Here is a 72,089-nt window from a genome sequence, read left to right on the forward strand (position 1 = left end):
ACTCTGGCTCCAAAAAAGTACTCTTCTTCAAGCAGAGACTGTCACCTGTGACTCATACTTGAACAGGCTGAAGTTATGGGAGAGAGAGAATGAGACTAAGTCAAAACTGCAAATTAAAAAAAAAAAAAAAACAGACACCTGCAAAACTTTATTCTTAATCCTTCAAAATAAATACTAAAAGAAATGAAAAGGTAACAGAGCAACTTTCTCTAGATTTATTAGGGTGTTTGTTACAAATGCTTGACTGGGCTTTACAGGGATGGTGCATGGGCTCAAACAAGAGAACTGGAGTTAACACTGACATTAAGCTTCTCTTCACATATATAGAAATTGCTACAAATTGCAACCCAGAGAATCTTGTTTCCAATGGCTTGTTTGAGGTTTTGCCTAAATGTATCATTAAATAATGAAAGTACCAATTTGAGGGTTTCTCAAATAGTGATTTTGAGTTTCAGGATCAAATAGCATAACTTGGTGATTTTATCTTTCACATAAATAAGGCATTACCGGATATGTATACTAGTGCTGAAAAATACATTTCGTCACAAACACAGGATACAAGTATTTGGGTATACAATAAAGTTAAGATTTAATGATAGGCACATGATTTTTGCTGGATCTAAATCAATACTTTAATTACTTCTGGTACTAACATGGTCTGACTTCCTCCCACTTTACACCAACCAGTGCCACCAACTGAACGAGGCCTTCCTGAACAGCCCTGACTTGAGACTCACAGAGACTCCTTGGTGTCAAGTACCACCAATGCAACAGGGAAGCCACGGAGCCTGCTCTCTTCACACTTCCATGTCTGGCCACCAAGTGCCCTTTCCACTCGGTAAAACTGAAATGGAGCCTTCAATTTCATACAGCATTTGGCAGAAAGCACAATTCAGGGTATTAAACAGTTAAGTGGCAAAGCATCTTGAATTAGATCTTAGGAAAACATCTGACAAAGCCCTTTCCCTATAAAAAATGAAGGACTACAGTTGTGATGTTTTTTCATTTAAGGCGGCTCTAGAAGCATCAATTTCTTCAAGGTAACCAAGACACTTATGTGATATTTCCTTAAATATGTAAGAAGGCAATCAGATTTAAGAAGAGAAAGTAATACAGAATTAGGCACATTTTATTCCAAATCATAACCAAAGATCTGGAAATTAAGCACACCAAAACACTTTAAATCTGAGTTGATTTTTAGAGATTGGGGGAAGTCAGCACAGTAGAAAATTATGAGCACCTTTTCATTCTGATTGAATTCCATTTTCCTCCTCTCCACATAGTGGATTTCAAATTGCAAAGATGTGGCTTTCATGGTGTGGGTGTATGACTCTTCAAATAATTTTCAAATACAACAAAGAAAAACGTGTGTATTAATGCTTTCCAGCTGAGCTCACACTTCTACTGAATGTCTAAACAACCCTGAATGAACTATACATCAGTAATTTACTGCCTCCAAATATATTCTAGACCCTTTAAAAGAATATATTCTAGATCCTTGAAGAGAATGCATTTTAGATCCTCCAAGAGGGCATTTGTTCTGAGGCATCACATACATCAGAAAAACACTGCAAAGGCCCAAAATGATCCCATATCTAGTAGGTGCTCTCCTCATTTCTTGCCGATATCAAAATGGAGAAGTTCTGACTCTTGCTCTGTCAGGCGGTATTTATACAGTTCTCACCACCGAACTGTAGTATAACTTAAACAGACTACGTGTCCACTTTCTATAAGCAATTGACTTCTGCTTTTCTAGACTTAGTCTTGGCCGTCAAGCAAACCTATTTGCTACATGTCTCTGCAGACCCTCCATAGAATGAGCCACACGTTGCCAGGCATGTGCACTATGTTCTTCAGCATGAGTTGTGCAACCTCGTGACTTTAAACAACAAAGTCTTTTTGGCAAGAAGCATTAGAAGGGTACTATTGAAATATGCATGTTATATTAACACCACCTGCATCATGATGTTGGATTACCAAGGCAAGAAGACACTGGAATTTACTAATGTAATGATAGTGAAATTTCAAATCCAAGAAGTCAGGCATGTCAAGAACAAATTCCTGGTTAGCACACTGGAAGGACGGCCAGGAGGAACAAGAGCCACCACTGTGGGAGGCTGGCGGGCCACAAAGCTGACCAAACTTTCCAGGACCAGAGGTGCTCCTGAGAGCACAGTCAGCTATACAGTAAAGTGAGACGTGACAGTCTAATTCACAATTTTCAGGAAAAGCAGAAAACTGTCCCAAGGTTTGCCCTTCTGTCTGTGCACTCCACCTGAGCGCTACAAAGAACCTACTAGACAGGATTCTCAGTACTGCAAACCAGCTACTCGCCAGGTCACTACCAGCCCATCTGTAATCACAAGGCCACTTCATGGGTGTGGTTTGATATCGAAAGCAGTGGGGGGCAGTCAAATGTAACTGGTAATCAACATTAATTATGAACCAAAAAAAAATACTTCTCTCTAGAAGCATTCTTAAGACATTAATATGTACCTCAGTATAGCAGGCATCTCATAACCATGTACATGGCGCTATATCAGCACAGACTAGAGAGGAACAGGAATCTCTCAAACAGTGCCTTCTTGAACAGTTTAAAAAGAAATACTGTCCTTGGCTGGCAAGCTCCAACTAACAAAAGAAGCCCTTGAATGTCACGGTTCAAAGTTGCTGAGACCCGGGACAGTGGCGCACAGGAAAGAGGAGAAAATGCCATTTCCTCCGGCGGGGCGCGAAGCGGACAGGCAGGGCGGAGCAGCCCACGCGGCCTGCTGCAACAGGAGCACTTACTTTTGCTCCCAAGGTTCTCACAGCTTCTAGCTGCTGCTGAGGCAAAGTGTTTTCAATATGGCACGTTAAGTTACCTGATACTTAAATAGGAAAAAGGCAAATCGTAGTTCACTGAGTACTTCTGATCCTAATATTATACATAACATGTGTCTTTTGCTCCCCAGTACCATTTGTGAATTCTTCCATCAGGCCATAAATCCTTACTGTAAACTTTTAAACACTAAGAATATTACCTTCAGAAACCAAAGCTGAAAACAAACTACTGGTGTACATGTAAGCAATTTAAACACATGAAGGCCAAATTCTCCAGACTGCTGTTCTTGAGGTCAAACCTTTCTCTGACAGCCTGTGCTGGGCATGTCCTGCTCGGTAAAGCACATCCGGTCTCTCACTTGTTTTAGAGCTGACTGTTCCTAACCTCGTTCCTACAGGTATTTAAGAATACTACCCTTTTTAAGGAAACTTGGCACTAGGGGAGGGGAGCTTTCAGTTTGAAAAAGTATAGGAATTGAAAGCCTGAAATACACCAGGTCTGAGCTTGGCTAGGAAGTTACAACTGGACTTGATGGAGGCCATGATGAAACCAATCAAAGCCTAAATTCCAGCAGGTACCAGCAGCTTTCAGCCACAAACCCAAGGCCATGGAAGGATTAAGATTCCAAGAAGTTAAATACAGAATTGAGATTTTTCTAATTGCTGTTGTTGTAAACTGCTATTTTAAAAAACAAAACAAACAGAAAACAACCAAAAACATAAACAAGTATTAAAATGCACGTGTTTTGTACATCACTGGAGCATAAGCTGCTTGAGGTTGTCGTGAAGAATGGTGTCCTTCACGTCACGGAACACGAGGCGGATGTTCTCCGTGTTGATGGCGGTGGTGAAGTGGTGGTACAGAGGCTTCTGCTGCTGGTCCCGGCGCTTGTTCCGGAAACACTCCACAAGAAACTTCTGGACGTCTCTTAGGCAGTGTGGATCCCCTTCAAACTCTAGGAAGTAGTCTTTGATGCTCACAATTTGCACTTTCTCCTCAAGCAAGTCTGTCTTGTTTAAGAAGAGAATTATAGAGACATTGCTGAAAACCCGGTTATTGACAATTGTTTCAAAAATGTTCAGAGATTCTGTAAGGCGATTGGTTAGCCGATCCTCCATAAGCACCTGGTCAAATTCACTTGAGGAAACAAGAAAAAGTATTGATGTCACACTGTCGAAGCATTCAAACCAGCGTTTCCGCTCTGACCTCTGACCACCCACGTCAACCATTTTGAAAGGAACATTTTTAATTTCAAAGTCGTACTCATGGATGCCTTTGGTGGGTCTTCTGGCAAGCAGAATGTCTTGTTGCGATGGAATGTAATCCTGGAAAAGAAAAAGGTTTAAACATGGGAATGTGCGAATGACAAGGTGTCGGACTGTAAAGCCCAGGCTGGCCTCAAACTCATGACCTCCTGCCGTAGCCTCCGGAACTGGGATTGTAGATGTGGGCCTCCACAACCCATGCACTGCTCACATTTAAGGCAAATTCTTAGCTACTAGTTGTTCCCCAACCCAGCACTGCCCACCAGTGCCACTCAGCCAGCCACATTCAGTGCACATTCCATGAGGCTTCCGGCTCCTCCCCTAAACTCCCTAGGGCCAGAATCAATGTGACTCATGAGGGTCACTTTCTGTGCCTGGTTCTGCCCAGCTCTCTAATCCACTCCAAATGCTCCTTCACCGTGCAGATCTCAAGCTATCACCACTGCTGTGCTGCACACAGGGAAAACGCTTTCTCTAGTAACTACTTAACCACGTACACTGTGGGCCATTCGCTAGGCCTGCTTCAGTTTACAGGCCAATTAGCCACCTCTCAGCTTTCACTCACTGACTCAAGGACTAAGGCCAACACCTCTGCCTGTGATCACACTGGCCTACCTATCTGCCGTGGGGAAAGGTCACTGTAAAAGAACAGGTCAGCTCTTCCCAAACTCTTTGCAATTCTCCTGTTTCAGGTGTTCATGGGCTAGAAACAGAAACAGGTGCCTCGATGCCCAGACTATCAGAAGTCGTGAGCAGTGAGCTGTTAGATCTAGTTGCCTGAGTTGCCAGCTATACTCATGAACACCGTAACAGTTCTTCATTCTCAGGCTAGCACTTTCCCACAAAATAACATAGTTTTTGGGCAATATGTGAATGGGAGATTTTCATACTCAACATTATGATGGAAATATTTTCAAGATCAAGATCTGTACATACTATTCATAGCGCACCCTGAATTTTATGCTTTTCCAACTGGTATAATGTAATTTCTGAAATTTCACTACAATATAAGTAGTCATTGCCTCAAAATGATGTAATAGAATTAATTTTATTCTTCTTCTTCTTATTATTATTGAGACAGGGTCTTGCTATGAAGCCCAGACCTGCTCTGCTTCCCAAGTGCCAGGCTGTATGTGTGTCGCTAGTCCAGGCCTGGTGCAATGGAATCAAGAATTTTACAAACAAGGCAGTGTTCGTTACGGGAATCCCTAGGCATTCTTTGAATTAGCTCAGTTTTCTAGTAAGTGTTACCCTCCATGTCCTCCTCTAGGTTCTGTTCACACTCCTCTTTTACCAGTAATCAGCATATGCATGCAGCCTACAGACCACCTTCTTATTTTTTTGAGGTAGGGTCTCACTCCAGGCTGATCTGGAACTCACTCTGTAGCCTCAGGCTGACCTTGAACTACAGCTACCCTCCTATCTCAGCCTCCCAAGTGCTGGGATTAAAGGCGTGCGCCACCACACCTGGCTCTGTATGGCATTTTACTGTGACCTGTCCATGTGCTGACACTACCATGTGATGCATCAGCAACCCTCACTGGTCTTGAAACTGTGATTTTCCTGCCTTAGCCTCAGAATGATGGAATTACAAGCTGTAACACACAACAGACAACAGCAACTTAGAAAACTATGGGGAGAATGTGAAAATTAATCTTCTGGATAAAGAAGACACTGGCCCATGTGTCCTAGTTATGTACTATGCAACTTTCCTACTTCAAGTAGGTTCATTTTGTGCCTTTCTTCAGCTGCATTATTAAAATTAAAGATCTCCAAGAATCCGTAAGAGCTTATTAGAATTTGTAACAGGAAGCTATGAGGAAGCAAACAGAGCTACACTAAATTTACTAAGTAACAAGTAGATCTAGAACAATGGTCTAAACAGTGAAAACCTGAATTCCAATGAGCTCTTCAGCATGTGTCCAGAGGACAGACAGTGGTCCAGCAGTGCTCTCTGCCTGCTGTGGCCCGGCACAGCTCAATCCCTGGCTCGGGGGAGAGCACTCTGGGAAGATACCCAACTCCTTCCAAGGGCAACTCCTCCTACTTGAGTCTCTTTAGCACACTCCAGAATCAAGCCCTCCCACCCCCCCTCCCAAACTCAATACAAAAAGAGTACTGAGCTGGAAAATGGTATCTGTGAAATGCCTGGAAATCAACCCAACAGCCTCTATTTCTCCTTTTTAAAAACCCAAGAACATGGAAAAGCAACAGATAACATGCACTCATACTGTCAAACAAATCTTATCTTGAAAACTGTAAAAATTAACATTTTTAGGTACTCATCAACTTTACAGTAAAGAGGATGTATTAGGCTACTGCCACTAGGAAAAAAGAAGCAGTGAGCTCAATACGTAATTCTTCTAAATTTCCTAACAAGCTGTACCCAAGTGAAAACATCATCAGCCTGAGTACTGCTTTCAACTATCAACAAACATAAACATTCAGTTTCAAAACTTACTGGTTCTCCAAGTTTATCCAAGTTATCCAGGAAATATTTTACAGATTCACCCTAAAAATAAGAAGAAATAAATAGTTACGAGGGCTTAGAAATGACAGCTCTTGCTACAACAGCCTGGCTGTGTGTTTAATCCAAACGTGCTTTGTTTAAGCATCAGTTCAGACTGGGTAGAAAACCCTTTGCAGTGTATTAAAATTCTATTCTGCCAAAGTATTAAATCTGCAAATGCTCAATTCCACAAATGCTCTATATAAGGGACACCTCAAGTGACCAAGTGTTCGGATGTGAACAGAGGCATGCTTTCTGACCATACTACACGTCCAAGGAAGGGTATAGTGAAAAGCTGCTTGGAGGTAAATACAAATGTACAACTACAAGTGAGACTCTTTCTGGGTGTTTTTCTACCTTAAGATTATGGCAGCAGAGGTTATCTTCAGTGAAGAGAAACAGCCAAAGATGAGGGCAGAGTCACATATGATAGACATCTCCCAGGAAGACGTATGTGCCTGGAGAGACCCAATACTCTAGAAGGCTCTGGGTGTCGCAGTGGGCTCCACATCTTGGAGGGTCTTTGGTCCACTGTGCGGGCTCAGACTTCTATGAGAGCTCCAGTCACTTTCAAGGAGCTATGCATCTTAAAAGCAACGGGGCACAGCAGGGAAGCCTGTGTGGGAAGAGAGCTCTGAGCCCGAGTGGCAGAGCTCCGCTCTCGAGGACCCTGTGTTCTGGGAGGCAAAGAAGCACCAGCGTGTTTCACGGCTCTGCAGGCTCGAGTTTTTGCAGCCTGGGGGAGGCTTCGGTTTCAGTAACTCAGGGCATGCCCAAGACACTTTGAATCACCAGACTGTAAGGCAGTCATTCTCAAACTTTTTGGTCTTGTTGGTCCCCTTATGTGCGTTCGTATTCATGTGTGTGTGAGCTACAGCAGCCAAGACGCTGTCTGGGCATGGTGGTATCCACCTGTCATCTCCGTCCTCGAGGGCTGAACGAAGCAGGAAGAATGCAAGTTTGAGACCAGCCTATGCCACAAAGGGAGACCTTGTCTCAAAAAAAAAAAAAAAGAAAGAAAAAGAAAAAGAAAATACTGGAAACACATGAAACAAGCTGAAAAACTTTAACATATACTAATTTACTTATTTAAAAGTACCAATGGACTGAGGGCATAGCTCAGTGTCACAGTGCTGGACTGGCATGAACAAGCCCTGGGTTTGGTCCTCAGCACCTGAATCAATCGACAGACCAGGCACTCAGTCAATCACCAATAATAAACCTACTACAGGCTAGCATATTTTTGGTATGGTTTAATAGATGACAGCAAGATTTATTTGCTCCTGTGTTTGGAATGCAATAACAGGTTATTCCAATTGAAATAAATGAAAAATAAACTTCTAGCATTTCAAAAAATGCTACTGCAAAAAGATGAACATTTAAGCTAGAGGGATGGCTCAATGGTGAAGGTACTTCCTTGCAAAGCCTAATGACCTGGTAATTATAGCTAAATTTTAACAGTTATGGGTTGTTGGTAGGGTGTTTGCCTAGAATGCTTATAATTCTGGCACTGGGAAGATGGAGGCAGGAGGATCAGAAGTTCAAAGTCAATCTTGGGTACCTGAGACCTTGTCTCAAAAAGGAAACCCAGGGGCTGGGGAGATGGTTCAGGGGTTAAAGGTACTGGCCTGCTATCCTGTTTACCCGAGTTCTTTCCCCAGCCCCACATAAAGTGAAATGTGAAGTGGCACACCCATCCACAATCCCAACACGACTTTGGTAATGGGAGCCACAGCCAAGAGAAGCAGCTCACAAAAAAAGAAGATAGAGCCAAGCATGGTGGTGGTGCATGCCTTGAATGCCAGCACTCGGGAGCAGAATAGAATCGTTGTGAGTTCGAGGACAGCCTAGAACTAGAGTAAAGCCTTACCTCAAAAAAAAAAGAAGAAGGTAGAAGGACAGCGAAACACCCCAGGGCTGTCCTCTGAACCGTACGTGCATGCCACGGCACACGGCACAGACACATCATACACAACAAATTTTTTAAAAGGATATTTAAAATGTTAATGTTTATAATTATTTAAGTTTATATACAAACAATTAAATAGAATCAACAATATAATGTTGGATTACTTGAGTTATTTTTCCCCCTGCTTTTTAAGAATGGGTGTCTCTACCCCAGGCTACTAGCCTCAAACTACCTTCTGCCTCAGCCTCCCAAGAACTGGGGTTAGACATTAGCCATTATGGCCAGGCTTGACCCATTTCTTTCTTTCTTTTTCTTTTTTGGTTTTTCAAGGTAGAGTCTTGCTCTAGCTTAGGCTGACCTGGAATTCACTATGTAGTCTCAGGGTGGCCTTGAACTCATGGCAATCCTTGTACCTCTTGAGTGCTGGGATTAAAGGCGTGCGCCACCACACCCGGCTTGACTCATTTCTTTTATTTATTCATTTATTTGAGACAGAGAGAGAGGGGGGAGAGAGAGAGTGATAATGGGTATACCAGGGCCTCTAGCCACAGCAAATGAACCTCAGACACATGCGCCACCAGTGCATCTCGCTTACCAGGGTCCCTAGGCTTCACAGGCATGAGCCTTAACCACTAAGACATTTCTCCAGTCTCCAACTCATTTCTTTTAATAAGTAGTTTTAATATTCTCCCCCGTTCCCAGCAGAGTTTCATAACTTAGCCAAGGCTAACCTCAAACTCTCTAGCACTTCATCTTCCAAGGTGCTCAATCACAGGCATGAACCACCATTCCTGGGTCAGTTTTCATATTTTTAAATAATGTGATGAACAGCTTTGAGATTCAGCTGTGTATGGTGTTTGAATTATATCCATAGTGACCGCAGAAGAATGGTTACAGGCACAGGCAAGCATCTTTTTCCTCCAAGCCCTTGCAGGTAAAGCACTGAGTCAATCCTTCAAGAGCACATCGAGGTGACAATGGGAAGAGCAGCTTGAAAGCCAGCTCTGTGGGCGGCAGAAGAAGTAGGAGGTAAGACTGGGCTGCCTCAACACCACCTCCCAAAAAAGCAACTTAGTAGTGACAGCCTGTAATCCCTGCACTAGGGAGGCAGAGGCAAGATAAGAGCACGCGAATATTATTTGAAGCAGCAACCCTCCCTCCCCTATAAAAGTAAAAGCTTACAAGTACCTTATTATAAGAGTGTACAGAAATGGGTACACCCATCCTAGTGATGAATTCTTACAGGCCTCTTAGAAACTTAGGCATAGCATATCCTATAAAAAATTTAATGACCTTTTGGCCTGTCCTAAGGAACTTACTCAGTATAGACAAAAGCATACACTCAAATGGGCTATTTAAACTGGGTGTGGTAGCTGCCCCCACCCCCTATCCCTGCCACTTGGAAACCTAGCAATTGAGGTGGAGGCAGGAGAATCAGGAGTTCAAGGTTATCCTGGGCTTCATAGCCAGTTGATGACAGCCAGGGCTAAATAAATGTTAGTCAGTGCTATTTATGACAATAAAATTTAGGGGCTAAGGGACTAGGCCAGTAAGGTTGCTTGCCTTGCAAGCATGAGGACCAGAGTTCAATACTCAGAATCCACATGTTAAAAAACAAAAGAGCCAAATGTGGTGGTGTAAATTTGTTTTTTGGTGTTTTTTTTTTTTTTGGTTTTTCGAGGTAGGGTCTCACTCTAGTCCAGGCTGACCTGGAATTCGCTATGGAGTCTCAGAGTGGCCTTGAACTCACTGCGATCCTCCTACCTCTGCCTCCCGAGTGCTGGGATTAAAGGCGTGCCCCACCACGCCTGGCTTTTTTTTTTTTTTTTTTTTTTTTTTGGTGGTGTAAATTTGTAATCCCAGCCTTCATGAGGAAGTAGGCAGATCCCTAGAGCTCACTGGCTAACCTAATAGCTGAGCTCCCAGCTGGTAAGAGACTATCTCAGCAAAGGTGGATGGTGCCTAGGGAGCAACACCCAGTCTATTCCCTGGCCTCCACATCTGAGCACAGATGTACACATGCACCTGCATGTACATGTGCATGCACACACAAAGCCTAGAAGTATTTCTCCACTTAACACTGAGGGTGTAATTTGGTCTCCCTGCCACATATGACATATTTGTACCACTACATGTTGAATGAAAGTGGCAGATCACAAAGTGAAGTCTACTACTGTGGCCTACAAGACTTGTTTTGCTGCTTCAGGCTTGGCACAGTGCTCATCAGGCAGCACGTTCACGGCGCACTGACAGGAGAAGCCTTACAAGCTCTTTAACCTACATAGTGAAATTATTCCAAGGTTTGATGCACAAAACTGTATCTATTAGACAGTAAGCTGTACACGCCCAGCATTACCTCTCCATCATACAAAATACCTGCATTTTATAGTACATCTGTCATCAGGATTTGTGAGAATATGGGCTAAACAAGTATTTTATATTAGCTACTCAAAATATAAATGCATTATAGGTAACTGCATTCTCTTTTCAAGAAAAAGGGGCTAGAGAGATGGCTCACTGATTAAAAGCAGCTGCTTGTAAAGCCTTGCAACCTGGGTTCAATTCCCCAGTGCCCACATGAAAAGCTAAACAAACAGGGTAGCACATGCATATCTAGAATTTGTTTGCAGTAGCAGGAGGTACTGGCATGGCCATTCTCTCCCCCCCCCCACACTTGCAACTAAATACTAAATTTAAAAAAAAATAGATTAAGGGCTAGAGAGATGGCTTGGTTTAGGAGCTTGCCTTCAAAGCCTAAGGATCCAAGTTAGACTTCCCAGAACCCAGGTAAGCCAGACACACGAGGTCACATGCGCACAAGGTCACACACGCACATAAGGTGGCCTCGTGTCTGGAGTTAGACTGCAGTAGCTAGAGGTGCAGGTGCACTAATTCTCTCTTTCTCATAAAAAGAAAGAAATAGGCCAAGTGTAGTGGTGCATGCTTTCAATCCCAGCACTTGAGAGGCTGAGGCAGAATGATCACCAGGAGTTTGAGGCCACCTGGGTTACAAAGTGAGTCCCAAGTCACCCTGGGCTAGAGTAGGACCCTGCTTCAATAAGAGAAAAGAGATAGAGAGAGCCAGGTAGTCCCAGGAGATGGCTGAGGCAGAGAACTGCCATGAATTTGAGGCCAGCTTGCTCTATACAATGAGTTCTGGGCCAGCCTGGGTTATAGCATGAGCTATGGTATCAGAAGGAAGAGAGCGAGGAGGAGAAGAAAAAAACAAAAGGAAAAGTAAAAGAAGGAAAAAAAATCCATTTGTTCTTAGTATTACAAATAACTTTAAAAATACATTGTAGGAGGTGAGGTGGTTTAGTGGTTAAAGGGGCTCGCTTGCAAGTCCGCTGATCAAAGTTCCATCCTCTGTACCCAGTAAAAATGGACAGAGAGAGAGAGAGAGAGTGGCACATGATATGAAATCCCTATGGGCCTACAACAGTGGAAAGCAGAGCCTGGACAAGGGAAGTCTGCGAGCAGCAGCAGGCCCTAACAGCAAAAGAGAAAGAGATCCCAGCTCAAAACTGCCTCCCTCCCTCCCTCCTTCCCTCTCTTTCATTGGGGGTGTGCGTACACATGTTTTTTGTTTTTTTTTTTTTTTAATTTGATGAATGGGTCTCATTATGAGTCCAGTTTGGCCTCCAAAACTCCATCTTCCTGCCTCAACCTCCTGAGGGCTGGAATTTCAGGAGTGTGCCACCACAAATGGCTGAAAGGGTGAGTCTTAAGCCTGTTGGGTCCAAACTACTACTTAGATGCTTTATCTATTAGAAATCTATAATCTCAATAAAATCACGTAATGATTATGGAAAAGGCATGTGCTTCTGTTATCAAACCTCAGCTTCTTCAGAAGTTACTATACCAGAGTAATTTTTAGCCTTTGAGTACTCAAGACTGAGATTGAAACTAAAATATTTACAACTCTATCATATTTGAACATATGACTGAACCACTTCCAATACCTTAAGTCCTAATGAGGTGTTCTTTTATTGACTGAATTTCACCTCTGCAATCACTCAACCAGAGGTTATTCACAGGCAGTACATATATTTCAAATATTATTCCTATAGGGGAAAATATATATTTTGGTTTTTCAAGGTAGGGTCTGACTCCAGCTCAGGCTGACCTGGAATTCACTATGTAGTCTTAGGCTGGCCTCCAACATACAGAGATCCTCCTACCTCTGCCTCCTGCGTGCTTGGATTAAAGGCATGTGCCACCATACCGGGCTGAAAAATATATTTTGATTAAAAATAACTTCCTAATAAAACAAAGATGGTTAAATCCCTATCACAGGTGTCAATGTAACTCCTCCACCAGAAAACAATGAATGAATGTTTAAAGTTAGGCATCTAAAACGTATCATTAGGATCTAAGTAAAAGCCAATGACTGTTTCCCCCAAGTTAAGCTTGCCTGAAACAAATGCTTTAAATGCACACACGTACACACACTCACGTGCTGTCAGAGGACGCACACTTCTCTGCACTGGGCAGGTCATGCTGTCCGCCCAGGCTTTCCTTCAACTCAAGATCCTCCAAGTTTGAGGATTTTGATCAGCAGCTTTTAAGTTCTATTGAAATGGGGCAGGGGAGAGCCAAAGAGAAAAACTCCATTTTTTTTAAAACTCTCTCAGAGTTCAAATTAAAAAATGCAAACTGTATTTTCTTCATGGTTAAGTGGTGAAGGACTAGGAAACTAATGATGGTGAGTCTGGACCCAAGAGCTCCTGATCACTTCCTTTTGTCTGTGCTTCAGCTGTCCTCATGCAAATTATGCAGCCCGCTGGCCGGGCATGGGCGGGTGCTTCTCTCCAGGGGTGCTTGGTAAACACACAACCAAGGCCTGGAGAAGGTTAAGAAAGTTAAGAATACTCTCTGGTATTTTCTTAATGATTTCAGAAGTGATCAAGACTTCCAGTTTTCTAATGTTGATGTTAAGGAAAAGAAGGAAATTTCAGTCCTTTTTCTGAGTGAGTGATTTGGCCAAATCTCTAAAATGTCTCCAGGCTTCAATTTCCCCAACAGTAAAATGAAGAAAAAAATTCAGTGGTTCAATGGATAATTGCTCAAGTTCTGTCCAAAGTAACAATTCAGTTTGTAAAATTGGTTTCAAGTTAAGCCCTGCTTTCATTATACACCATGTGTTATTAATCTGAGTTTTGTTTTTGTTGTGTCTCATTATTCACGTTATGCAGCTTGGTCTCTGCTAACACAAAAGTCAAGGATTTCATGTATTGCTTAAGGAATACTATGGTTTATGACTTGCTTTATTTCTGTTAGTTACAACTTGGGATGGTGTTGTAACTTTTCCCAGTCCAGTTTCTATTACTGAAGGGATTTTTTACTCAAATTTCAAATTAAAATTCATTTCCTAGTTAAGAGATCTTATGTCACCTCTTAATTCTTTTTCCTCTGTGGGGAACACTGAGACAACTCTCTAGGTGATTGTGGTCAGCAACATGGCACTCTGAAGTAGTTTCCATGGCCACACCTAGTCTAACACCAGCCCTCAGGAGGCAGAGGTGGGAGATCACCATAAGTTCAAGACCAACCTGGGACTACAGAGTGAGTGCCAGGTCAGCCTGGGCTAAAGTAAGACCTTGCCTCAAAAAAAGGTAAAACAAAGCTTTTCACTAGTTTTTTAGTTTGTGGACATCTGGGTTGCATCTAAACAATAGCACAAGTGGCCAGCAGAGAGCTTCAGTCTTCCTTTGACTTTCAAAAAAAAAAGGCCCAAGAACTGCACTAACCATTAGTCTTATGTATCTAAGCTGCAAATGGCTTCAGTGGTGTCATTGTTTTGTTTCGTTTTGCTTTGTTTTTGAGGTAGGGTCTCACTCCAGCCCAGGCTGACCAGGAATTTACTATGTAGTATCACTCAGGTTAACCACAAACTCATCAGCAATCCTCCTACCTCAGCCTCCCAAGTACTAGGATTAAAAGTGTGTACCACCATGCCCAGTCATTTTTTAAAATTTTATTTATTATTTACGTGCCAGGGGGGAATGAGTGCACCAGGGCTTCTTGCCACTGGCAAACAAATTCCAGATGCATGTACCACTTTGTGCATATGGCTTTATGTCAGTATTGGGTGATCAAACCCAGCTAATTAGGCTTTACAAGAAAGTGCCTTTAACTGCTGAGCCATCTCTCCAGCCTTAAGTATACCTTTTGAAAAAGGCAAAGCATACATACTCAAGAAAATAATCAGACAACCTGTGCTAATACTTTAAAAACAGATCTTTCTTTGTCACAGAACTACTGAAAAAATATACACAACTCAGCTGTGGTCATGAGTTACTGTTGCTGGGAAAGCCACTGGATGATTCCTTTAGTAATCTAGACGGCGCATAAGGGTCTACCTGGAAGCTACAGCGTGCAGACCAAGGCCAGCCCACTATCTGTTTTGTGGCCCATTTCTAAATGGCTAAGAAACACATTAAAAGACTACTTTGTGATATGTGAAAATGGTATGAAATAAATTTCAAGGTCTATAGATAAACTACACCGGTTAGCCCAGCGGCACTCTCAAAGTCCATGGCAGAGGGACACTGAAGAGACAGAGCCCATGTGTGGTGGTTTGGTTCAGGTGTCCCCCATAAACTTAGGTGTTCTGAATGCTAGGTTCCCAGCTGATGGAGATTTGGGAATTAACGCCTCCTGGAGGGAGTGTATTGTTGGGGGTGGGCTTATGGGTATTAAAGCCAGTTTCCCCTTGCCAGTGTTTGGCACACTCTCCTGGTGCTGTGGTCTACCTTATGTTGGCCAGGGGGTGATGTACACCCTCTGCTCATGCCATCATTTTCCCCTGCCATCGTGGAGCTTCCCCTCGAGCCTGTAAGCCAAAATAAATCTCTTTTTCCCAGAAGCTGCTCTTGGTTGGGTGATTTCTACCAGCAATGAGAACCAGACTGCAACAGTAAAGTGGTACCGAGGAGTGGGATTGCTGCTAGACACCTGACTGTGTGGCTTCAGCCTTTTGTAGCTGATTTTCAAGAGGAAAGTGGAAGGATTTGAAACCTTGGCCTAAGAGATGCCTTGCAGTGCTGTAAGTACAGCTTGATGGTCTATCCTGGTCACAGCTGAAAGACCTGAAGGCAGTAACAACTATGGACTGTGAGGTTTGGCTTATGAGGATGAGAAAAAGCTTTGCCTGGATTGGGCTAGCAGTTTGTGTGAGAAGCTTGCTCTTGTGTCCATGTCCTGAGAAGTTGTGCAGGGTTGCTTTGCGTAGAAATGAACTGGTGTGTGCAGAAGGATATGGCACAGAAAGAAAAATCTTTGGGTGAACTGTTGCCTGTTCAGCTGCAACTGAGAGATTACAACCTTTGAGACTGGGCTAGCTGACCTGCGCTGGGGCAATGGAAAGAATGTCAACTCTTTAGAAGGGGCCTAAGTGCTCAAGGAGTCCTGTTCTTCAAAGTCTGCTTTTCCCCCCCCTGGATTAACAAATTGGCACCCTACCTGGTATCGTGGAGTATAAGAAATGCTGGAAAGAGGGTCATTGAGTTTGCAACACGGTCTTGTGTTTTGGAAATGGCCATGGGCAGTGTGAAGCAGGTTTGCTGGTTGCCTGCATAGAGACCCCATGGGGCCATGAGGATGAACCGTGGATTGCAGTGGAGACCCAGTGGAGATGCCAGGACTATGAGATGGCTGCCAAGGAGCTGCCGGCCCTGATGAAGTTTCCCAGGACTGTGAGTAGCCTAGCTGGAGGGGCGGAATTGGAATGCCAGAGACTTGTTGCTGGTTAGAATATCGGACTTGAAGATTTGTCACTGGCTAGAGTTGCTGGACTTGAAGCTACAGAGTTTGATGTTTGCCCTGGTTGTTTTAAATCTTGTATTGGTTGAATGTTTCTTTGCTATGCCTAATGCCATCTTTTGCAGTGTGAATATTTATTCTGTGCCATTATGGGTTTTTTGAGGTTATATTTTGGTATTATGGCTCAGTTAAAAGATCTTGAACTATGGGGATGTATGAACATCATTGGGATTGATTAAAAACTATGGGGACTTTTAAAATGAGATGAATGCATTGTATTTTACATCATGTATGGATATCAGTTTATGGGGGCCAGGGGCGGAATGTGGTGGTTTGGTTCAGGTGTCCCCCATAAACTTAGGTGTTCTGAATGCTAGGTTCCCAGCTGATGGATATTTGGGAATTAATGCCTCCTGGAGGGAGTGTATTGTTGGGGGCGGGCTGATGGGTATTAAAGCCAGTTTCCCCTTGCCAGTGTTTGGCACACTCTCCTGTTGCTGTGGTCTACCTTATGTTGGCCAGGGGGTGATGTCCACCCTCTGCTCATGCCATCATTTTCCCCTGCCATTGTGGAGCTTCCCCTCGAGCCTGTAAGCCAAAATAAATCTCTTTTTCCCAGAAGCTGCTCTTGGTTGGGTGATTTCTACCAGCAATGAGAACCGGACTGCAACACCATGTGCGGCATTCTCAATGCTCTGTACCATGGCTCAGGGCATAGCAACTATAATGACAAAGTTATACCTTGGAAATGCTTCAAGTGTTACGAATATTGCCGTACCATGACATTAACAAACAGTACTGCTAGTATGTTCATATCTACCACAAAAAAACCAGAAAACAAGTTTTGAACATTATGCTTTTAAGATATTATAATAGGATTAAGTAATTATGTCATCCAGTTAGATGTAAAGCATTGTATTTAATAGGCAGTGACATTACAGCCAGCTCAAAGAATGCCAACAGTCACCACTTAACGCGGACTAAGCACTCTTCAGCCATACTTCCCTCACAGGAAAGAACAGCTGAAAAAAGGCACATTTAAAATGTAACAAATCGAGCTGGAGGAGTGGCTTAGCGGTTAAGGCATTTGCCTGCAGAGCCAAAGGACCCAGGCTCGATTCCCCAGGACCCACGTTAGCCAATTGCACATGGGGGTACACGTGTCTGGAGTACGTTTGCAGTGGCTGGAGGCCCTGGCACGCCCATTCTTTGTCTCTCTCTCTCTGTCAAATAAGTAAATAAATAAAATATTTTTTAAAATAAAATAAAATGTAACAAATCATTACAGTAGTTCTTCAAGAAAATAAACGATGAAAACTAGACTGCTATCAAAGTTCCAAGTGGTTCAGTTGTTACCAAACAAGGATCGTCATTTACTGCTCAGTGAGTTAATTAACACATGTTTGATTACAGAAGCCAACGAAATTTGTCAAGAGAAAGGAGACCATCATCAGAGAGAACAGTACAGTTACTCGGGCCTAAGGACATCAGGAACCACCAACTGTCAAATCAAAAAGCAAGGTTTTCTGACTTCTCCTGACTCAGCTGTTTCCTGCAGAAGCCAATGTCAAGTGCGCAGCGCCTGAAGAACCGCCTGTGTGGGTGGTCCAGATGGAAGAACAAGAAAGAATCTTCTCAGAGTTGAGAACACGAAATCAGTGCAACCTCCACCGGACTCTGAGGTGGCTCAAGCACGGGTGGGGCAGAGAAGGGCAGCTCTGGCCACAGAGGAGCTGTGACGGGTCCCCACGACCAGGGGACAGGTGTGCTAGGGAAGTGGGAGTCTATCAGTGCTCACGGTGAATTTAATTTGCTCTTGTAAACTTGACCATCACTGGTTCTGTGAATATTTGTCAGAAATAAAAGTGAAGATTCTAATGCTCTATCACAAGTGCAATGGCTCAGCAGTGGCAAAGTTTTACTCAAGTCCTTCTGAGCAGCGGGATTAAAATAATTTTTTTAATGATCAAGAATACCCTTCACCACTATTGTTGAACACTGGTTTTGGAAATTAAGCTCTGGGGAAGCATTGATTATATTTCTGAAGGAATCCAACCCAAAATTATAAGGTAAAACAGACTCCTAGTGAGTTTTTGCTTTGGTAAACTCATTTCAACACTTGCATTCTATGTGAATCAGAAACCAACTATTTTTATATACTGTCCTCGTCAGAAAGAAGCACTACCTCCATTCTCACACAGATTTGCAATGGACATATAATCTCGAACTCAAATCACAACTCCAGAAGCATCTTTCAGATCCTAATGCATGTGTAAAAAACATCTCCCTATCTCAAAATCCATTTAACTGTACAAATCAGGAGCTTCTCCCAACCTTCAACTGCAAGTGGTTCATATGCTTCTAAGAGCAAATACTGAAAGAATCCAATAATTCTTCCAAGCAGTGCCTATACACAATGACACTACAGGGTGTATTAGCTTCCTCTCCCCTCTTTTTCTCTCCCCCACCCCAATACTAGAGATAGAACCCAGGGTTTCACACATACCACTGAGCTAGTCCCCGGTGTAAGGACATTTTTACAGATCAGATGTGTAAAACCTTATACAGATCAGCATTAATGGATGAACATTTGCGAGTGACTATGAACATAAGAAACACTAAGCACTGAAGTAGAATAGGCAAAATGTTTCTCTCCCCACAAGAACCCCATTCTCAGCACTTGCTGCACAGGCATAGGGACCTGAGTCTGGACCCCTAGCACCTACATAAAAGCCATGCTTAGCACACACACCTGACTACCAACGCTCAGGAGGTGGAAGCAGGCAGATCCCCAGGGCACGGTGACTAGCCAGACTCGACGAACTGGTGTGCTCTGGGTTCCATGAAAGAACCTGTCTCAATAAACAAGATGAACAACTGAGGATGACACCCAGCCTGAACCTCTGGCCTCCACATGCGCCTCCATGCGTCCACACATGCACCAGTTATATACACACATACAAAAAAAGAAAATGAAACCTATTATTATCAGCAAGACCTAACAAAAAGCTATACGTAATTTTACTGCATTTTGAATTGCATCAATAAAAATATGTAGAAATTTGTATTCTCTCTTGCAATACAAATACTTATACTAATCCACTTCATTTTGTCTCTTGGCATAGAAAGCCTAAAACATTACACTATCTGGTCCTTTAGGGAATAACTGCTGTTATCGACCAAGGTTTTTTTTTTTTTTTAAACTTTTGGGGTTTTTTTTTAGATGAATGTCTTTACAGTGCCCAGGGTTGCCTTGAATGCCTGAGCTCAAGCAATTCTCATACCCCAGCCTCCTAATTAACTACAGGTTCACGCCACCATACTGGGCGAAGATTAATGGCGCTCTCTCTCTCCCTCCCTCTCTCTCTCTCTCTCTCTTTTCTTTTTTCCCTGAGGCAGGGTCTCACTCTAGCTCAGGCTAACCTGCAATTCACTGTGTATTCTCAGGATGGTTTCAAACTCACAGCAAGCCTCCTACTTCTGTCTCCCAAGTGCTGGGATTAAAGGCATGTGCCAACATGCCTGGCTTACTTTTTATTTTATTTATTTGAGAGAGCAAGAGAGGGAAAGGGGCAGAGAGAGAGAGAGAGAATGGGTACTACAAATGAACTCCAGGCTCATGTACCATCTTGTATATCTGGCTTACGTGGGGCCTGGGGAATCAAACTGAGGCTCTTTGGCTTTGCAGGCAAATGCCTTAACCGCTAAACCAGCTCTCCAGCCCCAGATTAATGGTTCTTATATGCCTGGTAGCTCATCAGAATTGTCTGATGTGCCTACTTAAAAAAATACAGTTCCCAGATCCACCACAATCTACCAAGTGAAAATCTTAGCAAGTTCCAAGAGAAGAGACTAATGTAGCCACTCTTAGCAACTACATGTGGACATCACTGATTGTATCCAATTAACTTTATAAAAGCCTGGTGAAAATGCCAGGATAATAAGAAACTATATGAGGCTGGGCATGGTGGTGCATGCCTTTAATCCCAGCACTCAGGAGGCAGAGGTGGGAGGATCACCATGAGTTCAAGGCCACCCTGAGACTACATAGTGAATTCCAGGTCAGCCTGAGCTAGAGTGAGACCCTACCTCAAAAAAACAAAACAAAAAAAACTGTAAGAGATTTAATCTACTTTTATCAAGCAACAATGTACATTCTTCATAATTCAACAAGTCTCACATACACACTGGACAAATAAACAAAAAACACTAAAAAATCAAGACTCCATGTGGCTATGTGGGTTGTATCAACAGTAAAATAAACATTTATATAGCATGTCTCCCTTTTGATCTGACATTTCAGACAAGCTTTGTGTTTGCATACCTACAATTCTGGCTGCCTAACCCTCCATATTCCTGCCCACCACAGTCTGCAGCCTTTAAGCTAGCTTTTGTGGTTAAGAATTAATGAATCTGCCGGGTGTGGTGGCGCACGCCTTTAATCCCAGCACTCGGGAGGCAGAGGTAAGAGGATCGCTGTGAGTTCGAGGTCACCTTGAGACTCCTTAGTGAATTCCAGGTAAGCCTGGGCTAGAGTGAGACCCTACCTCTAAAAACGAAAAAAAAAAAAAAAAGAATTAATGAATCTGGTACTTCAGAGATAATACGGTAAAGCTGCTTCAAAAGCACAAATGAAAAGAGTTATCAGAACTGCGAATTATATTTCAGCAACAGGACCCCAAGGAACATGAAACCTCAAACTCACAGAAGTACTTTCCCACTCTAACAGATACCTTCAGGTCAGCAAAGATGAATGTCAAGAGCTAAGGGTACCTTTTCCAACTCCTACCTTCCCCTTTGGTCTTGGGCTCCATCTTGCTCTTCAATCTGTGGCAGACTTGCTTTTCAGAACAACAGTATCTGCACATAGTCTCTAAAATCCATCCTCCTTTACTGAGTAACAATGTCCTTCATTAGAAAAATACAAGTTTTCTTTTTTAATTATACTTATTGGGACCGGGGGAGATAGCTGGCAGTTAAAACGTACATGCTTGCAAAGTCTGCTGGCCTGGGGTTCAATTCCCCAGTATCCACATAAAATCAGATGCACAGAGGTACATGTGTCTAGAGTTCACTTGCAGTGGAAGGAGGCCCTGACATGCCCATACACACACACACACACACACACACACACACAGAGAGAGAGAGAGAGAGAGAGAGAGAGAGAGAGAGAGAGAGAGAGAGAGAGAGAGACTCACATGCACATACTCTTACTCTCATAAATAAATACTTTTGCTATGTGTGTGAACGCATGAGTGGGACAACTGGGTTGGTCCTCATCGACCTCTTTTGTGGGAAGGACTTCCAGTGTTTCTTGCTCACCTTCCATGAGTTTTTTGGGAATTTTCCTGTCTGCACAACTCTTCTTGCGGTAGGCGCACAGGGATTATAGAAGCCTGGGCTGTAGCTTCTGGCTTTTACGTGGCTTGGGAGCTCAACGAGTACTCAAGGGTTGCACTGCAAGCACTTTATCCATCTGTCTAGCCCAAAGTTATGTAGGTACAAAGCCAACTTTAATACTGACTTCATCTGCCTAAAAAATGTTAACGATTTTGAAGAAAATTTTGGGAACACTGAAGGGTCAAGAATATAATCTATCATTGCTACTTGGTCAACAACTACCAAGCCTGCTATGATGGCTCATACCTGAAACCCCAGTCAGGACACAGGAAGTTGAAGCAGCAAGTTTGAAGTCGGCAGGGAGTACGTAGCAAAATCTTGTCTGAGAAAAACAAAAGCGCACTGGGGCGGCTGAGGTAGGATCTCTGTGAATTCAAGGCCAGCCTGGGGCTTCAGAGTTCTCAATCAGCCTGGGCTAGATAGAGTATGACTACCTTGGAGGGGGGAAAAAAACCTAAACCAGAAAACAAACAAAACCCAAACCAAGCAACTAAAACAAAACAAAACAAAAAATCCCATTTCCAAGATTTATTTGAAATGAGAGAAAGATAACATTATCAATGATAAAAACTAAATTAAGCATTTTGTATATAGAGTACACTAACAATATCTCTTTTCTTTTAAAAATTAGCTCTAAAGCCATGAGAGGTGGCACATGCCTGTAAATCACAGCACTCAGGACCTGGAGGCAGTACGAATGTTGAGTCTGAGCTACAAAGTGAGTCCTGGACCAGCTCAGAATTACAGAAAGAGCCCGTCTCAAAACCAAACTGAACACTTCAATCTAAAGGAGACTCCCTGCCACACAGGAACTGACTGATGTCTTTACGACCCCACAGTGAGTACCAGAACCCCACTGAGGAGGGACACCAGGGTAATGGAAGCAGGGGTGAGGAGATAAAAGAGTGTGATATTTGTTATATTTAAAATTAAATTTTACAATATAGGAGAGACACTAGTTGGAAAGAAAAAGGGACTCACTGGAGGGAGGATTCATGAGAGAGCAGCGGGAGGGATTATGACCATGTAATATTGTCTGTATGTGTGGAAACTGTCAATATAAAGTTTAAAAAAACAGAGACCCTGGGCTGGAGAGATGGCCTAGTGGTTAAGCGCTTGCCTGTGAAGCCTAAGGACCCCAGTTGGAGGCTCGATTCCCCAGGACCCACGTTAGCCAGATGCACAAGGTGGCGCATGCGTCTGGAGTTCATTTGAAGTGGCTGGAGGCCCTGGCACACCCATTCTCTCTCTCTCTCTCTCTCTCTCTCTCTCTCTTTCTGTCACTTTCAAATAAATAAAAATAAACCAAAAAATTAAAAAAAAAAAAAACAGAGACCCTTTTTATTTCTAGAAAATGCTGTCCACATTCCCACTTCTTCTGGCTAATAGCACCCCTTCCCTGGACTCCTCCTCTGAGGAGCTTATTACTCTCATGCAGGGAGAGCCCCAGACTGAAAGTCTGCAGCCAGCTACCTTCTCTGCATTTTACAGATGAAAAGCCTCAAGTCCAGAGTTCTCTAGCTCATCTAAAACTATTTTAACGGCAAGAAGTGAAATTCTTGTTTCTTCAGTAAGAATTAGTTCTTGAAGAAACAAGACTTTAAGGCTCATTTAGTTTCCCTGCTCTACCATAATTTCCCCCATCTTCTCTGTAACTTTCCAGTGATCAGTAATCATATTCTTGCCTATTGTACTGATGATTTTTGCCTCTCATAGCACCATGTTTTGATATTCGGTCCTGTATGTAAAAATACAGACTCATAGACCTTTTGTGATACCTCTGTATCCCAGAATAGATTATCTTTACATAGCAACAGCAACAGAAACATTTGTTGAATTCTTTGTATTATAACTTCCCTTCTGTGACAGGCAGAATGTGTCCAAATGTCAAATTCTGACAATGAGAATCTTAGGTAATACATATCATGTGTATCTCAACAGCATTTTACTGTATTACTTTCAGACCATAATACTCTAGGGTCAGAAGACTATGGAACAGAGATAAGACTGTTCAAGTTTGCTTATAGGCTAGAGTTTAGCTCACTGGTCAGTGTTTGCCTAGTATACCTGAAACCCAGCATTTGATCCCCAGTACTGCAAAAACAAATAGTTTATTTGCTAATATGAGCCACCACTGCTTTATCTTATAAAATGTCAGAGTTAACTGCAAGTTAATTAGGCATGCCTATAAATGGGAAAATGTTCATTCTGACAAAAAGTAAAATAAAATGAAGAGCTTAAAAGTATCACATTTTTTATGTACTAAGGCCCTTTTAGTTGTTATTGTTATCATCTAAAATAGTCTTTTGCTTAAAAATAAACAAAAGTAGACTGTAGAGATGGCTCAGCAGTTAAAGGCTCTAGTTTGCAAAGTCTGCAGGCCTGGGGTTTGATTCCCCAGTATGTAATATGTAAAGACAGATGCAGAAGGTGGCACACGTGTCCGGAGTTCATCTGCAGCTACAAGAGGCCCTAGAGTACTCATATCTCTTTCTTCCTCCTTCCTGCTCCCTCGCCCTGTCTCAAATAAATAAAACCACTTTTTAAAGTAAACATAATCATTCAAGGAATACTGAAATTCCAAAACAACTAGGTAGTAAACAATTTTCTTTAGAAACTTAATTATACATGTAAGTAGAAAATAACAGAACAATGTTCATATCCAGTTTTTCTATATAAAGAACCATCAATTAGGCAAGCGTTTTAAAGAACAGAACATTTCCTGAAGAAAAACCAACAGAAAGCTGGGTGTAATGTAGCTCAGCCACAGAATGCTTGCCTAGCACGTATGGGGTCCTAGGTTCAATCCACAGCACCACAATTAACAACCACCACCATACAAATAATAATTTTGCTGGGCCTGGTGGCACAGAGTTATAACTACGGCTATTTGAGAGGCTAAGGCAGCGAGGCAAGAGGGTCCCGAGTTTAAAGCTTATCTGAGATACACAATGAATTTATTACTAGTCTAGGCTACAGAACAAGACCCACCTTATCGCAAGAGACAGACGCATGGATGGAGGGAGGGTGGATTAGCACAAGGTTTGTGTACCTGTAATGTTTAAATGTCCACCAGTATTATCATCCCAAGCAAATCCAGGTCAAGTTGTTTTCTGAATATTAATTAGGCAGAGCCCATTCTACACTTACTTAGGGAATTCTGTTAGTTTGCTTCTAAGAGGCCCTAGCAACAAGCTTTTACCAGTAATTTGCATCCAATAATTCCAGCCCTGAAAATAGCTTGAAGTCCCATCTAAACAAGGTACCTTTCAGGCTTTTAGGATAACCTTCTCTGAACAGTCCTAATATGAGCCTTCCCATCTAGCATACACTTGCATCAAGCTCTCACCAAGAATCAAGTATTAAACTAAGTAAGCTAAAAACAAAAAAGACTGAGCTCAAAACTGATTCATTAATGGAGACTATTTATTTCAACCCAAGGATATGGCTAGTAACAAAGACAGGACACTTTTTACCATGAAGACTCAACTCCTCATCCTATCTAGTTCTTCCTTAATGCATCTCCATGTGTTCACAGAAAGCATGAAACACATGACCATACTGCTATTTACACTATTTACCGAAAGTATAAGAGTCTAACATTACTTCAGCTCCTTAAAGGCAGTAAATATAAAACCAGATGAAATTATATTTTAGGAGTCTGTAGCTTGGAATGTAACTATAAAGTAAAAATCTTAAATCTATTTTAAATAGTTCAAATAGTATCTTTTTACCTCTTCACAAAAACAATAAAGAAGTGCTTGAGGAGGCGGCAGAGGACTCCGTTGGTAAAGCACTCACAATACCAATATGAGTATCTGAGCTCAGATCCCTAGCATCCATGTAAAAATGCCAGGTGTGGTAGCTTGCACCTGTAATCCCAGCACTGGGGAGGCAGAAACAGGGGATCCCTGGGCCTCTCTGACTAACTAGTCAAGCTTGAATCAGTTGAGCTCCAAATTCAATGAGACACCTTGTTTCAAAAAGGAAGGTGGTGGGCAGGAGAGATGGTTCAGTGGTTAAAGGCACTTGCTCGCAAAGACAGATGGCCCAGGTTCAAATTCCCAGTACCCATGTAAAGTCAGATGCACAAAGTAGCACAGGCATCTGGAGCCCTGGCAAGCCTCTAATTCTCCCTCTGCTTACAAATAAATTTTTAAAAACTAATCAAAGGAAGGTGAAGAGTGATTAAGAAAGACACCTGATACTGACCTTTGGTCTATACACACAACCACACACACATGAATACATGTACACACATGCACACACACTACACATATACACAAACACACGAGTAAATAAACAAACAATTAAACAGGAATGCTCAAGGAAGACAAACAGGAAACACACGAAGCTTTTCCTGTGGCTCTCAGAGACTGCCAGGGACCAGTTTCCTTTCTCCTTTCATCTAGTGCCCTTCTAACATTCTCATCTTGCGTGGTTTTCACAAAGGATCTTTCTTTATTGTTCCTTATCTTTGAGACTACTTTAAAAAAAATCTTTAGTATTCTATTTTTCTCTGAAAGAAAAACAACCAAGTATTTGATGTGATATACAGCATATTGATTTTTTTAATTCATTTGTGTGCATGTGGAGGTGAGAGGGCAACTTCAGGTTTCTGTGCCCCACCTTCTTTACGACAGCACTCTTGCCAGGGCAGAGGAGCAGCCAGACTGCAAAGGAACACAGACTAGCTAGTTGTAGAGATTTGCATTCCCCCGGCTCTACCAATTACTGCTCTAGTTCTGGGATCCCAGATGCATGTGCCACTTTGATTCTGTCTTTACACAGGCACTGAAGAACAGAACCCAGGCCATTTGGCTTTGCAAACAAGCACCTTTACCTGCTGAGCCATTTTCCCAGTCCCAGCAAATGTTTCAAATAAGGGCAAAGGGCAATATTGTCATCTTTATCATTACTGCACATGTAAAGTATTATTATATAACTCCTCTTTTGGGGGGGGCTCGGGGTAGGGTCTCACTCTAGCCCAGGTTGACCTGGAATTCACTCTGTAGTCTTAGGGTGGCCTTGAACTCATGGTAATCCTCCTACTTCTGCCTCCCAAGTACTGGAATTAAAGGCATATGCCACCACGCCCGGCATGTAACTCTTTTTTTGTTTGGCTGATGAAAAGCAAATTAATAGTTACCAATAGCCAAAGAATATAGCTGTTTTCCTTTGTTCTGCAAACATATAAAACCAAGTACACTCCAATTTTCAAATTTCTTTTTTGGTTTTTCAAGGTAGGGCTCATTCTAGCTCATGCTGACTTGGAATTCACTATGTAGTCTCAGGGTGGCCTCAAATTCATGATGACCCACCTACCTCTGCCTCCTGAGTACTGGGATTAAAGGCATGTGCCACCATGCCCAGCTCTCAAATTTCTTGCTAGAATTTTTCAAGTCATCAATTAACACTTTCAAGAGTCAAAACTAGTTACATTATAAACCATCTCAATATCTGAAAAATTTTTTCAAATTAAATCTTTCCAGGCCAGTCTAAGATAATCCACAATAGCCCAAGTACAATCTTCCCAGAAAAATACAATCTTTGGCTTGTTTATATGACTTCAACTTTTCTAGCTGTGAGCCATAAAATAAAACCTGGTGTACAATACCAAAACTAAGAGACCTTTGGGGGGAGGAACCAAGTTTACTAACTTTATTCAACAAGTTATCTTTTACATGCTGCTACTCTCAGTCCACAAATTCTTTTTTATGTCAAGGATTTCTGTTAAACTTACCAGCAAAATTATTTGTGGCTAATAATCTTCATGACTGTACTTTTCTAACGGTGTTCCTGTAATTCCAACTTCCAAATAACACAAAACATACAGCATAGTAATTATCCTGCTATAAATCACAAAAAGGACTTCATTCAGAGAAATAAAGTTTTAGCCGTATAGTTAAAAAGTATTTAAAGAGGAACATGCATCCTGTAAATGTATTGTTTTTATGAAAGTAATATACACACATGTAAATGTGAGGGGTTTCATAGTGCAGAGATAGGGGCGAGCTGTGACACAAAGTATAATGCTGACCAGAGGCTAGTGATAGGGTAGTATATATCCCACAGACTACCAGTTTGCAACACCACCTTCTGTTTGTAAGAATTTCCCACCGTCAAAAACTCACATCTTGGGCTGGAGAGATGGCTTAGAGGTTAAGGTGCTGCCTGCAAAGCCTATGGATCCAGGTACAATTTTCCAGTAACCATGTAAGCCAGATACACAAGGTAGTGCATGCATATGGAGTTCATTTGCCGTGGCTGGAGGCCCCAGTATACCCATTCTCTCTCCCTGCCTCTCTCAAAAAAAAAAAAAAAAAAAAATCACATCTATTTCTAATCAAACCCCTTGCTGGGCCTCTGAGAAAATCACCCCCAGAAAATGCTAATGTGTCAACATTAACGAGCAGGACACAAGGCTGGACAGACAGAAGGAAGGGTTACTCTCCACACTCAGTGTTGTATTCACATCCCGGGAAGAAATACACCAAGATGTCAAAAGAGATGTCTTGGACAATGATACAGTGGCTAACTCAATGACTTTCTTCAGTGAACATGTATGTTTTAAAATTCAAACTTTGTTATTCCCTCAAAACAAGCGAACAACTTTCCTACTCTTCCATAATAATATGGTAAAGGTTAGTTTTAAGCCTTGAAATATTCTTTAGGGTTAAAAACTTTTTTGAAATAAATCAATCATATAAAATCCCCCAAATATATTAAGAATTATCAAGGGCTGAGGAGATGGCTCAGTGATTAAAAGCAGCTGCCTGAAAAGCTTTCAGGGTCAGGTTCAAGTCCCATGAAAAGTTGGACAAAAAAAGTGGCACACTCATGTGGTACTTGTTTGCAGTGCCAAGAGGTCCTGGTGTGCCCACAGACAGAGACACACAGTGCAAATGAATAAATAAAATATTTTTAATATTTTATTATTTATTTATTTGAGAGAGAGAGACAGAGAAAGAGGGAGACACACAGAGCGTGAGAGGGAGAGAATGGGCACATCTGGGCCTTCAGCCACTGCGAATGAACTCCAGACACATGTGGCACCTTGTGCATATAGCGTCTATGGGTACTGGGGCATCGAACCTGGGTTCTTAGGCTTCAAAGGCAAGGGCCTTATCTGCTAAGACATCTCTCTAGCCCAATGTTTTTTAATTTTTATTTATTTACTTGAGAGTGACAGAGAGAGAGAGAGAAAGAGGCAGATAGAGAGAGAAAGAATGGGCACACCAGGGCTTCCAGCCACTGCAAACGAACTCCACGTGGGACGCCTTGTGCATCTGGCTAATGTGGGTCCTGGGGAATAGAGCCTTGAACTGGGGTCCTTAGGCTTCACAGGCAAGCACTTAACTGCTAAGCCATCTCTCCAGCCCACTGGCCCAATGTCTTTTTATTTTATTTTATATTTTTGGTTTTTCGAGGTAGGGTTTCACTCTAGCTCAGGTTCTCCTGGAATTCACTATGGGGTCTCAGGGTAGCCTTGAACTTATGGCAATCCTCCCACCTCTGCCTCCCGAGTGCTGGGATTAAAGGCATGTGCCACCATGCCCGGCCCAATGTCTTTTTAAAAGAAGAAATATCAAGCTTTGCACAACTTGAACTTTTTAGTACCTCAACTGAAAAAGCGGAGAAGAGAGAAGAGAGGAGAGGAGAGGAGAGGGGAGGGGAGGGGAGGGGAGGGGAGGGGAGGGGAGGGGAGGGGAGGGAAGGGAAGGGAAGGGAAGGGAAGGGAAGGGAAGGGAAGGGAAGGGAAGGGAAGGGAAGGGAAGGGAGGAGAGGGGAGAAGAGAGGGAAGAGAAAAGAGAGAGAGAGGAAAACAGAATATGCAGTTTTCTGACAGAGGACATACTTTCCCGTTTCAATCCCTACTATCACTAGGGCACCAGTAAGAGCTCCTCACAATACTCCAAATTCCCCATGGACACAGAGCAGATGGAAAATTTGGTTGAGGCACATAGAATAATTAACAGTAAGTAATAACTGAGAAGGAACAGGTGAGAGGAAAACCCAGAGGCATTATTGCCATTTATTATTTTTCAATTGCCAATTTAGTGTCTAATCCATTATCCCAAATTTTCTTCTTGGTAGAAAAGTCCCACTCAGCCCACTTACTTCACCCCAACTACATCAGACAGTAAATTCTGCTCAATGTGGACATTAGTACAAAATTTATACTGGAACATTGGTTCCTGTTTCCAAGTCACCCTTTGTTTAATTCTGTCGCTGTGGTAAGCAGGAACTTAGTAGCTGACTGAGTAGCAGTCATGGTCTACGGAGCCCTGTAGCCCTGAGTTTGAATTCTGATTCACACCAAAACTAGCTGTGACCCTAACCTCTACATGTCCTTAACCTGTGAACAATGCTTTCCATGCAAATGAAGTGCCCTGGGTGTTCTTATAATAATAAACAGACAGGTAATACTCTTGAGTTCCTAAGGTCTAGTTTGAGCTCAGAATATATCATGACAGGTATTCAATACATGTTTGGTAAAAAATGAATAACTGATCAACTTAATGCCCTTACTACATGAGAAGTGATCACATGTAAAATAATCAAGTACAGTCAGGTTCTTTATCATGAGTCAATCAATCATAGACTGAAAATATTAGGAATAACATCTTTTGTATGGGGCCAAAACAGGTGTGGTGGCACATGCCTATAATCTTAGCACTCATTAGGCTGAGGAAAGAGGATCTTAAACTTGAGGCCAGTCCAGGTTACACAGGGGGACAAGAACTGCATCTGTACTAAATACACATACTCTCTTTTATGTTACTATTTCCCAAACAATGAATTATAAGAACTATTCACATAGCATTTTCATTGCATTGGGCATATCAGTAATCTAGAATAAAGTACATAGTAATTAATTAAGAATTTGTGAGTAGGTTATATGCAAATACTATATCACTTTATACAGGGAACATAGGGATCCAGATTCTGATGTCCTGGAGGAGGGCAGGTACCAAAACCCTAAAGATACCAAGGGGTGGCTGTACAAAGTAAACAACTCTTCTGTATTTGCCCATCATCATCATCAATAATGATGATGATGATGACTATTTTATTTTCTTTGAGATAGATAGGGCTGCGGGTGTCTCAGGCTGACCACAAAGTCTAGGTAATCAAGGGTGACCATGAACGTCTGACCCTCCTGCCTGGATTAGACATGCGCCACCACACCTGGGTCACGTGGTGCTGGGGTAAACCCAGAGCTTCACACACGCTAGGCAGGCGCTCTGCTAACTGAACTACCTCTCCAGCCCTTATCTAACCTACTTAGTAACTGCTGTTTAGCTCCTCTGAGAGTGTGATTCAAAGTACTGGTTGATACAAATGCAATGTCCTGAACTTTAAAAAGGTCTGAGAAACCACAAACTGCTCAGCCAGGTGGTGAGAAGCACTGCAGGACAGAAACAAGAACAGTCGGCTTGACTTCACGTGAGCCTGCTTCACTTCCTCACCTCTTCCCTGTGCAGGCCTTCCAGCCTGGCTTCCCCCACCATGTCACCTCCCAGTCAGAACATGTAATCTTCCAAATGCCCAACTGACAGAGATGCCATTCTCCACCTTCGGAGATTCCCCACTGACATATGTCACTGCTCCCTTCTTGAAACACTTTCCTGGTTTCATACCTAATATGCTCCTGCAGCCTCCTCTACACCCCTCATTTTGCCCTAAGAATATTTTATTTCGTGCTAGGTGTGGCGGCACATATCATTAATCCCAGCACCCGGGAGGCAGAGGCAGAGGGATTGCCGTGAGTTCAAGGCCACCCTGAGACTACAGAGTGAATTCCAGGTCTGCCTGAGCTGGTGTGAGACCCTATCTCAAAAAGCCCCCCCCCCAAAAAAAATTATTATAAGAGAGAGATTATGAATGCATGAATATCAATGGGTACACAAAGGCCTCTTACTGCTGCAAATGAACTTGAGATGTATGGGCCACTTTGTGCATCTGGCTTTGTGGGTAAGGACTGGGGAACTGAACCTGAGCTAGCAGGCTTTGCAAGAAAGTGCCTCTAACTGCTAAGCCATCTTTTCCAGCCTCATTTTGTTTTGTTGAGAAAAAGTCTTTATATGTAACCAGGCTGTCTGGTCTCAAACTGGCAATTCTCTGGTCTCAACCTTTCAAGTGCTGGGCCATTTCTAATAGCATTTTTGCCTCAGAACATTTATAAAAGATGTGAAGGTCCCTCTAAGACCCTACTACAAATATCCTGTTTTTATATCCTTCCCCTCTGACATCATATATTGTGTGGACTTTAAATGTTACCTGGATATTATTCTCCCTCCCAAACTTGTACCTCCAATCCAAACACTGTCCTGGATTCCAGATTCAAGTATCAAACTCTCTACTCAGTATCTCCACCTAATTGGACAAGTTGTTTATTCTTCAAATCTCCTAACTGTGGGGACTGGCTAGCGCCCAGGATGGGGCCTGGCACCAGGGCTCTCCTTACTTCCTGTAAATCTCCACATCAGCCTGAGCAATCTTGCTCAAGGTCCTTAAGTGGCTTCTAGTGCATTCAGAGAACCCGAACTCCTCACCATGGGCTCAGGGCAGCATAGGTAACTGGCTGCTGCCAGCCTTCTCCACTTCTTGGGCCTCCAGCATGATTCACCCTCACTGGCAATGATCACATTTCCTGACAGCAATGAGCTTTCCCAACTTCCTACACGTGCTCCTTCTGCCTAGAGAACTCTCTCCTCTGCTATGGTGTGAGTCTTAAGCAAATGTCACCTCCTTGGACCAAAATCTTGGTGTCTTGCTGCTTCCTTACCTTTTCTTCGGAGCACTAATCACACTGCCTATTTAATGTACGTGGCTCCAACTTGTATCCAAAGATCAACAGAGAGATTATTTTCATTTGGTTTCCTAACAAACAAGCCTGCAAAAAATTTGGTATCTGCGTCATCAGGAGGTGTACAATAGCACGTGACTGCACGGCTGCTAGATGCTCCCAGAACTGCTGGGAGACCTGCGCCCCGTTGCTCTATGCTAGGGCTTGTCCTGCCCACGCCAGTTCTGCATTTGCTATTTACTCCGTGTGTGTGTGGAGGGGGGCTTGGAATTAAACCTAGGAGCCTTTGCTTACTAAGAAAATGGTCTACCAGTGAGCAATAGCCCCGGCCCCAAATCAGTAATTCTTTTTTTAAAAAATTTTTTTCTGTTTTATTTATTTATTTGAGAGGGACAGACAGAGAGAGAATGGGCGCGCCAGGGCCTCCAGCCACTGCAAACGAACTCCAGATGCATGCGCCCCTTGTGCATCTGGCTAACGTGGGACCTGGGGAACCAAGCCTCGAACCGGGGTCCTTAGGCTTCACAGGCAAGCGCTTAACCGCTGAGCCATCTCTCCAGCCCCCAAATCAGTAATTTTTATTAAAGTAATGCTCAAACCTTAATATTTACGCATGGAAAACAATCAGATAGACACATTCCTATAGAAAATTCACTTCTACAGGTCAAAACATTTTTAAATAAAAGAAAAATATGATATATTAATTAAAGCCAAATGTATAAAATACTGTCCACCAAGGGGAGATATTGGTTCTCTTACTTAACTATAATACTGGTCTTAAAATTGGTTATATTTAGCCGGGTGTAGTAGTGCATGCCTTTAGTCCCAGCACTCAGGAGGCAGAGGTAGGAGGATCATCATGAGTTCGAGGCCACCCTGAGACTACAGAGTGAATTCCAGGTCAGCCTGGACTAGAGTGAGACCCTACCTCAAAAAACAAAACAAAACAAAAGTTATACAATTGGTTATATTTAGTTACAGTATACCATAACCTAAAGAAAAAAATAAGCAAGTATTACTTTCTTTATCATAATCCAGAGGTGAAATGTTGACAATGTACATGATGCAGTCCACTGTCTCTATCACTCTTGAAGCAGTAGTAAATTAAGGACAGCTTCATTATAAATGCAGCAGGTCTGTAACAGTTACACACAGCAAATCATTTGTATTATGGTATTTCTAATTGAATTGGCTCACCCACATGATTTGCTTCAGGTATGTGCAGTACTGGGGAAGCTCATGAGCCAGCTAGTCTGGTGTCTGACATCTGCAGTAACAACAGATCCTGTCGCAAAGAAGGAGGAACACAGACAACTTCAGGGTCCTCTGACTTCCATACACACCCTGTGGGTACACGTACCTCCCCCACAAACCAATAAAAAAGGACTAATAATATAAAACATCACTTATCAAATGGCTTTTACTTGTTTAAAAAGTACTGTGAAGAAATTTTAGAACCACCGTGTAAATTAGAGTGAAAATCAGCAGAGAGCTATTCATAGGTAAGAAGAGCCAGTGTACCCTCTGATGTGGGGCCTTCCTAAAGAAACATAAGGCTGAACAACAATATGGGCCAGGCATTCAGCATGATTCAGAATTCAGGATCTTTCTATTAGTAACCAAGTTCAGAGATTAAAACCAATCAGTGACATTTTCTTTTATAGCTATTTGTATGTACATATCTTAATAGGAATATCAACAGCTAATACTAATAACACTGTTAATCTATGTCAGGCACTGTTCTAATGGTTTCACATTGACTATCTCATGAAATCCTCACAACAAATAACAGATCCTATCAACATGACTTTACAGCCACAGAAACAGGACTCAGGACTCACTCAAGATCAGAGTGACTGACAGCCAGGAGTCACATTGGCCCGCAGTCTTGCTCCACTATTAGCCCACCATACAGCCGAAAACCAAACTTAAAGGGATCACATTAAAACTGTACACAGAGCCACGTGGCTCACAATCCTAGCATTCAGCAGATAACCAAGAGTTTGAAGCCAGCCTGGGCTGAGTTTCAGGTTAGCTTGGGCTAGAGTAAGACCCTGCCTCAAAAGAAACAAAACAAATAAAAATAATACCTATGTAATAATGATTTACAACTTGGAAATAGTTATTTTTAATTAGTTTGAAAAATAAAAGTGGAGGGAAGCACGTGTAGCAAAACCAAGCACTCGGGCCTTTTGCTTTGACTAAAACCCCAAATAAATCCAAATAATACTTATCTCAGTGCTGTGTCTACTGTAAACTACTGATTTCACAATGTTTTTGAACTGGGTATGGTGTCACAAGGTTGCAATGCTTGCACTCAGAAGGATGACAAGTTCAAGGCCAGCCTCAGCTGCATAGTGAGACTAAAAATAATCTTAATTTTTCCAGAAGAAGAGCAATGAACTCTGAAAGACTAACAACTACTATTACTACAACACATGAGTAACTCAGGCCAAGTCCACTGAAGTCCAGTTCTCAAGATGATTCCTTTGATCCCTATCAGCCCGTTCTAATACTGCTCTATTTGCGTGGTGATAACAGATTTTCTTAAGAAGGGGCATCTTGTAAAAAAAAAAAAGAAAAAGATATACAATGTAGACAAAGGAAAATAATAATCCCTTTGCTAGGGGAGAAAATTGAAGTATGGTCAACACAAGGAAATAAAATCCATGTTAATTTGCAGAAATATAATTTTTTAATCTCGTCATGTGTAAGTGAAACAAAAACTCGTGATGAACTTCAACTTGAAGAGTCATATGGAAACTGACAGACTACATGGAAGCATTTCAAGCGTTTAGAAAAAGAACCAGGGAGTCTTGCCATTCCTTTCTCCAAAACAAAAGCAACTCTGGGCAGTCCTACTGATCTCCAAGGACACTGTTAGAACACACTGAACCCACATCCCTAAGAGCATCCAGTCAGCCTAAGCCTCACCCAGACAAATCATGAAGATGCACTGGACACTGCTAGCTTCATGAGTTTACCATGAAATGCCATCTAAGATTATTTATAGCCTTACAATAAGTTAGTTTAACAAAGTGTGAGGGGAGTAAATACTGTAAGAATATAATGAAAATTCAGACTCTAAAAAGAATTATGCAAACATCACTGCAATGCCCAATATTTAAAGAAAAATACTTGGAGCTGAAGAGATGGCTCAGCAGTTAAAAGTGCTTGCTTGCAAAGCCTGATGACCTGGGTTCAATTCCTCAGTACCTATGTAAAGCCAGATGCACATAGTACATGTGTCTGAAGTTCACTTGCAGTGACAGGAGGCCCTGGCATGCACATACTCACAACCACTCACTCTTTCACTATAAAATAAATTTAAAAAATTAAAAAAAAAAAAACAACCTTGCAGACTTAAAGCAATGTGCTAGAACTCAATAAGGAATGCTGGGTCCTTGCGACGTGAATCCAAAGATGCTTGAGGGATGGAAAAATGGCTTAGTGGTTAAGGTACTTGCCTGCAAAGCCAAAAGACTCAGGTTTGATTCCCCAGGACCCATGTAAGCCAGATGCATCAAGGTGGTGCATGCGTCTGGAGTTCGTTTGCAGTGGCTGGAGGCCCTGATGTGCCCATTTTCTCCCTCTCTCCCTCCCTCTGTCTCTATCTCTTAAATAAATTAAAAAAATGCTTGAAATGAAAGATTGTTCAGGGGACATAATGCTGAGCGCTTGTAGCACACCTGCAGATGGTCTCCCACTGACTAGTCCACTCTCATTTACCAGAGTCCGAGAATCTAAACATCCCAAGCAACCTGGGCCTGGGTCTGAGTTTTTGTCGTGTACGAAATGAGGACATATATCTGCTCTCTTACAGTTTTACTTTCTTTTAAAAGTTTAGGTGATAATGTATGTGGCTTTGAAAAGTACAAAGCCATTGCCAAAACATTAAGACTATTAAACAGAGATATGGTACTATCAATTAATTTTCTTTTTTGAAAAAGATCTGAATAAGAAACAGTGATTTTGTGCATGCACTCGCACCAAGGCTTCTTGCCACTGCAAAGCAACTCCAGGTACATGTGCCACTTTGTGGATATGGCTTTATGTGGGTACTAGAGAACTGAATCTGGGCCGGCAGGCTTTGCAAGCAAATGCCCTTAACTGTGTAGCCATCTCCCAGCCCTCAAATTAATTTTTCTAGAAAAAGAAGCAGGCACCTGTATTGGGCTAATAAATGGGACACCTTAACTTGCTGGAGCTGCAGCCTATTTGTGAAAAAGGAACCAAGAACATTCCATCCTGGGATACCTTGGTCTGTTTTCTCTAAAGCAAACTTACAAAACCTTTATCCTGAGTTAGGCCCATACATTTGGTAAAGAGTTCTGAAGCTAAGTTTAGTTTTCATAGCAAAACTACTTCCTAGTTCTACCTACCTCCCTGTTGTTTATTACTGTATCATTGCCATGAGTTTACCAATGAAAAGGGATTCAGAAAATGATACAGTATTTACAGTTCTCTTTAAGAGTACCAAAAGCCCAGATATCCCCTAGTGTCTGTCTCTCTCCCCTCCCTCTTTCCAGGGTCTCCCACTGTGATCCAAATTGGCCTTGAACTTGCTATGCAGTCCAGGCTGGCCTCCAGCTCATGATCCTCCTGCCTTAGCTTCCCAAGTGCTGAGGTTACAGGCAGGTGTATGGGCTCCATGCCTGTCCTGAATCACTTTTTAAAGCAAGTTCAAATTTGTGTTAAAGAATAAGCAAGGGCTGGAGAGATGGCTTAGCAGTTAAGCACTTGCCTATGAAGCCTAAGGACCCCGGTTTGAGGCTCGATTCCCCAGGACCCACGTTAGCCAGATGCATAAAGGGGCACATGCGTCTGGAGTTCTTTTGCAGTGGCTGGAGGCCCTGGCGCGCCCATTCTCTTTCTCTCTCTGTGCCTCTTTCTCTGTCACTTTCAAATAAATAAATAAACATAAAACAAAATTTAAAAGAATAAGCAAATGGCTGGTAGCATTCTATTTCATATACATGCCGCAGTGTAAATTAAGAAAAATATCTCAGAAGCCCTGTTTTCATGAATAACCCACATCACCTCAGCGAAGTGTAACCATCATCAAGCACAAACTGTACCATGAGATAAGACTACTTATGTCCAATCAAAGTTACAATGAATAATTAACAAAGAAAATCGTTTTGGTTTCAAGCATTGCAAAGACAGACTGGCCGTTACAGGAAGCTGTGTTGATGCTGACAATATTAAACTGTTTATAAAGACTAGGAAACCGCCCGGTATTCCTCCCACTGCCACACACAGTCCTGTCCTCTAGGTCCAGGGCTGCTTCTCCTGCTCAGTGAGTACCGCAAACTGTACAAGAAACTTTGAGTTTGAGTCACATCACCACTTTTATCATATCCAGTCGATTCTTGAGGCCCTTGCCGCCACAGTCATCCACAATCTGCTAGCTCCTGTCACCTGAGGTCAAGGCGGCTCAGAGACAGTGACAGGCTATAATGAACGTGTGGCCAAAGCAGAGTGCCGCCGTACCCAGGCCAGGGCTAGACAACCACTGCCTATGGTCTGTTCTCCTCAGTGTGCTAGCTGATAACCAGAAAAGCACCTTACAGTTTAACAAGAACATGAATCTTGGATTTTTCTTCTCCACAGTAAGTTATTTAGTTTACCCAGAATGGAAACTAACCAGAAAAGGAAATGTTTGACTTTTGGAACTTAAGAAACGTTTGCATCTAAAGTTATTATTAACCAATGAGTGGTCTGTTATGGAATCACTACCTATTAATCAGGCAATCAATCATCCTAAGCAAAATATAAAATATGGAGTTTTACAAAATGCCAGGGGCTTGTGGAGCCTTGCTATCCAAGGATGAGGACATGAGCTGAGTCCCCAGCAACCACACACAAAGCTGCGTGCGGCCACACATGCCCCTAACCTCAGTCTTGAAAGGGCAGATGCAGGAACATCACTGGGGCTCACTGGAGAGCCAGCTCCGGGTTCACCGAGACTGTCTAAGGAAACAAAGCACCTGCTAGTCCACTCTGTCCTCTCCACACATGTTCATGGGATATGCACATCTGCACACACATGTGCACACACACAAAATTAAATGAGTTTAAAAAGTCTGTAATAATTTTTTCATTTCAATTTGCAGTAAGAAGCCTAATGATCAACCACTGGTTGAAATGAACAGACTTTATTTTTGGCATATGTGTGTGAACATGTGCATTCTTGTGTAAGTGTGGGGGTACACGTGCCATGGCATACGTGGGGAGGTCAGAACACAACATTCAGGTGTCCACTTTGTTTGAGGCAAGATCTCTTGTGCTCATTGTTATTCATTCCTGGGTTCCCTAGGCTAGCTAATCTGAGAAATCTTGTCTGGCGTCCTATTACGCAGAGGGTGTGCTGGGATTATAGAAACCTGTCATGGGTTCCAGGTGCTTTATCCACTGAGCCATCTCTCCAGCCCCCTAAAAAGACTTTTTTGTGGGGACTGGGTTGATTTTTTTCTATGTAGCCCAGATTAGCTCAAACTCTCAAATCTGCCTCAGCTTCTTCCCATGTGCTTTAATGTCCCTGGCTGAAAAAGACTAAATTTTACTCTTTTCATTTCCCCTACTCACTTTTCTATTAAAAACTCAAAAATAGGGCCAGTAGGTAAAAAGCGTTTGTCTCATACTCAGGAGGACTTGAGTTCAATCCCGAGGACCCATGTAAAATGCCAGGTGTGGTGGTGCATGTCTTTAATACCAATGTTGGGAAAGCAGAGACAGAAGGATCCCTGGAGCTCACGGGCTAGCCAGCCTAGCTTTATCAGTGAGTCCTAAGCCTGTCTCAAAAAGAGGTGGACAGGCTTAGTGGTTAAGGGCGTTTGCCTGCTAAGCCTAATGACCCATGTTCCGCTGTTCAGGTGCACAAAGTATCACAAATGTGCAAGGTCACATGTACACACAGGTGGTGCACGTGTCTGAAGTTCCACTGCAGTGGCTGGAGGCCCTGGCATACCAATTCCTCTCTCTTGTTCTCACTCTCTTTCTTACGTTAAAAAAAAGAAAAGCCAGTCTGTTGAGCTTGCCTCAAAGAAAAGAGGTGGATGGCATTCCTTGGGAAAACACTCAAGGTTGTCCTCTGGCCTGCCGCATGAGTATCCGAGTGCATACCCACACCAAGAAGTACTTAAGGAAATGAAGCCAGGTGCCAGGCTTCATGTTAATGGGAGAAAAACAAACAAACAAACAAAAACAGCAAGACAGAGTAAGAGAGCTGGATGTCAGTAAGAACCCAAGCATGAACACAGCAGCTCTGAGTACATGGGCAGGGTGGGTTAAGATACAGGCCCCTTGGGCAGATATAGGTGATCTGAGGGCAGACAGTGACTGTGGAAAACTAACTATATGCCAGGCGTGGTGGCGCACACCTTTAATCCCAGCACTGGGAGGCAGTGGAAGTAGTATCACTGCGAGTTCGAGACCACCCTGAGACTCCATAGTGAATTCCAGGTCAGCCAGGACTAGAGTGAAACCCTACCTTGAAAAGCCAAAAAAAGGGAAACTAACTGTACAGAGTTTTCTCTGGTCCATTACCACAGACCATCTGCAAGTGTGAAGGTCGCACTTCAAAACAATACTCAAGTGTCTAGGGACAACACTGAAGGCATGCTCAGAAAAAAAATCTCCCATTTCCAACATAAAATCACATCTCACCTTCTTCCTCTCTTCTTTTATCTATACTTTTATCAGAAAAGAAGTATTTCTAGGGCTGAAAAAATAGCTTAGTGATTAAGGTGCTTGCCTGCAAAGCCAAAGGACCCAGGTTTAATCCCCCAAGACTCATGTAAGCCAGACACACAAGATGGCACATGTGTCTGGAGTTTGTCTGCAGTGACTGGAGGCCCTGGTGTACCCATTCTCTCTCCCCCCTCCCTTGCTAGCAAATAAATACATAAAAATATTTTTTTTAAAAAAAAGAAGTATTTCTTTTTTTTGTTTGGTTGGTTTTTTAAAATTTTTATTAGCATTTTCCATGATTATAAAAAAATATCCCATGGTAATTCCCTCCCCCTCCCCCACTTTACCCTTTGAAATTCCATTCTCCATCATATTACCTCCCCATCTCAATCAAAAAGAAGTATTTCTATAACCTGTCTCTGCTAACCTTTGATAACATGTTTGCTCCTGAAGCACTGGCTAGCTCAGCTCAAAGAACTTAATTAAAAAGAAATATTTAGACTTCTTTCTCAACAACAGCATGAGTCTTGACATAAGACTGCGGTGTGAAAGTTAAATTCATAATATGTCCACAAAGTCCAATTTCAATTAGATAGGTTTAGACCAATACATAACTTTGCCACATAACTTTTAGGTATACAGTTACTCGTTTATTCATTCAGTATGCACTGGCTGCTTGTTGCAGATGGCTGTTTCTTATAGGCAAGACCAGGTTTTATTCTGTGCTGGGGATCAAACCCAGGGTCTCATGCACCCTGGGAAAGCACTCCATCCATTAAACTACACCCTTAGCCCCAGAATTTTCTAAAAAGTATTTTATACATTTATTTGCAGAGAGGAAGAAAATGGGCACAGGTGTGCTAAGAGTTGAGTGTGGTGACACATACCTATAATCCCAACACTCAGGAGGCTGAGGTAAGAGGATCATTCTGAGTCTGAGGCCAGCCTGGACCAGTGTGAGATCCAGGTGAGCCTGGGCTACAGTGAGACCCCGCATCAAAACAACCACAAAAGGGCTAAAGAGTCTTTCACATACATACACAAAAAATATATAAAGATCATAAAAAGCATTTACTGTTAAAGATTTTAACCTCTCTTTATCAAATTATGTTATCTATATTATATTACCTATATTATGAGTACCCAAAGACTGTTAAATGGCACACATGACAACCAGATTCTTACTGAATCTTATTCTAAAAATGCTGATGTTTTAGAAAGATGAATATTGTTGCTGTGCTTGGAAGAAAATTAGTTTAAAAAGGAGAACAAATTTAGAAGTACTTAAGAGAATCATTATAAGGTTACTTTCAAAAAGGGAAAAATGATTGGGCTGGAGAGATGGCTTAGCGGTTAAGCGCTTGCCTGTGAAGCCTAAGGACCCCGGTTCGAGGCTCGGTTCCCCAGGTCCCACGTTAGCCAGATGCACAAGGGGGCGCACGCGTCTGGAGTTCGTTTGCAGAGGCTGAAGCCCTGGCGCGCCCATTCTCTCTCTCTCCCTCTATCTGTCTTTCTCTCTGTGTCTGTCGCTCTCAAATAAATAAAAAAATTTTTTAAAAAAAAAAAGGGAAAAATGATCAACATTAAATCTATAAATTTACCTCATTTTTACCTTGCTTAGTAAAAATTTCACATAACAATCCAAGTATCTGAGACTACAGTTTTGGATAGATATTATATTGTGTAAACCAATGAAAAAAGCATATTAAGTCATAAATTGCTAAATGTTATTAAAATAAAGCCACAGCCTTTTAAAAGAGCAATCTCTTACCAGTTGGAATTCTCGACGCCGGTCATAGGCATTCTGTATACCACTGTCCGCCCATAAGGCTCTTATAGCAGGAAGATACTGTAAAAACACCCGTGTTTCCACCATTCCCTGGGCGGCCATAGGGGCCCGGGTATCAAACGCCATCACTTGGTCTCCATGAAGCTGGTTTTCATTATCTCCCCAAGGAATATGAAGCTTCTCACGGGCATCTACCAGCACCCTCATACCTTGTTTAAAAAAAAAAGAAAGTGTGGAGAAGAGTCATTAGAATCACCAGAAGCTTTTCTTCAGTATTATTTCCTTAACTTTTACCATTTCTGGCCCACCTCCTCCAAAAGGAAGACCAGTATCAAAGCAAACACCCTTGTCTTCTCAGAGTTTCAAACAACTGCTCACCATCTTAAAATTGAAAAGCAAATATTACTGACAAAACTGCTCTTTCTAAAGGATTTAAACGTACTGGAATTTATGACTTCTGGCGTAGAAGGGAGTCAAACCCAAGGAGAGAAGGAACACAGAAGCAATGTTGCACAGCCCAAGGCTGGAAGGCCAGGCAAGGCTGCGCTAAAGAGCTCCCAACCCATCTCAAAGAGATCACTTAGGACAACACACTAACTGTGTTGTTTGGTCCTTCGACAAATCCTAATGCTAAGTCTCCAAGAACACATTTAAAACACAAAAACTTCTCCCAAACCAAACTTCAAATCAGTGTAAATCTTAGCCTGGCTTTAGGCTTCTTAAAGGGGAGAAGACCAATGACAAAATGATGTAAAAACGGATGTGAACGCAACAGAGGCTAGCTCGAACGCAGTCATTCTACCAAGGTTACCTTTGGAAGTCTACTAGAAAGTCATTTGTTCGGATCATTGAAAAACTGTTTTGCTGTCAATTTTCTGATTCTATGAACTCAATAAGAGGCCCTGCTCGGTGCACAGTAAGAAACGAGGTAATTTACCTGGCTCACAGTTAACATGTTGACTCCATTCATTAACATAATTCTGTAAATTCAACCTCATCAGGATTACAAAGGTACCTTCAATTAAGAGCTGGCAAGAAGGACTCTGAGGCCTTAAGAAAGACCTTAATTAGTTTTGTGCCAGACATAAAAGCGGCTAAAACAACTGTCCTTTACAGTTTAACTGCCGAAGTACTAGGATAACTAAGAGATGTGGTCTGTGAGCGCGTAGCCATGTGAAAGCCCTCCCTTTACTAGAGCCCTAGAATGCCACCCACTCCAAGCAGCTTTCCGTACTTGAAACCCTGCAGGTGACATGAGGGAGTTTGTGTGCATGTGTGTACTTCCTGAATTAAAACAAAACATTTTAAAGAATAAAACTGCTCGAAAAGACCTATGCACCCTGCAGCAATCTCCTAGAAAAAACAGGGTGACCCCTCTTGCACCTGAAGTGCTGGGAACATCACCTCAATCCTGCCAATGTCTAAGAAAGAATGAGAGCTGTTTCTTTGTTATGACAGAATAAAAACAAGATTCTTTGGATGCCAAAAAATAAAGACTGTGAGTACTTTTCACTCAAGAGTGATGTAGTAATTTAAAAATACTGTCTAACAGGGGCAAAGCCATTTACTAACTTAACACTGACTCACTGACTCCAACCTGCACAGAGACCTCATCATTTTTAGGCCAGAGGTCTTCCTATTTGTACACAATTTCCCTTAAATAGAAGAAATGATATTATTCTTCTCCTGCCCCAGTTATTTAGCGAAAAAAAAAAAAAAAAGAAAGAAAGAAAGAAAGAAAGAAAGAAAGAAAGAAAGAAAGAAAAAGTAGGGGGAGAGTGTGAAATATGAACTCTGACTACAAACATCCTGTAAGATTGGGGAGCAAACAACAACAACAACAACAAAAAACCAGTCATGCTAACTTTTTAAAGAGTTAACTATATGGGTCTTAGCTTTTCCTAATGCCGGTACCATAGACGTGACACCCTCAAGTTTCATTATCTGTGGCCCCAGAGGCTTGTGTCACCCTACGCCCTTGACATGAGTCTCAAGCAAAAAAAAAAAGTTTCCTTATTGCGACGCTTCCAGAACTCCCTTACTCAGAAGGCGGCCAAGGAAGCCTAGAGTTGGGAAGAGAACCCGACCTTGTGACTTGGGGGGGTGTGGGCGGTCACCCCTCCAGGGGAGGCGAATGAAGGTCTGGGGTTGGAGACTGAGGATGAGGGATCTGGGGGTTACTGCCGAGGAGGAGGAGGGGGTCAGGAGAAGTCACTCCGTCCCGCACCCCGAGTCAGCTAAGGCTCGCCTCACTTCCCTCACCGGAGGGGGCGAGGCCAGCGGCGGGGCGCGATGCCCCTCGCCGGGATGGCGAGCGAGCATGCTGGGGCATCCTTTACGTGGCGGGGCTTGAGTGGGGGGTGGGCTCCAGGGCGCGCCCCCCTCCCCGGCCCGGGGAACCTGAAGGGCGGCCGAGGCCGGCGGACGAGGGCGGTGCCCGGCCCAGGCAGCCCGCCGCCGCCGCCGCCGCCGTCACCTCGGCGGGGGTCCCCTCCCCCGGGGCTCCCAGCGCGCGCGCACCGCGCAGCCCCCGGCCCCGGCCGGGCCCCGAACCTCCGCCGCTACCTTTGATCACGTTGCTGTAGATGGTGGGGCGGAACTCCTCGCGCGCACGCTGGTCGAAGTCCTGCCCGTGGATGATCCGCATCTGCTTCAGGAAGGTGGACTTGCCGCTCTCGCCCGCGCCCAGCAGCAGGATCTTCACGAGCCGCTTCACGTACGTCTTCTCCCGCGACAGGCATTTGTCGATCTCCTTCGACTTGCGCTGCTGCTCGGCCTCGCCGCTCGTCAGCACGCAGCCGGGGAAGCACACCGACAGCACCGACCGAGACGGCAGGAAGTCCGCCATCTTGCCCCCGCCGCCGCCGCCGCCTCCTCGGCGGGCCCCTGCGGCTCCTCCACCTCGTCCTCGGGCGAGCGGGGGACTCGGACACGGCGGCTCGAGGGCGGGGAGCGCCGCGGCGGCCCGAGCGCGCCCGGGGAGGGAGGGAACCAGAGAACTGACTTCGCAGGGCGGGCCGGGTAAGGGCGGGCCGGGGCTGGCCTGGGAGGGAGGGGAAAGAGGGCGGGCCCGCGAGGGGCGGCGGCGGCGGCCGCGGCACTCCCCGAGGGATAGTGGGGGGGGGGGGGAGCGCCCACGCACGCGCACGCTGCTCCCCGGGGGCGCGCGCGTAACGCAAGCATGGCGGGCGCGCCGGGGAGTCGCGCGCTCGCGGGCCTGCGGGCGGGAGCGCGCGAGGAGGGCCGCGGGAGCTGCGGTCACGTGGGGCGGGCCTGGCGCGCGCGCGCGCCCCCGCTCGCGGGCGCGCACTTTCGGTTTCCCCCTCGGGTTGCGACCGCCTAAGGGCGCGGAGGGACGCTCGCCGCGGACGCCGGGTTGGGGCTCTCCTCTCTCCTTCCCCGGTGCCGGCGGCTGCCACCGGCCTCTTTGTCTTAGGTTTCGCGCAGGCTGCCTGCTGTCACTTCTACGCGCCCTACTTCGAGACCACTGGTCGGGGGGAGGGTCTTTGATGCTGCCTTTATCCTCCGCTTCCTCCATTGATGGTTGATTGAATTTTTTTTTGGGGGGGGGGGGTCAGGGAAGCAGGGTTTCACTGTGTCTCCAGCTCGTGGCCATCCTCAGCCTGTCAAGTTCTGGGATTGTCTGGGGAGGATCCTTGGATGCCTCCTTTTTAACCCCTCTCCTCCGCTTTCTTCTCGTGCGTGCGTGTGTTTGAGACAGGATCTTACTGTCTCAAACTCGTAGCATTCCTTCTGCCTCAAACTCTCTGTGGCTGGGAAAGGTTCTTTGATGACTCTCTTTTCCTCCTTTTACCTTTTTTCTCCTTTTACCTTGCTTCACTTTTGAGATGCTGAGGATTGAACTCCAGGCCTCGTGCATGCCACCCAAGCACTCTGCCACTGAACCACACTCCCAGTCTTTTTTTTTTTTTTTAATTGTGAGACAAGGTCTTACTGTGACATGAACTCTTGGCAATCCAGCCTCAGTTTCTCAAGTGCTGGGACTGCTGTTTCGTTTTTCTTACAGCAACTTCCTTGACATTCTACCCTTCCAAGTCTAGAATGATACCTAGACATTGAGGTCAATCAGCATCCCCTTCCGGGTCCTTTTTGACTTAAAGAAAATTATTTATGGGGCTGAGGAGATGGCTTAGCAGTTGAAGGCACTTGCTTGCAAAGCCTGCTGGCCCAAGTTCAGTTTCCCAATACCCATGTGACGCCAGATGCCCAAACTGGCACATGTTTCTGAAGTAGGTACATGTGCAGCAAGAAGAGATCCATTCATTCATTCTCAAATAAATATTTTCAAGTTATCATTTGAGAGAGTGAGTGTGAACACACCAGGGCCTCTTGCCGCTGCAAATGAACTCCAGACACATGAGCCACTTTGTGCATGGGCCCTGGGGAACTGGCCCCCAGACTGGTAGGCTTTGAAAGCAAGCTCCGTTATCAGCTAAGCCATTTCACAGTCCTCTTTTTTTTAAAAAAAAAAAAAACTTTCTTTGGTGCTTTTGAGTTCGTTTTCATCTTTATTGAAGTTAGTCACAATTCCTATTTCAAAATATTCCACAACTTGAATGGGATTTTTTTTTTTTGACACCTGCTCTGATTTGAAAGAATTGGAGGTGGTGTTCACCTGAGATGTATTCGCTCACAGAGAGGGCACTCAGTGCCCATTCATGCTGATTCCCACCTAAGCTCCACTAGGACGACTTTGGTAATGTTTGCTGAAATCTGAATGGTGGCGAGAATGAGGTCATTGTGAAAACCCCCTAAACCGGACACTATGATGCGGCTTCTTCCCAACAAGGAAGCAGATAAGCAAACAGACCTGGGACCGTGGCCGGCAAATTTTAGGTTTCCTGCCAGATTACAGAGGATATGACCAGCAAGAAGCAACAAACTTCTTTTCTTTTTTCTTTCTCCTTTTTTTTTTTTCCTGTCCTGACAGCAGATTCAGGCCAGGACACCTGAAAGGACTGCAGAAGACAAGCTACAAGTGACAGCTGAGTTGGCAGAGTGACTGCGGAGCAAGAACCTCACGAGCCAGTGTCTTCATTTTTAGTTTCAAACCGGAAATGCTATTGGCTCTTCTCTGTTTCTTTCAGGGCAACCGATTGCTCCTCAGTTGCTCCTACAGCTCTGGGACTTCCTGTGTGTCTGGGAGGTGGGGTAAGAGGTCAGCCCTCTGAGAGCCTTGTGCACAAGTTTAAATTTAAAAACCATTTAAATCAGTAACTCAGTAACTGTTGGGTTGGTGACCAAGAAGCCTTATGACTCAGTACACTGACCACAGTCAACAGTGGCTGTAGCAGGGATTATCTCAGGAGGACGGACAGTTTACAGAGTGGGGAAGGCTGTCTCTAGCATCTGGCTTGCTAAGATCAGGATCACCAAGCAAGGAAATGTATGACAAGACTCTGCTATGGATGGAAGATCTCCGAGGTCTCAACCAGTGTTGGGGGATTCCTTCACTTAAACCAGGAAAAGACTAGCCTCTGCTCCAGACAGGCAAGTAGTACCTGGACCGGTTTTAAAATTGACCCGATGTACTCCTCTAAACTCTTCAGCAAAGATAGAGGAGGGAAGCCTATACACTGGACTCATTCCATAGTCATTTTTCTAAAGCGTGCATAGCATAATGAAGAGCAAGTATGCCCAGGAGGCAGGAAGGTATTCCTGCTTGGCTGGTTCATGTTGGGACACGTAGAACCGCAGAGAAGCTGTTCAAGGCTCTCTGTGGGACCTTGCCTTGGAACACTCTTGGCTCACGTAAAGCCTGAAATCAGGGATCTGAAAAGGAGGCTTCTTTAGGCCCAATCTGGGGTTTAGCCATAGTTACCCGTCTGCTTATAACTGGTCATCAAGACACCTTGTACATTGTAAGCATAAAAGTGTGGTAGAGGGGCTGGAGATGTGGCTTAGCAGTTAAGGCAATTGCCTGTGGAGCCTAAGGACCTATGTTTGACTCTCTAGATCCCACATAAGCCAGACACACAAGGTGATGCAAGCACGTATCTGGAGTTCGATTGCAGTGGCTGGAGGCCCTAGCACACCACTTCTCTCTCACCCCTTCTGTCTCTCTCTCTCATAAAAAAATAAAAGTGAGGTAGAGTTTACTGGTTCCTCAAAAAGCTAAACTTGGAGCAGAGGCCAGTAAGTTAAAAAAGATATAAAGGGAAGAGAAAGGAAGGGAGGAGGGTACTTAATAGGTTGGTATGTATATATGTAAGTACAGTGATTGAGATGGGGAGGTAATATGATGAAGAATGGAATTTCAAAGGGGAAAGTGCACGGGGGGGGGGGAGGAGGGAGGGTATTACCATGGGATATTTTTTATAATCATGGAAAATGTTAATAAAAATTGTGAAAAGAAAAAAAAGAAATCTCAGAGCAGGGGAGGTGGTTCAGTGGCTAAAGGCACTTGCTTGCAAAGCCTGCAGCAGCCTGGGTTCAGTTAAAAAAAAAAAAAGCTAAACTTGGAAATGTCACATGACCCAGCAGTTCTACCCGGAGGTATATTCCCCAAAGAACTGAGAACAGGTTTAGGTGAGAGCATGCACACCCAATTTCATGGCAGCACGATTATGAATAGCCAGAAGGTGAAAACAACCCAAATGCCTGTCAGTGAATGAGTATATGGTGTGATTTTTCCATGCAATAGTATTATTTAGTCATGAAGAAAGGAAGAAGTGGGGCTGGGAGGATGGCTCAGCAGTTAAAAGGCACTTGCTTATAAAGCTTGCTGGCCTGGGTTCATTTTCCCAGCACCCACGGAAAAAGCTTGATGCAAAGTGGCGCATGCATCTGTGATCCCAGCGTCCGTGCCAGTGGGAAGGAGAGCCAGGAAAATCCAAAGCTCACAGGCCAGCTCGTCTGATGTTTGTGTGTACTCTCTGGTAGGTCACTTGCAGCAACAGGAGACCCTGTCTCAAAGAAGATAGAGCACAGACACCTCAGAGTTGTCCTCTGGCCTCCACGTGTGCCCATACACACACACACATGCAAATAAATAAGTAAAATTAATAAATTTTTTTTTAAAACAATGAGTCTGAGTTTTTCAGGGCTGATGAAAGTGGATCGTGGTGATGATTGGATACCACTGACTTGTGCACATGAAAGTGATCAAATGGTAATGTTTATGTTACACAAATTTTACTGTAGTTAAAAAAGTGAATTAAAGTTTCCTTATTTTACAGCCTTTGGCAGTGTTTAACACTGAAGTTATGAAAGTGCTACGGTGTGTAACATGCATGAATGAAAGTGCCATTGTGTAACATCATGAATGAAAATGCAACAGTGAATGTGTCATGAATGAAAGTGTCATATGTTTATTTTAAATTGATATGATTTCAATTATTTATACCAGAAGCAAATCTACCCTGGCAGTTGTGTTGGTTTATGTTGTAATACTGGTAAAACTGTATTTTTCAGGCACATTGTTTCTTAAGTAGGAAAAAAAAATCCAAATTGTTAAGGGAGTATAGAGTCTATGGTTAGAATATACTTGGTGGGATGCTGTTCCCAACAGATCCATCCAGATGTTCACTGGAAATGTCAGCTTGGGCTAGTTAGTAAATTCATGTGTAAGATGTACAAGTCCCTGCCTTGCCCTGCTCCCTCCCCCCAGGCTGGGTTAAAACGATAGGAACAGTTGATATTTTGCAATATTCTTTCTGGAAGGTCAAGTTTAGTGGCAAACACTCTTTCAAGACGAAGAAACAATCCCCCCCCCCAAGAACATAGCCATTCTTGAAATTTATGTGTAATTCTTCTCTTAGAAATGAAAGACTATTTTATAGTCACCGTTCAGTTTTGTTTAAAACTGTTACTACTTGGCTTATTTACCAATCTTTATGCCAAATAACTCTGGCCTGTTTACAAAAATCGGGATTATCCACAAAGGAAAAAAATATGTCACCCTCAGACATATTCAAAAGAATTTGCCAGAGGCTCTCGGAACAGTTCCAAAGCGAAATAAAAAAAAAAAAAGAAAAGAAAAAAACCCACCTTGTTTTGAATGATGGGAAATGTAACTTAGATAACCATGTTGCTTGCCAAGATGACTGATGGCTACTCACCGGAGTGGACTGGACAACACCCACTTAGAGGTGTTATTTAAAATCGTCACATTACCTGATGCTTAAACCTTGGGTTAATTTTCTAATGAGCATGATGACATATCCAGCATTCTCATTTCACAATGCTCTGCTGCCTCCCCATCAGTAGAAACTAGGTGGATTCTACCCTTTCCATCCACATAAAGCAGGCAAGGACTTCTCATACATCCCTTTCCCTGTGAGGAAAGGAAGGGAATTCCCAGGCTCCCCCAACACGAGCTCAGTCCATGCTTAAAATGCCTTGGAGCACTCTGACCTAGTTTATCTCATTCATTGCTCACAATAGCTTGACCAGGAGCACCCAGCATCAGCCCCTTTCTCGTTGGCCACAACAAGAAGCTGCTGGGAGGCAAAGCAGAAATGCTGCTCACAGCTTCATGCAGTCACTGTGGCCAGTTGCAAAGACTGCCAGAGCTCCAGGCTCCCTATTCTGCCTCTTGGGGAGTGGAGAGGGATCAAGAGGAAGAGTAAGGGTGTCTTATAGCTCAGTCTGTCTTCAGTTGTACTTGAACCCTTTCTTCCTTTCTGCTTTTGTTGTTGTTTGCTGTGGTCTGTGCGGTGTGGTGTGTGCATGTATAGTGTATGCATGTGTGTGGGCAGATGCACACATGAGAACACACAATGTGAACATTGGGTGTCCTCCTCTATTTTTCTTCCATGTTGTTCTTTGAGATGGAGTCTCTCACCAAACCTGAATCTGCCAGTTTCTTCTTTTTGATATTTTTATTTATTTGATAGAAACAGAAAGTGAATATGGGTGCGCCAGGGTCTCCTGCCACTGGAAATGAACTCCAGCTGCATGGGTCACCTAGCGCATCTGGCTCTATGTGGGCACTAGGAAATCAAACCCAGGCCCTCTGATTTGCAAGCAAGTGCCTTTACACACTGAGCCATCTCTCCAATCCCTTCTTTTATTTATTTATTTTTAAATTTTTATCTATTTGTGAGATGGGAGAGAGAATGAGTGTGTCAGGGCCTCCTGCGGCTGAAAACTTCACACACATAAACCACTTTGTGCACCAGGCTTTACAAAGGTACTGGGAATGTAGCTCCGGCCAGCAGGCTTTAACTGCTGAGCCATCATCCCAGCCTTCACTTTGTTTTTTCTGTCAGACAGTGAACTCTAGCCCAGAGATTCCGATCTCTGCCCTCGCTTGCAGGTGCGTGTGGCCCCAACTGGCCTTTTGTTGTTCTTTCTTTCTTTCTTTTTCAAGGTAGGGTCCCATTCTAGCCCAGGCTGCCCTGGAGCTCACCCTAGTTCCAGGCTTACCTCGAACTCACAGCAATTCCCATACCTCTGCCTCCAAAGTGCTAGGATTAAAGGCAAGAACCAACACGCCCAGCTCCTCCTGGCTTTTTAATAAATATTTTTATTTTTCTTTATTTGAGAGAGAAAGAGCTTATGGGTGCACCAGAGCCTGCTACTATTGCAAACCAACTCCAGATGCATGTACCACTTTGTGCATCTGACTTTGCATGGGTACTGGAGAATAGAACCCCCACCAGCAGGCTTTACAAGCAAGCACCTTTAACCCGTGGGCAATCTCCACATCCCTCACCTAGTTTTTCTTTTTTGATTTATTTACTTGCAAGGAGAGAGGGAAAGAAGAGAGCAGATGTGTCAGGGCCTCTTGCCACTGCAAATGAACTCCAGACACCTTTTCTACTTTGTGCATCTGTCCTTACATAGGTACTGGGGAATCAAACCCAGGCCATCAGGCTTTACAAACAAGCATCTTAACCACTAAGCCATCTCTCCAGCCCAAAACTTCTGAATTGCCTTCTTTAACAAAAAACAAACAAACAAACAAACAAAAACAACTTTTATTTGCAAGCTGAGAGCAAGAGAGAGAGAATGGGTGCGCTATGGCCTCTATCCACTGCAAATGAACTCTAGATGCATGTGCCACTTTGTGCATCTAGCTTTATGTGGGTACTAGGGAATCAAACTCAGGTCGTTAGGTTTTGCAGGCAAGCATCTTAACCTCTGAGCCATCTCCTCAGTTCACCCATCTTTTTTACATGGATGCTGGCAATGGAACTCAGACCCTCTCTGGCCTTCATGGTGCAGCAAACACTCGTACTCACTGAATCAGCTCCCCTTCTTCACCCTGCCCTTGAACTCTTGATCCTCCTGCCTCAGCCTCCAAGTGCTGCAATAATAGGCAGGAGCTCCCACAACTGGCTCCTACTTTGCCTCTTACTGCAGGGCTCTTTCGGGTATTTCCAAATAACCCTCACGCCCAGAATGCCTGCGTGTGTGGGACTTGAGCTTCAGATAAGAGGCTAACTGTACTTAGCTTCACCACACCATGATATTTAGTAGGTTTGTTTGTGGGTTGTTGGTCTGTTTTTCCAGTCCCTTCTAGGCCAGCTGCTGTCCTGAAGCTCTCCAGCTGTTAGGCTGGCTAGTAAACTGTCCCTTACTTTGAGCTCAGGCTCTGATTGTAAAATGTTCCAGGTGCAGGGGGGTGGGGGGAACCAAGTTTACGGCAATATTTACCTGGTATGTAAACCCCACATGTTAGTTAATGTGGGCTAGCTCTAAAAAGGCAATGTTTGTGTAATGAAATTTGACATTGCCTGTACCAGAATAAGCCTCTCATGTGGAAAGTTTCATATGAAACTAGACATGTGGAATTGAATGGTGGGTGGTTTTGTTTGTTGTTGTTAATAATGGAAAACATGACTTTAATTATTGGTTGTATTTTTCTCAGCCTCTGAAAAAGATCCCTGAGCTGCTGATGACCAGCTGAGACCTCAGCTCATCTGAGTCAGAAGCCTGTGCTGTCTCAAAGATGCACATCAGCGTCCTGCAAACACCCACACCTTGCTGGTCTGCACCAGCTCCATTTACAAGCCATCTGTTTATAGAGTACTACACACAGACTCGGCCCGCACGCCTGAAGTTCTTTCTCAAACCCTCAGCACATACTGCTCACTTGCTCTCATCTGTTTCTCTTACAACCTACCCCCACCTCCACCCCTTGAGATAGGGTCTCCTGTGTAGCTCTGGCTGGCTTTGAACTTGTGATCCACCTCCCTCAGCCATCTGAGTGCTGGGATTATAACTGTGCCCCACCATGCCCCTTACCACTTTGAAAGACGAGAAATGCTCTTCACGTTTTTCTTGCCAAAAGGAAGCAAGGATACTTTTTGAACCTAAGTAAGTTCTGTTTCTCCAGGGGACTTCCAAGTCTGCAATCTCAATTTATTCCTGCATTCAAACCCTCTGCTTCCAGCCTGGTGGCAGTTTTCTTTTCTTTGGAGCACTGGATTCACATGCCTGGACCTGCTGCTTCCAGCAACCACCCTCCTGGCTGGCTGGCTGGCAGGCCCCGTATTCAGGTAGCGTACATGTCACGGCCTGCAGAGCTGGCCTTTGCCGCAGTGAAAACCTCCAGGACGCGTCAGCTGGCTGAGCTCCTCACAGGACAATGAGGGCTCATCCAGGGGGACTGAGAGATGGCCCATGTGGCTTTTGTCAAACTATGACAGGCCGGTTCTCAGAACAAATAATGTCATCCACTCCTTTCTACAAACTTCTGTGTGGGCTGCTAGGGAAAAGAGAGGTGAGCCTGTGAAAGGCTTTGGGAAAGGCAGGGGTTGCTGAGTCAGAAGGGAGTGCTGGGGGCTCCTTAGGAGAGGCCTTGAAGCCAGCCTCCCTGTCCGCTTTAGTTAGTAGCAGTTTACAGTGCCAGGCCCTACATGGGGAGACCAGGAACGACGGGGAAGCCACTCAGTGTGTGTCCAGCACTTCTGCACTTGTGACTGAACTAAAATAGGAAAAGCTAATCCACTTTTCTCCCTCAACCAATATGACTCACATTATCTTTTGTTATTCATTTTGTCTTCCATAGGAAGAATGTAGTATTGTCGGGAGAACCTGGTGAGAACTCAGTGAATGGGTCCCAGCCTAGCCTTTGTTATCTGCACAATAGGAGCAGTGATATGTAAAGAGCTGTGAGGATCAAATTACAAGAGGCATGTTCTCCACTGTCCATAAATGGAGGGTGTGACTTTAGACCACTAGAGGAAGAAACAGGTCTTTGAAATCCAACTTTGAAATCCCTTAGGAGGCGTAGCAGTGTTATCATGATCAGAATGTTCTTGGATCTTCCTAAACCTTCCCCTCAGCGGTTTAAACATATTCCTTCTTTCCCATGCTGAAGTTCACTCCAAACTGCTGATGTGTCTCCCAGCAGGAACTGTTTCTAGGAAAAAATAATCAGGCATATTAAAGGGGCTGCCCCCACCCAGTTTCAACTTAGTAGTTCTACCAGCCAGAGAGCAGAGGTTCAATTGAAGATGTTGACATGGTTCATTAAAAGCTTGGCTTTTGCGAGACTGGAGGCACATGCCAATAATCTTAGCACTCAGGAGGCAGAGACAGGTGGGTCTGCCACAAGTTTGAGGGTCACCACAAGTTTCTGAGGTCAGCCTGGTCTACATAGCAAAGCCCTGTCTCCAAAAATAAATAAAATAAAATAAGAATAATGAAATGAAAGGTTTTGTGGCTAAGGAGATGGCACAGTGGTTAAAGATGTTTGCAAAGCCTGTTGGCCAGGTTCAATTCTCCAGCACCCACGTAAGGCCAGATACGAAGTAGTGCATGTATGGCCTTACAAATGTACAAGTAAATTTCAACGTTTTTACATTAAAAACAAAACAGGTTCTAATGAAAAGCATGGGCTTTGTATTCTGATGTGCAGTGTGGGTCTAGTGACAGTGTTTCTATAGTGACTTTAGTCAGTGTTACCACACTTCCTCCTGCCAGGGTGTTTACTTGTCTGAACTGTCATTTTTCATCAAGATCATGGGGCCATGGGGAGGGGGACATGGGATGCAGGCTGTTTCTTTGTCCATAGCCTCACGTCCTGTGCACACACCCCTCCAACAGGCAGCACGAGGGCTGGAGACATGAGGATGTAGGCCCCTTCAAAGAGATCCACACCCAGTGACATAGGTTTGGCCTGCTTGAATAAGGAACTTTGGGGCCCTGATAACTGCAATTTAGTCTGGTAGGTCCTGTTGCATTTGTGGGGACAGCATCAGGAGAGGTCCTTGGGGACCCTCTAAAGCACAGCCAATCGTGGGCCCCTCTTTCCTGGACTGAAGGGTGATGCTGGCAGTGAAGGTACAGTGCAGTTACATATAAATTGCCTGTTCACACGGGCCAGACTAGACCTCAGCCAGTTTCAGTTCCCAGGCTCTTGAAGTGGATCCCGGCTCAGTCATTCACTGGCCAGTCCTGGCGGGGGAGTGTCTGTGCCCTTCCCTTGGGAGCCTGCTGAGGCTATGGCTGTCCTTGCCCTTCCCAAGGCCACCCAGGGCAGGAAGCCAAAGAGCACTTAGTGGAAAAACAGATACACGAAACACAATTCTTCTTTTCAACTCATCCTGGATTTTTGCTAAGTAAAGAAATTCCCAAGAGGTAAACCCCCTTGAAGTGAGGTAATCTCACTTCGTCCTGTGGGGCCGGCCCAAGGCAGGGTGTGACAACCTCCAAGGCTTTCCTGTCCCCGCTGAGCCTCATGTACAGTCAGAAGAGCAGAGAGGGCTGGGGTGCAGCTCAGTGGTAGAGTGCTTGCCTCGCATGCATGAGGCCCTGGCTCCAGTCCCCAACAAAGGGTTGGGATTGGGGACAAAAGGTACAAGGTACTCAGATATAAATAGAGTTACAAATGCTCCCTTGGGTAATTTTCTTTCCAGGGAGTGAGCAGATCACAGTCTTGACTAAATTTATTATCAAAGTTAAAAGAACTGGGATTTAGAAGTGCTATTTAATTCCTCCTAGGACAGATTGCATTGTACCATCCTGACAGACATAGATATTCTAAAGAGACACCTTTCAGTTATCACACTATTGAAATAAGGCACCCCAAGGAATTGGACTTTTCCCAAGAATCTCATGTTGGGAGAAGGTAGAGGCTGGAGCCTGGTGCCAACTAGAAAGGGCAATCATCTCCCAGAAAGAGATGTCACACCGTCCTGACAATTTGTCACTTTGCTGGAGACCCTGGAAACTGAGGCGTGGGACCACACTTTGACTGGAGCGCTTAGCTGGCTCTCTGTTTAAGCCTAAACTGCACATCTGACCCCTGAAGATGCACTTGGGAGGTCACTGGATCTCTTTGTCTCTCTTCCCAATGTGGCCACACTGAATAAATCTCTCAATTCTGCTCTTCACTATTAATTTGGCTCTTTTAATTGGCTTCTTTTTGGTTTTACTTTTGTTTACTTATTTGTGTGGGGGCCCATGCAATGTGGTGTGTTTGGTGGTGTGTCACATGTATGTGCCCCTTGTGCCCACCTGCAGGGGTAGAGAGCAAAGTCGCCCGTGGTGGCCTAGGAGCCAAGCAGGTGTTGCAGTGTCCCACTCCATCACTCTTCTGCTCGTTCTTCTTTGAGCCAGTCTCTTACTGATGTCAGAGCTTACTGCTTTTTGCTGACACTGGTGATTCCCCGTCTCTGCTTCCCTTTGTGGAGCTGCGGTTGCAGGTGCACACAGCCAAGCTCGCCTTTCTATGTGGGTTCTGGAAATTCAAACTTGGAGTATTTCAGGCCCTCATGCTTGCATAGGAAGTACCACTGAGCCGTCTCCCTAACCCTTAGTTGTCTTCTTGAGGATGAGTGGCTGAGCCTGACATGGTAGGGCTGCCAGGGCACTGGCTGTGACCCTAACTCCACTAACTACCTCACCGCAGCCTTGCCAGGGGAAGCCCAGTTCTTTCTGATGGTGAGGCTAACACCACTTGCCTACAACTTACGTCTTGTGTCCTGAAAGATATACCCCTTCATGCCCTATTCAGAATTATTTAATCTTCATAAATAGCGGGACAAATAGTAGTGGACATTTCATCAACAGCCACGAACAAGGTGTTTCTTTTTTTTTTTTTTATTTTTTATTTATTTATTTGAGAGCAACAGACACAGAGAGAAAGACAGAGAGAGAGAGAGAGAATGGGCGCGCCAGGGCTTCCAGCCTCTGCAAACGAACTCCAGACGCGTGCGCCCCCTTGTGCATCTGGCTAACGTGGGACCTGGGGAACCGAGCCTCGAACCGCGGTCCTTAGGCTTCACAGGCAAGCACTTAACCGCTAAGCCATCTCTCCAGCCCGAACAAGGTGTTTCTAAAAGGCCCTAATGCCAGGCCTAGCATAGTCATTGGAATAACAGCATGTTTCTACTGAGAAAATGATGTCATGATTAATTTTTTACATACCCCAACAGTTTCAGCCATTTGGTTTGTTATTGTTTTTGAGGCAAGTTCTCACTAAGCATGAGTCACTGTGCCAGGCCTTGTTTTTTTTTTTTAAATATTTTATATTTATTTTTTATTTATTATTTATGAGAGACAATGAGTGCACTAGGGCCTCTTGCTATTGCAAATGAACTCCAGACACATGCACCATCATGTGCAATCATGTGCATCTGGCTTACATGGGTACTGGGGAATCAAACCTAGGTCCTTAGACTTCACAGGCAAGTGCCTTAACTACTAAGCCATCTCTTCAAGTCCTGGTTTTTTTTTTTTTTTTTTTTTTGTGGTTTTTTCAAAGTGGGGTCTTGCTGTAGCCCAGGATTACCTGGAATTCACTATGAAGTCTCAGGGTGGCCTTGAACTCAAGACCATCCTCCTACTTCTGCCTCCCAAGTGCTGGGATTAAAGTGGTGTGCCACCACACCCAGCTTTGTTTCTGTTTTTGAGTCAAGGTCTCAACATCGTAGCCCAAGATGGCCATGAACTGGCAACCTCCTGCCTCAACTTCCCCTTCCCATAAGTTGCTGGGAAGAATGTGCCTTGACAAGTATGATCAACAACTTTGGAAAACGCCCAAAGTTCCCTTTGGTTTGGATTCTGGTCTACCCCAGATTGATCATAGTTGCTGAGCTCTGAGGCCCTGTGGCATTCTTCCTTGCCCTTATGATAGCACTTGCCCACTAGATTGCCACTGCCCCTCTCTTGCCTGCCGTGCCGACATGCACACTGTTTGAGACAAGACGCAGCCAGCTTATCTTATACTGAGCATGTAGTGTGACTTAATATTAAAGGTCCAGTAGGTGACCTGCGTGCAGTACCTGCCTTCAGTCCACCCCTTTCCTGCATTTCTGAGGGGTAACAGATGGATTTGCTGGGTACCAGGACTGCAGGGTCCCAAGCAACAACTAGAGAGGGGACTTTTTGTTCAGTCCCACTTGTCAAGATCAGGGACCTGGATCATGCTACACACTATGCTAATTTGGAATGGCTACATAATTCACCTTGTGGGTGACTAAATGACTCTAATTAAGGGTTCTTGCATATTGTAATCGGAGTGGAGGACTAGGAGACACCAGCACGCAACAGGCGTGATTCAGGTCTGGTCTCTGTGTGAGCGTCCCTGAGCAGCAGACGCCCACACACCTGTCGGGTGGCATGGGGTCTGAGAGAGCAGTGCCCAGCGGGAGGCAGAGAGCACCGGTCCGGCTCGGCCACCTCCCGGGTCTGTGGGGATCCTGTCTTCAGCCACCTCACTTCTCTGAAAAGCGGAGTCAATAATGCGTGCCCACACTCTGCTGGGTTGATGACAGGATTAGGTGGGGCAAACATATATAAAAGTTCCAGTACAATGGTTGGCCCAAAGTAGGTGTCTAGAAACGGTAACCTGTGCTTTCCACACTAGGATTACCCCAGGGCTAAACTGATTTTGATTTCACTGCATGCAATATACTATTGTTGCTCGATTAAAGGCGTGTGCCCCACACCTGGCTTGTTTTTTTGGTTTTTTTGGGGTTTTTTTTTTTTTGAGACAGTCTCATATAGCACAAGCTACATAGCAGAGGATGACCTTGATCTCCTGACCCTCCTGCCTCCACCTTCCAAGCGTTGGCCTATGCCACAATGCCTAGCTTTATATGTATAGTGATTCAAGATGACAATACGTTTATGAAACTAAATTTTAGTTTATTTTGGATTTTTTTTTTGGAGGTAGGATCTCATTCTAACACAGGCTAACCTGTAACTCAAACTGTAGACCAAAAAACTAAAATTTAAAGGCAATCTACTGATCTTGACTTGGAGAATTCATATATCAGAGCATAACTAATCAAACTATAATGCAAGCCACTCATATAATTTATATTTTATGCACAGGTGGTGCACACCTGTGATCTCAGAAGTGTGAAGGCTGATGCAGGAGAATTGCTGTAAGTTTAAGGCCAGCCTGAGATGTACAATGAAACCCTATATTAAAAAAATAATAAATAAATAAATAAATAAACACTTTAGTGGCCACAGTGAAAAAACAAAAAAGTTTTTGATGATATATTTATTAACTTCAATATATCTAAAATACTTTTTCCAACATATAGCCAATATAAATATTTTTAAAATATTTCCTTAAATATTTATTTGTTTATGTATTTATTAGAGAGAGAGGGAGAGAGGGAGAGGCAGATAGAGAAAATAAGCATGCCAGGGACTTCAGCCACTGCAAACGAACCCCAGATGCATGCGCCATCTTGTGTATTTGGCTTATGTGGATACTGGGAAATTGAAACTGGATCATTAGGCTTCACAGACAAGTGCCTTAACTGCTAAGCCATCTCTCTAGTTCTTTTAAAAATATTTTTAAAAACTTATTTACAAGCGGAAAGAGAGGCAGAACAGACACACACACACACATACACAGAGAATCGGCCTGTCAGGGCTTCCTGCCACTGCACACAAACTCCACATGCATCTGGCTTTTCATGGGTACTGAGGAACTGAACCCTTGTTGGTAGACTTTGCACTTAAGCGCCTTAACTGCTGAGCCATCTCTCTAGCCCTAAAGATTTTTGAATATTCTGAATATTTTGCATGCATAGGTGTGTGTGTTTGTATGTGTGCATGTGTGTGGAAGCCAGAGATAGATATCAGGTGTTTTTTTTTCCTCAATGACTGTCCACCTTATTTTTATTTTTGTTTATTTATCTATTTCAGAGAGAGAGAAAGAAAGAAAGAAAGAAAGAAAGAAAGAAAGAAAGAAAAAAAAAAGAAAGAAAGAAAGAAAGGACGGACGTGGGCTGGAGAGATGGCTTAGCGGTTAAGCGCTTGCCTGTGAAGCCTAAGGACCCCGGTTCGAGGCTCGGTTCCCCAGGTCCCACGTTAGCCAGATGCACAAGGGGGCGCACGCGTCTGGAGTTCGTTTGCAGAGGCTGGAAGCCCTGGCGCGCCCATTCTCTCTCTCTCCCTCTATCTGTGTTTCTCTGTGTGTCTGTCACTCTCAAATTTAAAAAAAAAAAAATAAGAAAGGACGTGCCAGGACCTCTTGCCACTGCAAACAAACTCCATATGGATGCACCATCTTGTATGTCTGGTTTGATGTGGGTACTGGGGAATCAAACCCAGGCCAACAGGCTCTGCAAAGCAAGACCCTTTAGCCACTGCACCATCTTAGGCTGAGGTAGAAGGATCTCTGTGACTTGAAGGCCAGCTTGGGGCTACAGCATAGACCCAGGTCATCCTGGGATAAAGTGAGACACTGTCTCAAAAAGAAAAAGAAAACTAAATTGAAACTAAAACAAAACAAAAACCAAGTTATTCCAAACAAATGTACTTAACTGTTTACTAGTAACTGAATTGAACATGTCTTTACTTTAAAACTAAGAATATTAGCTGGGCATGGTGGCTCATGCTATAATCCCAGCACTTGGGAGGCTGATATAGAAAGATTGTGATGAGTTTCAGGCCAGCTTGGGCTACAGGGTGAGTTCCAGGTCAGTCTGGGCCAGAGTGAGACCCTTCCTCAAAAGACCAACAACAAAGCCAGGCATGATGGCACATGCCTTTAATCCCAGCACTCGGGAGGCAGAGGTAGGATGATCACTGTGAGTTTGAGGTCACCCTGAGATTACATAGTGAATTCCAGGTCAGCCTGGGCTAGAGTGAGACCCTACCTCAGGAAACAAACAAACAAACAAACAAAAAAACTCACCACCAACAAACGCCTAATAACATTAAATAAAATTAAAACTTCAGTGCCTTAATACTCATAGGCACCATTCCCCGGGCCAAGAGTGATTGGATACATGGCAACTCCCTGTAGTCGGGTGGAAGAGCCTGGGACAACATGGAAGCCATTTGCTCAGAGCCAACTAGCTGAGGCTGAGGCTGGGTAGAGTCCTGCTGGGAAGAGCTTGGGGCTGAATTTATAATGTTGGTATCTTTCTCTGTGACTACACAGGAACCACTGGAGCATTCCTGAGCAGATCCGAGTGCACTAAGTAAGCTCTCATAAGACACCAGTGCCTGAGGGATGATGGAGAGGAGGGAAACACCAGCCAGGGAGGGAGGTGCAGCGAGAGAGCGGAACTGTGAACCAGAAAGAAACCTGGGCCTCAGAGCTGGCTGAGCCACTGCAGGGCGGTGGGAATGTTGCAGGCCACAGCCAGGTTATCTTGGGCTGTGTTAGCCCCCATAGGTGGCTATTTATTGAGCACTCTGTGTGTGGCCTAACATCCTGTGACTTCTAGGTAAATTCTTTTGGAATGTGTGGTCTGACCCTCTAACTTTTACCAACAAAATAGCTGAGAATGCCAATCACCTGATAGCATCTGAAGCCCAAAACAGACATTTCTCCACTTTGCTGCAACCCGCCTAACTGATGTTTTCACCATTTTTTAAATTTTTGTTGTTGTTTTTCAATGTAGGGTCTCACTCTGGCCCAGGCTGACCTGGGATTCACTATGTAGTCTCAAGGTGGCCTCGAACTCATGGCAATTCTCCTATCTCCTTCTCCCTAGTGCTGGGATTAAAGACATATGCCACCATACCTGGCATCCACCAATATATTTTAAAAGTGATTTAAAAATTTTATTTATGTATTTATGAGAGCAAGAAAGATAGGGAAAGAATGTGAAAATATGGATGTTCCAGGGCTTCTTGCTACTGCAAATGAACTCCAGACCCATTGGCCTCTATGCATCTGTCTTTATGTGGGTCCTGGGGATTGAACCTGGGCTGACAAGATTTGCAAGCAAATGTCTTTAACTGCTGATCCATCTCTCAAAAGTGTTTTGATTTATGACTTTCTTTGTTCAGTTACTATAAAAACTTCATGAACCTGTTACCACACTGCAACATAGAATTTGGGCTAACTTAAATCTGTGTTCCTAGGCTCTGGTCACTTATATTTGACTCCAGAATAAACTATTTCTTAATCCCTTTGAGGGGAGAGCTGTGTTTTTGTTTTATTTTTGCAGTATCAGAGTTTTTACAAAGCTGGTCAATAGGACTTAGAAATCAGCCTGCCTTTTTAATTTTTTTTTGTTTTTATTTTTATTTATTTATTTGAAAGTGACAAAGAGAGAAAGAGAGAGAGAGAAAGAGAATGGGCGCGCCAGGGCTTCCAGCCACTGCAAACGAACTCCAGATGTGTGCGCCCCCTTGTGCATCTGGCTAACGTGGGTCGTGGGGAATCGAGCCTCGAACTGGGGTCCTTAGGCTTCACAGGCAAGCGCTTAACCGCTAAGCCATCTCTCCAGCCCCAGCCTGCCTTTTTAGAAAAAGCAAGAAAAAAGCAAAGATGGCATCTGGGCTGCCTGTCAGGGAAGTAGACAAGTGAAGGGCTAACAAACCAGGGTCTTTCTTCTGCTTAGGTGGTGGCTCCCTAGGACAGACAGCAGAACAGAAACTCTGGAGCTTGGTTCTTTCCCATTCTCTCCTCCTCTCGCCCTTCTCTTCCCTCTTCCCCCCTCCCCTCCTTCTTTCTTAGCAAAGGCATAATTTCTAACTGCAGCCCCACCCTCTGAATCACAAGGTGACCCTGGACTTTACCCTGCACCTGAGATTGTGAGGGACACTCCTTAATTATCGGGCACGTTGAGGTGCTGGGTCGAGACAGCAGCACAATTAAGGGCCCTTTGTTCTCACAAGTTAAGGGAGGAGAAATCTCCCTCCCTGGCTTCCTTTACCCCTCCCTGACTTGCTCCTGGGAAAAGTTTCACCCGTAGGTGAATTCAGGATTTGCCACGACTTGGAGAGAAACTGTGCTCGGTCCCCTGGGCTCTTCTCAACCTGTTTGCTCCCCTCATGCCCCTGCCGTGGGCCTCTCTGTCCCCATCTCCATGTGTGCGTGGTCCAGATCAGTGTCTGGGGGCTGCTGGCCCAGTTGGGGACCAACTCCTGGACTGCGCTTTCTCCCGTGCCGCACAGCCACCACACTCCTGCGTGGCCAAGTCAGAACGCGCGGGGAAGGCCTTCTCTGTGCTGGGTGCCGGGAGTACCCGGCGGGGAGAGGGCATGGGGGTTTGCAGTGAGTGCGGCAGACTGGCCAACCTTCTTCCTGCTCTATGCCATGGGGGTGGGTACAGCTGCCCTGAGCCAGCGAGCTCTAGAAGATCTCAAGCAGCTGGGAGGCGGGTCTGCGTTTTGAGAGGAAAGGGTGGGAAGAGCAGGTGATCAGGGTCGTGGAACTACGTGAAAACGAAGGCACAGAGCAGTAAGGTCAGTGTGATGAGGGTTAGGGCTCTTGACTTTATTGTTGTTGCTTGAGACAAGGCCTCACCATGTATCATAGCCCAGGCTAGGCCAGAGGTTGCTATGTAGCCCATGCAGGTCTTGACCTCATGACCGTCTCAACCTTCCAAGTGCTGAGATTACAGGCATGATGACACCATGTTACCTGGCTCTGGTAATCTCTGTTTCCCGAGCTCCTCATGTGTGCTAGGCGCTGTCCTGGGGCTTCTCAACTGTTAATTCTTCGTTCCCCAGATGGGAAAAACTTAGGCTTCCAACTATAAAAAATACAGTTGCCCAAGATCCCCCTCAAAGAATAGTGCTAATTCAAACCTGGAAATGTCTGACTAGTGCCCTCTCTTTGAGCAGAATGATTTGCAAACTACCCAGCATCCTTTGGGGGCACTGGGCATATGCCACTGGGGCACTTAAGGAACCTACACTGATATCCATTAAGCTTTATTGTCGGATGAGTGGAGTGGGGCATTCCGCATGTGGAAAATAAGCTGTAAGAGGTGTTTTTTGTTTTTTCACTGTGGTGCTGGGGATGGAACCTAGAACCTCAAATATACAAAGGCAAGGAGGGTACTCCTGAGCTACACCCCCACCCCCAGCCTGAAGGACAAGAATTGAACAGGTAGCTAGCTAGCTCTCCATGCAGAGGGGACTGTCAGGGACACCACGCCCCCATCCTAGCTCTGTCGGGCTGCGGGGTCTCCAGTGAACCAAGTAGTCCTAACTCCTACTTCGTCCAAGCAGCTCTGAAGCCCCAGGCTGGGCGGGTCTGGGTAGGAGCTTCCTCCCAGCACTGGCTGGGCACTGGGCCCAGCCAGACTCTGGCCTTTCTAGGTCAGGCGGTTCTATCTTGAGCCTAGCCCGAGGATACAGTTTGTGTAAACTGCAGACATCGCCGGCATGCTGTGTAAACACAGACTATCTCCCAGTCCAACATTTCCTTCGGGGAGGCTCCTCCAACTGGGAGATTCTATTCCAACGTCTTATCAACTTGGGCTTCCTATCCTGATATAAGGAAGCTATTAAAGTCCGTTTCCTGGGGTTGCCTTGACCCCACTGGGACATGATCCTCTAGAAGCAAATGTCCCTGAGAGGAGAGTTTTGTTCACACTCCACAAATTCATTACTCAGCCTCAAATCTCCCACATCAAACACGCCTGCAGGAACATCGAACATGTTTTCAGCCGAACCTATGCCCTTAACGTTTACTCTTTTACTCCAGCTGGTTTAAATGTGTTTACTTGGCCCTCCTTGAACAGCCCCACTGCCTCTTTCACTCATATTTACAAACGACGTTTCCTTCCTAATGTCAGCCAAGCCCTTTACCGCCCCTCGCATGGGCTCTGCCCCTCGCCTTAACTGTCCCCTCGTGCTTTACGCTCTCGCCCCTCTGACTCTGACGTCTCGGCTCTCACATCTGACTGAAGGGGACGCGGGAGGAAAAAGAAACGACAAAGGATATCTGTAACGTCTGGCTAAAAAACCATGCAAGCGTTTCCCGTGGCTAGTTCATTTCTCTTCCTTCCACGCGAACTTGTGACACTCAGTCCCTGCCTCACACATCAGCACTTGCAGCAGCCAGTTTCCAAGATGGCCTCCTCTCTGCTCCTGGTGTTTCTGCGCGCTTCGGTGTAAGCAGGACAACGCGGCACAGAGTGTGACTTCCGAGGGTAGATCTTAAGACAGTGTGGCTCCGGACATGCTCTCTTGGGTCACCTGTCAGAGGAGTAGCTGGCTGCCATGTTGTGAGGGGACTCAAGCAGCCCTCTGAGGAGACCACCAGAGCGGGCTGAGGCCTCCTGTCCAGGGACAAGAGCAGTGGGGCACCTTGTGGTGAGCCCCGGAGCAGGCCTAGTGGAGCCGAGGCAGCAGCGGTGTATCTGGAACCTCCTCATAGGAGGCCCTGGGCTGAAACGGCAAAGCTATGAATTGCTCTCAACTTCCAGACTCACAGGAGCTCTATGAGTTGGAGGGAGCTTGTAATACAACGACAGATAATCAACTTGGAACATCAATAACAATGATAATAAATCCCAACACTGGGAAATAGAGGCAGAGATTGAGAGTTCAAGGCCAGTCCTGGGTTACATAACAAAACTCTGTCTCAAAAACCTAAAACGACTCCCCATTCCTGCTCATGTAAGTTCATGTAACCCACTTAGACTCAGCAGCGCCTCCCCACCCCACATACACACAAAGCGGGGGACTGGGGAGAAGGCTCCGCAGTTCAGAGTGCTTGCCGTTGAAGCATGAGGACCTCTTGGGCCAGAAACTGTCAAGTTACCTCCCTAGCACCCATGTAAAAAGCTGGCCATGGCCACACACATTTATAACCCTAGTCTGTGCAGGTTGGAGACTAGAAAATTACCCGGGCTCGCTGATGGACAGCAGCTCCAGTTGGAGGGGAGACCTTGTCTCAAGGAAAGAAACACGTGGGTGAACGGTAAGATGATGCCAACGGCTCTCCTGTGGCTTCTGCATGCACGCACACATCTGCACACCCAGTAGGGAAGAGGAAGGGCCTTGGCAGGAGTGGGAGCAGGGTGTGAGAGGAGGAGGGGTGGACATAACCAGAATATATTACATGCATGTATGCAATCAACAAAAGAAAATGGTAAATAAATAAAATACCAAAACAATGAGGACAATAACAGCAGAGTCAGCATGACTAAATGATAAATGCCAGTACTGCCCAGCACTTTCCTATAACATCTCATCCAACCATGAAGTGAAAAGAAACAATAAACACTGGCCGTGTGGGCAGAAACTGTCCCAAGTGCTTCACATCCGCTACTCCATGCAGTCCTCAGGATGGCCAGGGATGTGGGAGCTATGACGACCACCAGCCCCCTCTCCATGGGCATGCATGCCCAGAATGTTCCAAGGATGCCAGTTTTCAACTCTAGTCACTCTGAACCTTACCTATACTATGTTTTATTTTTCTGTACATACATTGCTATAGCAAGGTTGGATTTATAAATCAAGCACAGCAAGAGATTAACAACAGTAGCTAATAAGAAAACACAGCAATTATAATAAGTACTATCATCAAGGTTTTAAAAAACTTATTATTTCTTTCTGGAAGTTTCTAATAAGTATCATCAGACAGCGTTGGCTTCGGGTCCCTGAAGCCTAGATAAGAGTAGATGACTTTGCCTATTTTCTATATCCTTGTTTCCTGCATCATGGGTTCAACCAGCTACAGGCAGAGAATATTCAGTAAAAAAAAGTATATCTGTTACTGAGCAAGCACATAGTTTTCCTTTCTTGTAAACAATCTATGACAACTATTTACATATATTGGGTATTGTAAAGTAATGTGAGATGCCCTCAAGCCTAAGCTTCATGCTAGCTCAATTCCATTTTATATGAGGAACTTGAACATCCAAGGACCTTCTAGTCCCAGAACCAACCCCCCAACCTCACCCATCCCCGAGAATTATTTTTTCTTTTCAAACTTTTTAAATTAACAATTTCCATGATTATAAAAAAAATCCCATGGCAATACCCTCCATCCCCCCACTTTCCCCTTTGAAACTCCATCCTCCATCATATCCCCTCCCCATCTCAACCAGTCTCTCTTTTATTTTGATGTCATGATCTTTTCCTCCTCTTATGATGGTCTTGTGTAGGTAGTGTCAGGCACTGTGAGGTCATGGACATCCAGGCCATTTTGTGTCTGGGGGGAGCACGTTGTAAGGAGTCCTACCCTTCCTTTGGCTCTTACATTCTTTCTGCCATGTCTTCTGCAATAGTCCCTGAACCTTGGAAGGTGTGATAGAGATATTGCAGTGCTGAGCACTCCTGTCACTTCTTGGATTTTTTTTTAACCTCTGTGTGTGTTATGCTCTGTGGATGCATGCACCACTTTGGTTCAGCTTTATGTGAGTACTGGGGAATTGAACTCAGGCTGGCATGCTCCACTACAGGTGAGTGTTAGGGCACTACACCACACAATATGTGCACACACACGTCACAACACATTATACACACACACTAAAAAAATACAGTAAAATATTTTCTGGATGACCACAGAATAGCATCTTCTAAAAATGTGGGCTGGAGAGATGGCTTAGTGGTTAAGGTGCTTGCCTGCAAAGCCTAAGGACCCAGGTTCAATTCTCCAGGACCCAAGTAAGCCAGATGCATAAGATGGCACATGCGTTTGGAGTTTGTTTGCAGTAGCTAGAAGCCCTGGTGCACTCTGGGCAAAGAGAGAGAAGTGGCATGCCAGGGCCTGTACTTGTGTGAGCAAAAAGGGGATCCTGCATGCTACAAAATCAACCAGACAGGTGACTCTGGCACAAGGGATAGCACACTGGACGTCCAGTGACAACAGCATCCAGGCTGGCAGGCTGTGCACATCTGTGCGGTAGTGGAACATGAGCTCTGGGGTAGTCAGCTCTCTCTCATGGGATATGAGGCCCACTCAGTGGAAGGGAGTCCATAGCTGGTCCTGAGAACCAGGCCGGAATCCTGTGAATCTGAAGGCCAGAGACTCTAGAGGGCGGCTCCCACTGTTCTGTGGTTAGGAGGAGGGAATAACCCACCAGAGAGTCTTTGAAAGGACTGTGCTTATCCCCTTTCACCCATGCTACTCATTCTTGGTTGGAGAATCTGCTTTTTTTCAGATGGCAGCAAATACTGGGGAGAACCAAGATCCATCAACATGACAAGAAAAGATAGCTGGGTGCCTAGCATGAGGCGAATCATCTCTATCCCGTCTGCTTGGGCCCACTAGTCACTACAGAGTAAGCGGCAACTTAAACACGAGCGCTGCTCTCACTGCTAGCCTGACAACCTCCTCTAGGGAGATGGTGGTGACACTGAGGGGACTCAAAGAGCACTAAAGTAGAAATTCAAAGGATACAGAGAGCACAACGTTAAAGGAGACTTATAACATGCCTGCCAAGCCTCAGGGAATGTTGCAGAAGGGGCAGGGGTAGAAAGATTATAAGAGCCATGGGGTTGGAAGGTGTATCCTGAGGCATTGTTGCCCCAATTGACTGGTGCATTCATGTGAATACCAGTAACCCCACTGAGGAGGTCCCTCGGTGGAATGGGAGCAGCAGGGAGGGGATGTGAGTATGACCTGATGGGAATATGAACAGCATGCAATATCTTCACACTATAAAGGGCTGGAGGGATGGCTTAGCAGTTAAGACTATTGTCTGCAAAGCCAAAGGACCCAGGTTCGATTCCCCAATACCCACATAAGCCAGATGCACAAGGTGGCACACCTGTCTAGAGTTTGTTTCTAGTGATTGGAGGCCCTGGCATGACAATTCTCTCTATCTGCCTCCACTCTCCTAAATAACTAAAAAAAAAAAAAAATTAAAGAAAATTTAAAAAATAACAGAAAGATGCTTGCTGGCAAAGCCTACGAACCCAGAATCCATGTAAATCCAGAGTTCATGGAGCAGCTAGACTCGCATTCATCTGCAGTGGCAAGAGGCCTGGTCAAAGAAGATGGAAGAGCAAAGATACTCAAGGCTGTCCTCTGATCCCCAGATGTGCACTGTGGTACACACACACACACACACACACACACACACACACACCATACATTCCACATACCACACACACCACACACACACCATATATACCACATACCAGACATACCATCACACACCACACACACATCTGTACCCAAATAAGTAGATAAATATTTTTAAATTCATTTTACCAAACCTGGACTAGTGACACACTCTGATTATCCCAGCACTCAGGCGGCTATAGCAGGAAGATTGCCTCAAAGCATGAGGACCTGAGTTCAATCTCAGCACAGACATAAAGAAGCCAGGTGTGGTGGCATGTGCCTATAATCCCAGCACTCAGGAGGCAGGTGGATGACATCCCTGGAGGACACTAAAAGTTATCCTCTGGCTTCTACTCACATGCACACACACATACACACCCGTCGTACATTAAAAAAAAGTTTAAAATGTTCATTTTACCCAATATTTGTCAAGTTCCTACTAGGACCTAGGCACTAGTCCATAGAGAGGGACTCTGCCTTTAATCCCAGGGGGGCTGAATGAGGAGAATCGCCATGAGTTGGAGACCAGCCTGGGCTACAGAGTGAGTCCTGGGTCAGCCTGGGCCACAGTGAGACTCTGCTTCAAAAACACAGCTGCAAGAAAACCAGAGTGCTGGCTGTTGGTAAAGGAGACTGACAAGTGTGTGATAAATTATTTTAGTCATGTCGAGAGTCTAGTCAAGGGAGAATGAGGCCCCAAGCAGGGCCGAGAGTGAAAGCCACTGGACTTGAGGTCTCAGCAGGAACTCGATGGTCCAGCCTGCCCAGCGCCATCCTGGTGCCCGCTCAGCAACTTCGTCTGGCGGCAGGATGCCAGGCTAGCTGGAAAGTGCAGCTGTACATCCTGTTCCGAGTGCTTCCTGGAAAGACAGAAAGGAAAGGAAAACAGAGGCCGCTGAGTCCCAGCCTGCTTCTACCCAAGGAGCAGCGAGTCCTTCTTGGGAAGCAGGCACCCTGGCTGTGGCAGAAGAGCACGGCTGTCCCCGAGTCCTGAGCGGTGATCTGGGTTGAAGTGCGCAGGTCTGCGCGTGCTCACCCCGGACTCCTGGTGTCCCAGCTGAGGAGCCAAGTGGAAGCCAGTGGCAGGTTAGACCTGAGCCCAGGCCTGGGAATTTGATCATGCTCAGGGTATGTGTCCTTGGGATGCCTCAGTTTTATAAATCGCTGTATATCACAGACCCCTGGGATTACGAGCTCCAGTTGGAAGCCCAGGTTTAAATCAACAAGTGGCATGATCTATTCTGTACTCCCACGAGGGCTCCGGGGAGACGGTGCATTCATGGTATTCCAGGATCTCCACCGTCCAGTGAGGTGGTGTTTAAACCATCCTCAGAGTCAGCCTCCCAAGCTGTTCTTATTCCCTGGGACCACATAATAAAGCACCCAAAACTCAGTGACCGAAAACAACAGAGAGTTATTCTCTCTGGTCTGGAGGTCAGAAGTCCAAAGTCAAGGTGTAGCAGGGCTATCTTCTGCGAGATGGCCCTTCCTCTTCCAGCTTCCGGTGTTCGCTGGAGTCTGCAGCGCCACCCCACTCATACGCCCCCCCCCCCCGCAATCTCAGTCCACTGGCGTGCCCTCTCCTTCCCACGTCTTCACATTGTTTTCCCTCTGTAACTCTCTGTTTAAATATCATTTGCCTTTTCCTTTTTATCTTATTTTTTTCAGTTCCTGGGATCAAATCCAGAGCCTCATACATACTGAGTTCCATCCCTAGTCCATGTGTCGTATATACATATATTTTCCTTATGGTGGTGTTATTTATTTTTTAAATATACGTTATTTATTTATTTGAGAGAGAGAGAATGGGCACACCAGGGCCTCCAGCCACTGCAAATGAACTCCAGACGCATGTGCCCCCTTGTGCATTTGGCTTACGTAGGTCTTGGAGAGTCGAACTAGGTTCCTTTAGCTTTGCAGGCAAACACCTTAACTGCTAAGCCATCTCTCCAGCCCTGTTATTTCTTTTTGAAATGGAGTCTCACACTGTAGCCCAAGCTGGTCTGGAAACCACGATGTAGCCCAGGCTGACCTCAATCTCTCAGAAATCCTCTTACCTCAGTGTGAACTGCCATACCCAGCCAAATATCCCGTATATATACTCGATACAGATTAGAACCCCTGACATCCTCCTAACTTGATCACCTCTATAAAGGCTCCAAGTCCAAATAGGGCTACATTATAAAGAACCGGTCAGAACTTCAATATATCTTTTGCAGGGATGTAGGGAGGCTGAGGGCCACAATTCAGCCTGTAACACCAGCCTCTATGTGTGTGTGTGTGGGGGGGGTTTGGTCATGAATTCATGTGTGTGCAGATGCTTATCCCTCATGCACACATGTGGAAGTCCAGAGGAACACCTTGAATGTCCTTCCTCTGTAGTTTTTCCAATTTATTACCCCAAGACCGAGTTTCTTACTGCACCTGGCCTTCTTGTTTGTTCAATTAGACTGGCTGGACAGGAAGCTCCCGAAATCCTCCGGTCTCTGCCCCCTCAGTGCTGGGGTGATAGGCATCGGTGGACATGCCCACCTTTTTTATGTGGGTGCTGGGCATTGGACTGGGGTCCTCATGCTTGCACAACACGCTTTCATACCCACAGTGCCATCTCCCCAAACCACACACTAGCCTTCTAAGATTATTCTTGGCAATGCCTACAGCAAAATAAAACCAAATTGTGCCCCTGGAAGGACTTAGTTTGATGTCGCATTAGTCACTGGAAGAACAATTTAGGAGGGAGAGGGTTTGTTTCAGTTCATGGTTCCAGAAGGTTCTGTCCATCATGTAGAGGGAATGGCATGGGGAAACAGAGCAGCTCATAGCATGACAGGCCAGGGAGCAGAGAGCATCCGAAAGTGGCCAGCAATAATGTAGCCCAAGGACTTGCCCTCATTGTTTCATTTCTCCTAGCTAGGTGCTACCTCCCAAAGTTTCCAGAATAGTACCAAAATGGTGCTATTGGCTGGG

The 72,089-nt window shown here is 44.6% G+C and overlaps 1 protein-coding gene across 1 annotated transcript; it reads right to left on the minus strand.

The window, feature by feature from the left end:
- Window positions 1–201: 201 nt before the first annotated feature.
- On the minus strand, window positions 202–44,834 carry Gna13 (G protein subunit alpha 13). Its single transcript, XM_004655139.2, has 4 exons — window positions 44,531–44,834; window positions 41,948–42,174; window positions 6,551–6,601; window positions 202–4,149 (listed from the first exon to the last, which is right to left on the minus strand). Exons 1-4 carry the CDS (start codon window positions 44,811–44,813, stop codon window positions 3,577–3,579), a joined length of 1,134 nt encoding a protein of 377 aa, XP_004655196.1. The 5' UTR covers window positions 44,814–44,834; the 3' UTR covers window positions 202–3,576.
- Window positions 44,835–72,089: the final 27,255 nt, after the last annotated feature.

The sequence above is a fragment of the Jaculus jaculus genome, chromosome 9 (assembly GCF_020740685.1).
Source record: "Jaculus jaculus isolate mJacJac1 chromosome 9, mJacJac1.mat.Y.cur, whole genome shotgun sequence".
Classification (NCBI taxonomy): Eukaryota; Metazoa; Chordata; class Mammalia; order Rodentia; family Dipodidae; genus Jaculus; species Jaculus jaculus.

Coding starts and splice junctions, on each gene's coding strand:
- Gna13 (XM_004655139.2), bottom strand. CDS start 44,813: ATGGCGGACTTCCTGCCGTCTCGGTCGGTGCTGTCGGTGTGCTTCCCC. Junction 42,175..44,530: donor CTACAGCAACGTGATCAAAG/GTAGCGGCGGAG, acceptor TTTTTAAACAAG/GTATGAGGGTGCTGGTAGAT. Junction 6,602..41,947: donor GGCGTCGAGAATTCCAACTG/GTAAGAGATTGC, acceptor TCTTATTTTTAG/GGTGAATCTGTAAAATATTT.